Below are 72,089 nucleotides of genomic sequence, written 5' to 3'. Positions count from 1 at the left end.
GTGCCCTGTTCCAAATCACTCCTAGCCTTTGGATCTTCATTCACATCAAATTGTTCCCATTCCCACGAACGACTACGGATTATTTCTGCCATTTGTCCCATTTCTTTAATACCTTTCTTTATCTCCGCTTTCGTATTGGGAGTCATCTTAACTAATGCTAATAAGTCTTCACTATGCTTGACTAACTTATCAATTTCTAGTCGCATCTCTTCTAATCCTACTCTTTGGTTTATAGTCTGCGTACTCTGTAGTTCCATGGTTACGTCCAGCTCCTCATCCGACATAGTATCTCTTTGGTTTTCTACGTCTATTTCAACCTCTTTGGATTTGACATTTCTATTCTCAGTACCTCTACTCTCTTTTCTCTTTGAAAACATAACCTTAAATCATTTAAAGCAATATAAATGGTCTATTTACCTTGTCAGAAAAGGGATGCCTCTTTAGCTCATCAAAGAGAGATAATACCGCGTTCTGAAGGGCAGCACTTCCACTTATAATCGCAATATATTTTAACCATACACAGCCTTTAAAACACCACTTAATTAAGTAGTAGTAGTAGTAGTAGTAGTAGTAGTAGTAGTAGTAGTAGTAGTAGTAGTAGTAGTAGTAGTAGTAGTAGTAGTAGTAGTAGTAGTAGTAGTAGTAGTAGTAGTAGTAGTAGTAGTAGTAGTAGTAGTAGTAGTAGTAGTAGTAGTAGTAGTAGTAGTAGTAGTAGTAGTAGTAGTAGTAGTAGTAGTAGTAGTAGTAGTAGTAGTAGTAGTAGTAGTAGTAGTAGTAGTAGTAGTAGTAGTAGTAGTAGTAGTAGTAGTAGTAGTAGTAGTAGTAGTAGTAGTAGTAGTAGTAGTAGTAGTAGTAGTAGTAGTAGTAGTAGTAGTAGTAGTAGTAGTAGTAGTAGTAGTAGTAGTAGTAGTAGTCATTTCGACCCAGCTTTGTCACGGAAAGGTTTGCATTAAAGGGGTAGGCTATTAAACGACACAGCGGAGGTTAATACAAGTGATTCAGAAAACGATATACAGGCAACTGAACGCACAGGTGGTAGGAAGTCTAGGTTGAAAGAGAAAGCACCCAAGAAGTCTAACAAGAACAAGAATATGACACATGGGCTACCAGACATACCATTGAACCCAAAAGCTTTGGGGAGAAAAGAATGCAGAGCAGCTGATATCACTTATGATGATGTCATAATTTTTCAACATGATGTAAATAGGATAAATTATTACTAAAATGCATGGTAATTACATCACCAAAACGCAGGATCAAGAAAGAAGCAAAAAAGAAGAATACTGTTTCAATGAAGTACAGCATAAGGAAATAAAGATAGCCGGAGAGTACGCGCATGTGGCGCGACGTTTCAGTCAACATCAGGGATATGTAAAGACAGACTCTCACATTTGGCCAGTAAATATCATGTAACAGGGAAATAACCAGCTGAAAACCGAAGGGTAGACCGCAGCACCACAAGAGATAAGGCTATAAAGAATGACATCAAAGCATATAGGAGTAGAGAGAGCTACTATTCAAGAAAAAAGCCCAGAAGGGGATATTTACCATCCGAATTGAATACAGGCAAAATTTGGAAGCATTTCTGTTAAAAACGAGAAGAGGGCCTTCCTAATTGCTCTTTATCGAAAAGACAGCTTTAATTTGTCATTTAGAACTCTCCACACAGATGCATGCTCAACATGCAAGATTGGTGTCCTCAAATTGGAAAAGGAACAAGATCTGAAGAAAAAGAACGAAATAAGAACAAACCACAGGGTGCATAATTTTCCTGCAAAAAAATTCTAAACAATAATGAAGGAGGAAAATTCAAATGTGATTAAAGTATATTATGATATACAACAGAATCAGACAATACCAAAGGTCCCATGGGCGAAGTCATTCCCGTGCACATACTGAACACATGGACATACCGTTCCATCGTTGGTCGTCTGCCTCGGTTGCTTCACTAGGGCAATATCCCAGTCTCAGATCTTGAGGTCGTAGCGAATTTTTTTCTGTCTCTTCATCGACCAATCGATTGGGTTCAGAGGAGAGCATAACTACTTCAAAAGAGGAGCAAGAATGTGCTTACTAAAATATTTATTCAAATGTAAACCACGAAAATGAATTTACTAAATAGGCAAGAAAAGTCAATTAAAATGTTCACAACATGTTTTAACGCAGTCACAATGCATGACGTGTGTGGTAAAGATTTATTAATTTTGTTTATTATTGTATTTCAAAGAATGAAAACGTAGTGTAAAATTTGTGGACAGCAAAATCCAGAGAAGAATAAAAAACCTGAAAATTGGGCACCATTGATTCCAACGAGAACAGAGGGTTTATCCACACGATCCATGGAAAATCTGACCTTCAACAAGTAGAATTCCAGATTTACATTTAATTAAGATTGTCCACCAGTCGACTATCAGTTGCTTTGGATAGGTTGCGAAGTATTACTTGAAAGTATGCTGTTCATCACAATTGCCACAATCAAAAATAAAATTCCATCATGTATTGCCATCTCATGACACCCTTAAGTTACAGAGGAATCTCGATGCTAAATATTCATCACCAAAACAGATGTGCAGAAGAAACTAACAACACTTGATCCGAGGGATCTTACGTTACATCGTTCTGAAGAAACAAAACTGCGAAATGCTGGAAAACATGAATACATGAATAAATTAGTACATTAAAAGAAATGCCAAGCACTGAAGTTACAGAAAAGTGATAAATAACGTGAAGATCTTCTTACTAAACCAACTTTCAGGTTATGAAACAATTACGTCGTTAAATTTGTTAAATTAGATTCCACAATATAAACAAACACAAGGAAATCTTTCCAGTTTTCTATGCCTACGACTACAATTTAAAATCTGTCAACCTACACTTGTCCCATTAAACCAAACTACAAATTTTGTGTGGGACTAAATCTTATTAATAGGTGTTTGTGTTTTAAACTTGGGTTTGATAAGTGGTAAATAGTAGGGGTTCAAAAATTCAGTCATTGCTCCTGTTTCCACTCATATGAAATAATAGAGACGATCCCTACTTTAGAACGTTTGTGTGGGATGTTAAGGTAAATAATGTACAGGATATGAAAATATGTTGTCCAGATATCACTGAACATCAGGAATAGGAATGCCGGTAATTAAGATGAGGACAGATAGCCAACACTCTGACTCGCAATTTTCACCCAGATTTAACTGGGCCAAGTATCATAATGTAGCTATAGACCAGTGCCCGGTATTCTGTAGTGTTGATGATAACGTAAGCAGTGCCAGCCCACTGCATACGAAATCATTGTTGTTTAGACTTGAGTAAATTAGTCTTCCACTAATGTTAAAACTTAATATGCCGTGCGTTCATTGGAACCTTCCCAACTTGAATAAATGTAATGGTCCTTTTCTTTCATATTGAGGGAAAAGCGTAAGTTGGCGAATGGTATATAAAAATCGATCACCGGGCGAGTTGGCCATGCGGTTAGGGCCACACTACTGTGACCTTGCATCCGAGAGATAGTGGGTTCTAACCCCATTCCTAGACCTTTCCTATACCATCGTCTCCATAGCACCTATCTGTGTCGGTGCGACGTAAAGCAAAATTGTAAACAAAACAAAAATCTATTAACATTGGTTTCAAAATTCCCCCTCGAAAACTAAATCAAATTAACCAGCTCTTATTACTTCAATTATAAAAGCTAGCCTACCAATCTTTGTTCTAACATTAAGAGGGAAAGAGAACTGAATATAGAGAAGACATTCATTTTAGAAATCCATGACGCGTCCACACCGCAGTCTACAGTAGTTGCACATGTCCGCTGATGTTGCATTCAGTGTGTCTCGATAGCCACTCGCTAGCACAGGATGTGCTGAACTCGCCCACTGCCCGCTCTCGAGGCTGCATGCTATAGACGAAGTCTGCGATCCAAATGCCTCTTGCCACACAGTTATGTTGCGAGACCCACCTTTCCGCTGTATAGGACTCGTATAACATCAAGATTCTTCAACATCTGTTGGTCGAATTTTTTCACGAATACAACACTTCCTTCATTCTTATCGTCGTTCTGAAGTAAAAGTGGAAGTGAAACAAAGCATGACGACAACAGAGACTTACACTTGATATATTATGGCTACAAAACTACGTAACCTTCCTTTCTCCGTCGACTTTGGACGAAAATGACGATTTACGAGGTTGGTTCATGTCCTCATTTCAAACGTCCTAGTTCACTTTATCACCGCGCTGATTATCAAATGCTAATTTTTGTTACTTTGTATAACTACAAATATCGTACAGGTTCACAAGTAAATGCCAGTAATTAGTTGACGAAAACGCATGAGTGGTGAGAAAATTGTTAAGAAGTACAGTGAGAGTTGTTGTTTATTCCCTAAGCCGTGTCTGGGCGAGTGAGTGATAAATGGCCATCTGGCTCATAAAGCTCACCCAATGATGCCATGGTCTGAACTCCTCTGCGATAATCTTCCGTACAGTGTAGAGAGTAATCACGAGTGATGATAAAATGGTTAAGAAGTACAGTGCGAGTTGTTGTTTATTCCCTAAGGCGTGTTTGGGTGAGTGAGTGATAAATGGCCGTCTGGCTCATAAAACTCACCCAATCATGCCATGGTCCAAGCTACTCTGCGATAAGCTTCCGTACAGCGTAGAGAGTAATCATGAGTGGTGATAAAATGGTTAAGAAGTACAGTGCGAGTTACTGTTTATTCCCTAAGCCGTGTTTGGGTGAGTGGGTGGTACAATGGCCGCCTGGCTCGTAAAGCTTACCCATTGATGCCATGGTCTGAACTCCTCTGCGATAATCTTCCGTACAGTGTAGAGAGTAATCATGAGCGGTGATAAAAAAAAATTAAGAAGTACAGTGCGAGTTACTGTTTATTCCCTAAGCCGCGTTTGGTTGAGTGGATGGTACAATAGCCGTCTGGCTCATAAAGCTCACCCAGTGATGACATGGTCTCAGCTACTCTGCGATAAGCTTCCATACAGCATTGTTGCTTCTTACACAGCAGTATTTGATCGGTTTAGTGAATTCCATGGCTTAATTAAGTGTTGAACTCCGATAGCAAAATTTTCTTTTAGTTCTTCTACTCGCTTTGTCCAGAGAGACTTTACAGCTCACCTACCTCTTCAGTATGAGTGTTTGATGTTTCCGTGTGCTGTGGACTTTAAAATACAATTCGCAGCGAAATTTTGAAGATCGTGAGCTTGAATCGCAGAGAGTGAACCAGAATATCATCACACGTTTCAGCGCTTGTCTGCTGGCTGAGGGGGAGCATTTTCAACGCCATGAGAATTCCGGTTTCGTGGCTATGAACCAGCACATTAGGAACGTGGTAATTGGTAAACGGCACTATTTCAGAAAGTCAGCAATTCATGTGTTACAGAGCGGGATCGATATGAGGCCACTTTGGTACCATAATTCATGAAGTTCATCTCATGCACTCAGGCCAAAGGTAATAATAATAAATGTTATATATTTATGTCCCAAGAACTACTCTTACGGTTTTCGGAGACGCCGATATGCCAGAATTTTGTGCACTGGGAGTTCTCATACGAGGAGGTAAATCTACCGACAAGAAGTATTTCAGTACCTTGAGTTTCACAAAGAGGACAAGTCCTCTCAGTTTTAATTACTGCGTGGATGGGGTGAAAATTTGTATGGGGATAGCTGTAAGTAAATAGATGTTAATATAAGGAAGGATCTTCATTGGAGTACTGACATAAACGAAATTGTAAATAAAGGTTACAGATCTCTTCCCATGGTTATGAGGTCATTCAGGTTTTTTTTGTCAGGATGTAAAGGAGAGGGCTTATAAGTCCCTGGTAAGACCCCAACTAGAGTATGGTTCCAATGTATGGGGCTCTTACCAGGATTACTGGATTCAAGAACCGGAAAAATTCCAAAGAAAAGCAGTTCGATTTGTTCTGGGTGATTTCCGACAGAAGAGTAGCGTAAAGAATTTTGCAAAGTTTGGGTTGGGAAGACTTGGGAGAAAGGAGATGAGCTGCTCGACTAAGTGGTATGTTCCGAGCTATCAGTGGAGAGATGGCGTGGAATGGCATTGGGTTGTGTCTTTATCAGTAGGATAGATCACAATATGAAGATAAAGTTGGAATTCAAGAGGAGAAATCGGGGCAAATATTAGTTTATAAGAAGGGGACTTAGGAATTTGAATAATTTACTAAGGGAGTTGTTTAACGGTACATTTCCAAAATCTCTAAAATTAATTAAGGAAAAGCTAGGCAAACAACACTTGGGTGATTGCCCTAAATCCAGATCAGTGGTGATTGGTTGATTGATTACCGGATTGAGCCAGAATCGAACCCTTCATCTTGGGTTCAGAAGGCCAACCTTTAACAGTGAGCACTCCTACCAGTAAAACAAAAACTAGAGAAATCTTCTAAACGACGGTATGAACGACATAGATTCTTGCGCCTTTCCAGGTTCTTTCGCACAGTAAGCCAGCTCACTAGCTACTTGACCTCTGGCGCCATTAATATTGCAGTTTCAAACAGCACCGCGGTAGACTGACATTTACGAGTGCTTAATTTGTCCCGTGGGAATTCTCCTACGTGACCTACATCAGTGATTTTATGGCATGTTAAGAACGCTTTCAGAAGACGAGATGTCAGTCGCTGTATATGTAGAAAGTGCTATGTGAATTATTCCAGGTTAGAATTTTCGCCGGTATGGTGCAGTATTTTAATTCTCGCTCGTACGATGTATGTGTTGGGATGTAAAATGGTCCGGTGCAAAAGACAATCCCGAAAATTTTTCTTCCCATTTAATGGAGCATTAGGAATGGCAGCTTGAATATGATAAAATGTTTTCTCACGTGGTTTACATGCCGTAGTTAGTGTAAATCAAAGTGCTGAGAAGTGATTGAACTTGCTTCTTCCTGGTGGCTCGTGGTTTTTTTTTTTTTTTGCATGTGTTTTGTATTACTTGAAGCTGAATGAATAGTTGGCCAGGCAAATGTTTAAGACGTTGGTAATATTTAGATGTTAGTTTGGGTAGCATTAAAAATCATGTTTCCAGGCGGGTTGTACACGTGATTAGGGTCGCGTACCTGTGAGCTTGCATTCGGGAGATGGTGGTTCGAATCTCACCGTGGACAGCCCTCTAGATAGTTTTCCATGGTTTCAAATGTAGACACCACGTAAATTCTGGGATAGTAATGCCATAGAAGCTACCTTCCGAATCCTAGACCTTTCTCATCTTTGTGTCGCCCAAGAACTTCAGCGTGTCAGTGCCACATTAAGCCACTAACAAAAAATATTGGCGGTAGGTTGTCGCTATTGAAACAGCCGCAGGATTTTAAGGGTTTCGTAGACTTACTTATTAGAAATAATGTAGTACTGACTGCGATGTATTCACAACAGATGAGCGCGCAAGTGAACACAGTGCCATCTTACGTCAAGTATTTATTTAGCACAAATTTAGCCTCACTTTGAGGCAATATTTCATGAAAATTAACATTCGCCTTTTTTTTTCAATACGTAGCCTACTATTGTATCTGTCAGTAGAGACATTAAACACAATCGTAAGTTAAACACTCGGCCCAAACACTTTTAGCCGCTGTAGAGGAATTACGTTATAAAAAGTAAATACGAAATAAAACTTCATTGGTTTCCCATTCTCCTGCACTAAGGCGAATGCCGGAACAGTCCCTACTATCCTCTCACCTTCTCCGTACATCTCCTTCACCGTAACAAATCTCCCGGCCTGAAAGACGGCCTCACCGTCTAAGAGGCCCGCCTCCCCCTTCAGGGGAGGAATGAAAACGTTTCGTAGTAGTAGTAGTAAAACTTCATGTTGGAAGGGTTCTCACGCACTGTCCATATGACAGGTGCTGTTCCAGTAAGTCCACATTTAAAAGGGGAACGTAACTTCTTTTGATATTTACTTGTCCACAATCTGATAATTTTACTACCCGTTCATCTTAGGGTTGTATTCCTGGACAGCTAGGTCCAGAAACCGTCGCGCAGATCCTCAGCTTACAAGAAGACAAGTCCAAAGCAATTATCCTCACCATTTTCATACATTACTTTATTCTCATAACTCATAGCTAATGGTTTACCCTTAAATACATAACATTATTTCATTTAATTATAGGACATTCAATGGATTTCTTTAAATACGTGATCCTCTGCGATGCTCGGATGCATTGATACCAAGCCTTACTTTCTTATTACAATTAACAACAGCCTACTGTAATTCAATATTAATTTTCATGCCCGCATTTTGTATGAAATTACTTTTTTCAGATTTCTTAGAACGGAATGTTTACATAGTAATGAACGACGAATGTTAAGTGAGGGTGAGAATGGCTACAGAATTATTAGGATCACAAGCAAGGAATGGTACAAGCCGAGTAGCCAAATCTCAGTAAATTATTAATTAATTAGGAATTTATATGGAAAGTTGCAAGGTCCCGTAGTGCAGGTAGAGCATACGACGGCTTGATAGATAAGTTTGAGCCATGAATCTGTCAATACTGGTAATTAGTATAGTGAGTATTGCTATCCTTGTTGTTAGTATTTCTGCCGGGCTGAATGTCCCAGACAGTTGAGGCGCTGGCCTTCTGACCCCAACTTGGCAGGTTCGATCCTGGCTCAGTCCGGTCAGCCACGTGTCGGTAGATTTACTAGCACGTAAAACAACTCCTGCGGGACTAAATTTCGGCACCTCGGCGTCTCCGAAAACCGTAAAAGTAGTTAGTGGGACGTAACGCAAATAACATTATTATTGTTGCTCCTTAATGTAATTAATTATTAAATTACCTTTAATAGGCCAGCCTCCAATAGATGGAGTGTTTCTTCTTCAGCTGCTGGTGTTCCGTAGCTGTAGGATGAGAACATTCATTCATTCTACAAAAATGAGGGCACTTTCCGCAACTATCGATTATACGTGACTGTGAGTGAAGAGTTTCCTTTGCTTTTCTACATTCATTCATTCATTCATTCATTCATTCATTCATTCATTTTTATTTATTCATTAATTCATTCAGAATGGGATATGCTTTCCGTAGCTCCTAGAATTTCATAGTTGTAGGTCGACTGCATTTAATTCATACATTCATTCATAAATTCATCCACTCATTCATTCATCGACTCATTGAATTATCTCCCCAGTCGGTGGTTATCCGTGATTGGGAGGGAAGTGTGTATTCATTCATTCAAATCATGCATAATGACTGTTAAACGTGCAGGAGAACTCTGTACAGGATTAAGACAAATAAATACTAAATACTTTTTCAGATTTCACGTGCCTTTGAGTAGCATACATATAGTAACTGCCAAGAGCATTTTAAGTACAGAGCGAAAATAGAGAACCGGACACCAACAGACTTCGGTTTTCATGGCCGATACCTTGCTGCGGGTTCCCACACCTCTCGTGTTCGGCTGTCTATTTTCGCTCTTGGCATTTCCTATATGTATCTAAAAGTTAAAAACTTAGGAAAGTAAAGTGTTGTAAGTTGTATACGAATTTGAGATTACTGGCAGCCAGCGAAACCTGAAAACGTACAGCCTCCAGTGAGAAAATACCTCCTTTAACAGTCAATTACTCTTTTCTACACTGTAATAACCGTGACTATTCCACATCAAACAGGTTCGCTGAAGACATTCTGTGAATATTCCACTCCGAGATATAAAGATTCCACTCTGCGTAACGAGCAACGCGCGCACGCACCATCGTTCCTCTTATCTGAGGTCGGTGGCTGCATTTAGGCCATTCAACACACTTCATACTCCGTGTCTTGTTGTTGATCTTAAAGTGATGACTGAGGTCGTGTAAACTGATATCAAGCACATGACTTATCTGACCTCTACGGAGACTGAACCCGTTATCTTGACAACAGAAAGCCAACAACAACAAACAAACGACAATACAATCGACAATAATGCCACTTTGTGACATTCAAAACTTGTTACGACGACGGCCTCCTTGGCTGAATGGTTAGTGTACGAGTCTTGGTTTCAAAAGACCTCGGTTCGATACCCGACAGTGACCGTGACTTTAATGTAATTTCTCTGGTCGTGGGACTGATTGTATGTGTTCTCTTTTAATACACTTCTCTTCATCTACAGTACATGGAATCGTTTACCGGACGGCGTCAGAGGAATACCAACTACAGTGTCATTTAAAAGAGCGTTAAGAGGTATAACAGGATGCGAGTGACCTGTGAATTTCTGGCCTTTCAGTGATCGTGCTACTACAATATCATTACTAGCTATTATTATTATTATTATTATTATTATTATTATTATTATTATTATTATTATTATTATTATTATTGCTGTTGTATGTATGCCTCACTGTGGTGAAATTGGTGGAATTTTATTTCAGTTGTATTTTGATTGAGTTTTAATTGTGTCCTCTAGTATTAATTACTGTAGTATTACTTATGACTTTAATGTATACTAATTGGTTTAGTGTAAGAGAAGGCCCAATGGCCTTAACTACGACAATAAAGACATTTATCTATCTATCTACATACAAAACACAAGACTAACAACCACTGCAGAAATACCCATTCCCCCTCATGGGGTTGACGTCAGAAGGTCATCCAGCCCAATTGGATGAATTGTACTTTGTTTTATGGGGCGAGTAAATGAAGAGCCCGAGTGCCAAAACTATGCCCTGTTACTCATCTGTTTCCTAGGCCTACACTATGAATCCGAAAAGACTCTAGTTTACTGCACACCGGGCAGGTTGATCGTGCGGTTAGGGCCGCGCAGGTGTGAGCTTGCATCCGGGAGATAGTTGGTTCGAACCCTACTCTCGGCAGCCCTGAAGATGGTTTTCCGTGGTTTTCCATTTTCACACCAGGCAAATGCTGGGGCTGTATGTTAATTAAGGTTACGGTCGCTTCCTTCCCACTCCTAGACCGTTCCTATCCCGTCGTCGTCTGTGTCGGCGCAACGTAACGCCAATTGTGCGACGTAAAGCAAGTAGCAAAACCCAATTGTAAGTTTATTGCACTGCCGGGGGAGGAAACAATCTGACATAGACGCGGTATTTTCCAGTAGCCAGAGCTCAAACCCCCTCTTCGCTACAGTATTTGGAAAAAAAAGTTTGTTTTAGTAGTTTATTGTGATAGAGGGGCGCCCAAGCAGCCTAAGAAACGGACCTTTCCAGGCTGAAATTTCGATTGAAGTTAGTGAGTTAATATCTTTTGAAGTATTCGACGTAGAAGTATAAGTTCTTACCTTCGTTTTACTTTTAATCTTTAATTTTCAACGTTATTTTCTTTTGCCTTTATGTTTTATTGTTGTGTCTCTACAGTTTTTTTAATCTTTTAATTTTGTTCTGCTAATTTTGTCATTAGATAATTTTTCTTCAATGCTCTTTCATTCTAATTTATGTTTGCATTTTGCTACTTAATTGTAAATGTATTTTTCATTACGGGACTCTGTAATTCGGCATCTGGCTGTTTTGATTTCCCGATTAAATAAATAAATAAATAAATAAATAAATAAATAAATAAATAAATAAATAAATAAATGCTCAGTATCTTATGACAAATTTATAACACTCAAAACATCTCAAAAATGAAAAATTCGACTTTAGAACAATTTCCGCGCCACATGCCATATATTACAAATCATTTTCTTCCTCTCATTTTTTCCAGTTTTGTTTGGGGTGGGGTCGGATATTGATGTTGATTTCTCTTAGTTTTATGGCTGCATTTCCTTCCTGACGGCACCCCTATGTGGAAAGATGCATCCACTGTTGCCTGTTTCTTTGATAGCGTGATTTGTTGTTTGTACACAGGGAAAAGTGCATTACGGCGAACACAAAAAGCCAGTTCCTGAGTCAGAGCGATCAACTACACATAGTTAAAATCACCGACCCAGCTAGGATTCGAGCCTAGCACCCTCTAAACCGAAGACCTGTATAGTCAGACAAGGAGCGGGGAAACATTATTGATAATATTCTATGAAATTATTCCGACAGTATTTCCACTCGCACGCTGCCCAGAAAGTGGAAACAGGAGGTGCAATTGTCTCTACCATGAGCAAACAGAAGAGTGTAACAGGTGGCTTATCATTAGGCGTCAGCAGTGCAAACGTAAAATTGGCTTGACATAGGCACGGCCTTCGTAATATACAGGCCGTACTGTAGAAAGCGCGCCAAGCCAATTAGCTGATCAATTGAGGCGAGCTAAGCGATTGTTACAAGTTGTAATTGTGAATGTAATTCACAAGGATTGAGAGCATTCTTTGGCTAATTGTGAGTGTGAAAGACAGAACTTTATATTTAAGTATATTGCGTGTTTGTCCTTTAAATTGACCACATCGGGGTTTACGTAAACAGCTATTATTGAGATAATGAGACCTCACAGTTTAGGTTAGAAATGGTATCTTCACGTGATGAGTAATATAAATTCAAGGAACGCAATACTTCTCGTGGAATTTATTCATTTAATTGTTATCGTAAAACACGTTTTCGTGGAAATTTAACGTGTTGCGAATTTAAGTTCAGTGTGTGAAAGTTCGCAGTTGCCACAATGCTAAGAACGTGTGCTTTACAGGGCAAAAATACAAATATACAAGTAAATATACACTAATATTTTCATTTTCTTCGTATGATGGCATGATAACTTCACGGAAAAAGAAAATCCGAACCGAAACTGTACCTGTTACGAAGAATAAAGGAGCACTTTTCACTCATTTTCCCAGAGCTGATGATGAGTTCAGCTTTTCACTTTCTTGTTACACAGATTTACAGCAGGGCGTTTTATTTTTGATACAGAACAAGCGTAAAAATCGGCGGTACCCAATTGAACCTACATATGGTGAAAGCAAAACTAAATGCGATTTATAAAAACTAACCTTCTGTTTCATGCATAAATTTTAAAATGTTAAAATTAAATTATTGCTGGTAGATAACATTTAGATGTTAGAAGCAATGCAACTTAATAATTAAGTAATTAATAAAGTAAGCATTAAGAAATTATTCCTATGTAATTATTAAATTAGTAATTAGTAATTATTAAATTAGTTATTAGGTGTTTTACATTAAGGCTGAAGATGGCCAGCCCAGGCCGAAACTAGTCCCTAATTAATGTAATTTAGAATATTACATATTATAATATTGAAAGGTGGACCATTACTACATTAATTTAATAACTACATTGTACTTGCAATTCAATACGGATCAGAACCATGAAGTTTATAACCTATGAAAATTATTGCTAGGCAATTTCCGTGAATGTGGGAAGTAACTAACAGATCTTGCTGGTCCGTGCATTAGTATTTGGGAAAACATGGGCTATTCCTAAACAAAAAGTTATAAAAATGTTTGTGTGGGAGAAAGGATCTGAAGGTTAGCGCCAAAAGTGTCAAAAACCAAACAAACAAGAAAGCTACTGTATTTATGGGCATCTAGAGGTATGGAGGTTATATCTATTATTATTATTATTATTATTATTATTATTATTATTATTATTATTATTATTATTATTATTATTATTATTATTATTATAGGTTTGTTGTCTCCATATTTATATTAATACATAATAATTATTTGTTGGGTACATTAACGAGTAAAACCCACAATCTTTGACCATATAGATCACACTTCAAACCTACTTCTCCTAAAATTACATAGATCTGACTTACAAGTTATGATGCGATTACAAGTGTTATTGATCTGACCTGTTATATTACTACAATAATTGTGAATATTTCATAATTTCAAGATACAAACGTATAATGTGCTTGCATTGCACGGGTCGGACGGATAAAACAGTTCGCCTCTTCGTGTGACGTCATCGGAGGCACAGTACGGCCTGTGCATCACGAAGGCAATCCATTGATTGTGGAGCGCACTGTGGAAGCTCGTTTGATCAACTGCTAACAGCAGCCAAACACATTCCATCAGCGACTCTGCCTCACTTTACGTCAGACAAAATGATATAGCTTATACTGTGCTTTTTTTAATTCGCACGGACGCTGAATTGTGGGAACATTACTCCTATCACTCTCTGTGTCTGAGTTAGGAGCAACCATTTTTACGGTGGTCTCTCTTAGAGCCGGTACCTGGCTACCAAAGTACCAGGTATCCACAATTAAACTGACAGCATGGGCGGTAAGTTTCATATATATGGCATTTAAGTGATGCACTCGCGAATTATGCCATAAAAATTATTAGTTCCAAGTGCTGCCACCGGGCAAAAATATGGCGCTGTAGTAGGGTCGGAGAAATAGGCAGGAAAGGTAAAACACGTGGTAATGGTGATCCTGGCACGTTTGTGAGGATTGGTAGTTACAAATACTGTTCAATGTGGCCTCCCAACTCCAACTCAGCAACATGCTGCATTCGTAACACGACATGGTCGACATTTGCCTGCACCATATCGGTTGAATTCAGAGAGACACATCATTGTATGCTAGCCGTTAGATCAGGCAGATACCGGATATGTCTTTGATAGACACGATCCATAAAATATCCCCATAACCGAAAGTCACATGGATTTAGGTCAGGAGATAATGGAGGCCAAGCGTCTGGAAAATGCCCAGAGATGATGCCGTCGTTACTGAAGGTTTCTCGCAGCAAATCTTCCATCTGGCGAGCGACTTGCGGTGTTGCCCCAACTTGCATGAAAATAACAGTGTAGTCACAGTTGCGTTCTTAAAGCTGGAATTACGTGTTGCACAACGAGATCCCTATAACATGCACTGTCCACCTAACAGACCCACAAGGGTTCATCTTCTCAAAGAAAAACGCATCAAGAATGAAGGAGGTTGTAAATCCACACCAAACAGTCATGTAAGCTAAATGCAATAGTTGTTCCTGAAACAACCAAGGAACTGGCACAACGCAGTTCCACCGGAAGAACATTCTGACGTCCGAGTTACGGAAAAGTACGCGTTCTGACTACTTGCAGAGCCATATTTTCGCCCGGTGGCAAGATTTGTAACTAATAATTTTTATGGCATAATTTGCAAGCGCATTGCTTAGTTAGAATATCTACGAAATTTTAGAATCCTATGGTCATCACAGCCTGTTCCGTGCCGCACTGAACACCGTCAGTTTTACAATCTGTAACTTGATGATAATGAGGAGGATGATAAATATAGGCCACTTGTTTTGAAATGTTCTTACTAAATGAAAGAGCAACCGAATAAAGTTTGTTTTAAAGAAACTGCACCTCATGCAATGGTTCTGACATACAAAAGACCGATGTGGAACAGTTTGTTCATTTTTGACGTAAATATGTCTTATGGCTGCGGGGTCATCCAAAAATTTGTGTAACCTTTCACGATAAAATGTGTGATGGAAGTGTAACCATAGCAACCGTGCAGGTTGTGATGTAGTGTATGGATGGATGGTCAGACAATGTTACCTAGCAACCATGCAGGCAGTGATGTAACGTATGGATGGATCATCGGACAATGTTACCTGGCAACCGTGCAGGCAGTGATGTAAGGTATGAATGGATGGTCAGACAGTGTTACCTAGCAACCGTGCAGGCTATGTCTTATAGCTGGTTATCATCTGAAATTAGCAGCCGTAGATGGATGACCATGGCAGGGAGACATATTTATGATAACTTGATTTTCGCAAAGGGAAAAGTGGTTTCATTTGGGGAATATTTTGTTCTAGTGCGAGCCATTTTTTTCTCGTATGACTTTTAATCTGGGACTATGAAGTTTTCTAGTGTGTCGTAACTAACGCAGGATTAATAAAACTAAAAATATGCCTGAAAGAGAAAACATTTAATGGTAGATTTTACCTCATAAAAATAATAAATTCCACACCACCAGCACGAGTAGTTCACCTGCTAAATCTCGAGAAAATTTTATAAAAATCAGGTATTTTCTAACTTTATTTACCTTGCATTAGCTTCGACAGAGTAGAAAACTTCACAGTGGGAAAATATGGATGTACCCCCTCCCCCTCCATAACCGACTTGAGAATAATTGTATTTTAACCGTTTACTGTTTGTTTTTGGATATTTTTTTATCGAAAAGTATTTATTCAGCTGAACAAATCTTAATTCGAATCACATGTTCCGTTCTACAGTAACATCCTCAACATCCTCCTAAAGTCGGATTCTTAAGTTTTGAGATTTTATTGGTTCTAAAATTGGTATCAGATACGGAGCGTTTAAAAATGAAGTTCATGCTTCTAAGTGCAATACTTCAGAAGATATTAATTATTGAATGTTGCTGGTAAGAAAAGTATAGAAAAACACAATTACAGCCCTCACAAATTTTCTTACGAATTGTGTAAAGTTTTCATGACATCGACTGGCGAAAACCCGAACTGCTGTCTAACTTGGGTTGTTTTTTTTTTTTTTTTGCTAGGGGCTTTACGTCGCACCGACACAGATAGGTCTTATGGCGACGATGGGATGGGAAAGGCCTAGGAGTTGGAAGGAAGCGGCCGTGGCCTTAATTAAGGTACAGCTCCAGCATTTGCCTGGTGTGAAAATGGGAAACCACGGAAAACCATTTTCAGGGCTGCCGATAGTGGGATTCGAACCTACTATCTCCCGGATGCAAGCTCACAGCCGCGCGCCTCTACGCGCACGGCCAACTCGCCCGGTACTTGGGTTGTTAAGAAGACCCATAGGTAGCGCAGGAAGTGAAAACATAGAAATGCATTGTTTGCACCCCAGACACACTTGTTCAACTTCGCTGTAAAATTTCCATTGGCAACTTTGGATTCCTTTCCGTGCAACGGGTCACAATTTATGTGCAAAATTGTTGATTAAACTAGTCAATGATTGTGAATTTTTGATATTATTGAACAAATTATGTAAATTATGAATCTATAGGCTCTTTTGTTAACGTTTAATTAACTTTGAGGTTGTTTTTATACTTATCCCTGAACAGTTCACTTTGGCGCCAACAGTTGGATATTTTTGAATTTCTAATTGAACAAACACTCTATATGTCACATTAATAATAATAATGATTAAGCAATACACAGGGTCTACGGTGACTTGCGATCCTTCCTGTACTACTGAGTAAACAATTTCGATATTAATCTTGGTTGAAGATTCAATTTACCTTAGATAAGCGATCCACCAGATTGACAGCTTAAGTTATTAATCACAGTTTCTGACTTCTTATCTCTCTCAATCAGTGATCTGGAAGTGTGCTCGCGTCGTGTTCTGATCTACCCGTCTCGAACAGTGTAAAGCTGTTTCAGTAAATGAATGGAGGCTTGTAGTGAGTTAGGCGTGTCCTCGCTAGACATGATATCCGCCGTCATTCTTAAAGACACACTCGCTTCAACCTCATTTACGGAACGGAAGAATACAACACACTAACAATTTCTGATGTGAGAATAGATTGTACAAGAACCTCACATCACAGAAACTCTTGCCGGATTTTCCACATACGATTTTCAATGCTGCGACAGTACCTATTTTCAAATATTAGAGTATGTACAGAAATACTCTGTCCGAAAAGTTGTAGACATAGAAAGATACACAGTATCTTCATTTATTCTTCTCCTTCTTATTCTTTTCTTCTTCTTACTCTCGTCAACCCAGGAAGTGGCCGTGCGGTTAGGGTCTCGTACCTGGGAGCTTCCATTCGGGAGATAATGGGTTAGAACCCCACTATCTGCAACCCTGAAGATGGTTTTCCATGGTTTCTCATTTTAACACTAGACAAATGCTTAATTAAAGCCACGGTCGTTTCCTTCTTACTGCTAGCCCTTTCCTATCCCATCGTCGCCTTAAGACCAACTTCTGCCGGTGCGTTGTAAAGGAAATTGTAAAAAAATTCCTATTTTTCTCTAACTAGTAATACTACTAATTATCTTCTTTCTCTTCCTCTTAAGCCTGTTCTACCCTGTTGCACAATTTCTTCCTCGATCTTATCCCTCAACCTACCTCCCATGTTTATTTCAGTTAGAATCTCATTACATTTATCAGAGTCCATTCCAAAGGAAGTGAAGCAGGCTTGTAGTTTCTTGATTATAGCCGCGAGACATCCGGTGTTTTACAATTGGCACGAAATTTTTCGTATCAAAAATTCCACATTCCCATATCCAGGGATTCGATCCGCTGCCCCCTTGTTCTACAGCCAGTGACTATCTTGGTCAGCCGGAGTCCAATTCATGCACCTGCTGACAAAATCAACCCTCATCAATATATCTCTGTCTTTAAATTCAAATGTTGGCTCTGATCAGGGTTTGTTTTTATATATCATTTCCTGTCCTTGATTATAATTCCTTACACCTTTCGTTCTACTCTTCCTATTATGGCCTTTCCGTTAGTGATCTCGCTTCTTTTCTGTAGAACATTACATGGAGAATACCTTGAAGCACTTTGCTTAGAATCGGTAGTAAATAAACCACTCTAATCAGAATCTTCTCCTGAGTTTCAGCACCTTGGATTCTATCCATACAAATTTTCCGTGTTTTGTAAACATAGTTATCGACTTCTACCTCTTATTATTCTAATTGTATTTTCATAAAAATACGTTTCGAAGCAAAGCTAAAGCGGTGAACCTGCACGAGCTGTCAACGATAAGAAAGGAGAGAGTTCTCAGGCGAAATTATGTTCACCTTGCTCTGCTTTCAGACTGGATTTTGTGAACAAGAGTAAATACTGGGTGGATTCAGGGTTTCTTTTTCGTAAATTGTAAGGAACAGACATGAAAATACCTATGTGGTTCAGATCATGGAAATGTGAGTTTGCATTCGAGAGATAGTGGGTTCAAACCCAACCGTCAGCAGCCGTGAATAAGGTTTTCCGTAATTTCCCGTTTCCAGACCAGGAAATCGTGTGACTGCACCTTAATAAGGCCATGATCGATACCTTAATCTGCCCTAGACTTTTTCTATCACATTGTCACTAAAAAACCTGACTGAGCCGGTGATACGTTAAAATACTTTCAAAAATTATTATGGAACAAAAAAGTGGGAACAATAGCCGGAGAGAGCTTGAGCTCAGGAGATAATGGATGTGCCTGTAAACCATCTTAATGATTGGCTCATGTGAGGTGAATGGAGGAGAACTGCAGGATCGTCTGTGGAGGGTGTGACGATCCGGGGAAGGGAGGGGCGACAATGCTTTTTAATAATAATGTAAAGGTGAAAGTTGTGGAACTATACTCTGAACATTGTAGATTCTGAACTGACGTTTGGTCCGATGACCAGTACCACGCCCAAGCAGACCTGCTATGTTCAACACGGCCCTTGTGGGGGCGATGGGGAGATTGAAAGGGGTAGACAAGTAAGAGGGAAGGAAGCGGCCGTGGCCTTACGTTAGGAATCATCCTGGCATTTGCCAGCAAGAGAAGTGACAAACCACGAAAATCAATCTCGAAGAGCCTGTTCAGCATAGCGAGGTACTGGTCATCCTCCCACCGAACTGCCACCTCACTTGGATCCCTCGCTGACTCCGAGGGAAAAACAACCCTGGACGGCAAGTGGATTAAGAAAGAAAGAACGATAGGAAAATACATTTCAAGTTGTTCAAAATAATCAACCTCAGAAACGACTTTGTACTTCCAGCGATTGAGTACCTGACTAAGCGTCTTCTATGTGCCCATTGTTCTAAACGTATGAATTCTATAAAATTTGTCTGCTTGTCTGAGAGTTCGTTTATGATTACTTTCTTGTATGAAAGTAGACTCGGTTCCTCTCATAGAATAAAAGCTGCGTGACTAAACATACCTCAGAGAAATGTTTCCAAATATTGAACCACTCTGTAACGCACTGACTTCCCGGTTTTCTTAAAGGCACCGAAATATGATCATACCTTAAACTCAGGTTTTAGGTACACTCCTGTTCACCTGTGTCCTCCGTTACGCACGACTGTACTCTGATGTTGACAGACAGTGGGCTTCATCATGTGCGCTCTCGCTCATGTCGATCACAGACGTGGTCAAATGAAATGGCGTGTGGCTTTTAGTGCCTGGAGTGTCCGAGGACAAGTTCGGCTCGCCAAATGCAGGCCTTTTTTATTTTAAGCCCGCAGGACACTCGCGCGTCGCGTTGAGTATGAAATTATGATGGAGACCACACATAAACCCAGCCCGCGTGCCAGCGGAATTAACCAATTATCTTATGGTTCAAATTCCTCACCCTTCCGGGAATCGATCGCGGGACCCCTGTGACCAAAAGCCAACACGCTAAGCATTTTACCATGTAGACGGACATGAACGTGATACTACTACTAAAATTCTTCATTCCGTCCCTGGTGCGCCTGCTAGACGAATACTAAGAACTGTCCCAGCATTCGCTTTAGAGCCGGAGAACAGACAGCTGCTCTCCGTCCCCCGAATACAGAGGTGTAGAATACCCCGAAATGCAAACTTGTCGGACAACGGACCAGCAATCGCCGACGTAGACCTAATCCCTGGATTACAGTTTGATTCCTTTGAAAGTATCCTTTGCTAGAACGTGTATAGCCGATAACCAAGTATGCAAACACCGTGGACTAAAAGTGTCAGTCATTTATTAGAACTTTAAGTTGTACGCTAATGATAATAACTTTCGTTCCGTTTGTGCCTGCTGTGGACCACGTGGCTCTTATCTCTAACAGCTTTCTTCTTAGACCAGTACTTCCTCATTCTTGCACTGTGAACGTCTTTCCACTCCTGAGTCCATTTCACACCTCCTTCCGGGCGCACTGTTTTTTCTGTTAGTGACTGCAGAGAGTTTGATGTTTTGATCAACGTTCTATACCCGCTCCTGTCACAGATTTCACTGGGAGCAATATCCAAACCGAGCTCGATAGCTGCAGTCACCTAAGTGCGGCCAGTATCCAGTATTCGGGAGATAGTGGATTCGAACCCCACTGTCGACACCGCTGAAGATGGTTTTCCGTAGTTTACCATAATTACCAGAATTTACCTCAATTAAGGCCATGGCTCTTCCCTGTCCCAACGTCGAAATAAGACCTATCTGTGTCGGTGCGACGTAAAGCAACTTTTAAAAGAAAGAGAGAAAGAAATGTCCAATTGTTGAAGGTCTATTGTGACAAGTCCTGCCCACTTGGCACTAGTCGCTTTCCCTCTACAGATGGTGTGGAAGATTCTGGAGGTCAGCCGTAGTAGAGCTAAGACAGTTCAACTCCCGGAAATGAATGAGCACTTTTTCTGGTGCGTCAGCACCCGAGGTCATTGACACCAGCGATTGACCCCCGGTCACGTGACCGTGACGTCACGATCTTGTAAATAAAACCACGTACTTGACCATGTGCTATTTTGACAGCTGTCAAGATGACAGCTGCCATCTTTAAATAACAGAGCATCGCTAACATCAGAGCTGCCATGTTGACGGGACTAAACCTCATGGCTGCCACCTTATTCAAGTGGGCGCGCGAAATTTGAATTCCACGTGCTTTTATGACAGCTGTGGAAGTGACAGCTGCCATCTTTAAACAACAGAACATCGCTAACTTCAGTGCTGGCATCTTGACGGGGTTAAACGTCATTGCTGCCACCTTATACAGGTGGTGGCTGGCAATTTGAAATCCACATGCTTTTTTGACAGATGTCATCTTTAACCACGTGGGCATGGAGTTTAAACAGGCTAACCTAAGTAAATGTTTATGCTTTATTGAATTCGGGGCAGAAGGGGAGCTTAAAGAGGTAGTCCTCCTTTCCCTATCTCCACTTCCAAAAAATAGGGGATGGAGAGATGTGCTCTCCTCCTAGAGGTCTACTGCCTTGGTAGTCCTCTACCAAAAAACATTGCCAGGCTAACAAGCCAGACACGGCCACCTCTCTTCCCAGAGGGTGGCAAAGAATTCGCACTGTGCAAGCGAGTGGGGGGGTGCGTAGATCGATGAGCAGTGGATAGGGGAGGTGCGCGCGCATATGCGATGGTTGCACACTCTAGTGGAAGAAGTTTAGTACGATAGTCGATGTGTATGCATATCGACAGGCGATCGATACACACTCTGGTGGAAGGCGTTTAGTACGATCGTCAATGGATGCATAATACACAGGCGATGGATGTGCACTCTAGTTGAAGAAGTTTGTTTCGATTGATGTGTACACACTCTAGCGGTAGAACCATCTTTAACTACGTGGGCGCGGAATTTTAAACATCGCTAACCTCACTGCTGCTATCTTGACGGGGCTAAACCTCATGGCTACCACCTTATGCACGTGGTGGCGGCTAATTTGAAATCCAGTGCTTTTGACATCTGCTATCTTGACAGGTCTAAAGTACGTAGGCGCGGGATTTTCAAGCGTTGTTAACCTCACTGCTGGCATCTTGACAGACTCTAACCTCATGCCGATTTGAAATCAACGTACTTTTTTTACATCTGTCAAGATGACAGCTACCATCTTTAACCACGTGGACATGGAATTTAAAACTCCGTGCTACCATCTCAACAGGGCGAAACCTCATGGATGCTACGATATGGCGCGGAATTTAAATTGATTTTGACGGCACTTAGTCACACCGCGGGACATAGCTAGGGAGGGGCTAACCACTGGCAAGCTCGACATACTACCATCTTTGTGCAAGCTGCCCTTCTCAACACTCTCAGACTCTAACTTTACTGCTGTTAACTGAACTGCGTTGTCTATGGAATTTGAAAATATAAAGAAAGATGACGGCTATTTGAAAAAGGAAACGATCCTAACAGGGCGGAGTTAGAGGCCTAATTACAATATACTATAGATAGCTGCCTTTTCTGACATAGTTTTAATGCAAGCTGCCCTTCTCGACATATTACTCTCTTTGAAGGAGGGTCTAAGTTTTATAACAAGCTGCATATCTTATTGTGGAACTGCAGTCTCAGCGACTTCTAGTAGCTTCGAGCAGAGCCCAGTTTCAATTCTCGGATCTGCGACGGTGCGGTTGCTGACATCTCTGCGTTACCATCCTCCGTCCCCATGCGAACAGGTGACATCTCTCCCAGTAACGAACAGCAGGCTACTGATTCTGGTGGGATAGAATCACTCATTGTCAATTGCATTATAGCGGTAAAGCGAGAAAAAGAGGTTTTGCCGAACTCACAGTTATTTTCCATTGTTGCAGGTGTGCTTTCAACTCCCGCGCAGTGATTACTGAAAGAGGTAGGCTTGCTATTCGCATGTACACAGCAAGCTGATGAGACGTTAATTGAAAGTAATTTTTTATATTGATTATAATTCTTATAGGAGAAATTGGAATTAAACTTAAAAGAAAACTGGGGTAAAAAGGGTATTATGGGTATGGTTGGGGGAAAATGGAGAAAAGTGGAAAATGAGAAAGAGGTGTGTGAAAAAGAAACCTGTTTTCGCAACTAGAAACAACATTTCACACTGTGATATTTTTCCGAACAGCTTTAATTTACCCTAATAGAAAAATTGCTCACCTAAAAATGCTAACCCAGATAATAATAATAATAATAATAATAATAATAATAATAATAATAATAATAATAATAATAATAATAATAATAGTAATAATAATGCAGTGTGTATTTAGAATTAAGACTCACAAGTGAACTTTTCAAAATCGTCGCGCTATATTTTAATGAAATTTTATGTTTTAAAACACACTATTGTACCCGCTCAAAGCTTGAGTCCCAACCAGCATTTATCTCACGGGGTGTTACGGTCCGAATCTATCGCAACTAATAAACAATAAAAAAATTCATGAAGATGTAAGATCTCAATTAAATGTATGGGCGCCATCCAATTAGTACTACGGGGTTGAACGGGACACTCTAATCATTAACTTTAAGGCTCATTAAAAAAAACACATAAAAATATATCAAATCAGATCAAAGCGAAAGATATGAAGGCTCCGTCCTAGGAATGGGGACGGATATTTAAACGGTCACCAAGGGTTTACTATTCTACAAGAGCAAGAACCTGGAACTGAGTCCTTGCAAATGCTAAAGGAGCATTTTATTTAAGTAAACAAAATATTTTTTTACACACAACCAAAATCTGTTAATCCTTAATTTGCCGGGATTGGCAAATTATTCCTGAAATTTGTTTACACAATATTTGACACTTTTGACCACCCATCCATTTGGGTGGTGGAACCGTTGATATCTGAAGGTATCAGATTTACCCTCGATAACACCATGACCATTGATGGTCATGGACCACTTACCTGTTGGCCAAGTGGGCGCGATCACATGACCCCTGTCATCGCCTCCACTTTTATTGAGATGAGACCAACCCGGGACACTACAAACTCTATCCGGGTTCCTAACCAAGATATGCTAATCGTTAACTGAAGGAAACGACAAAGTACCTCTAACCTAATGGTCCAGATGTAGGGATTTGCCTTCATATTACAAATATTAACTTAACTTATTATTTACAACAACTTGACATTATTACGTTATTTCGCCAGCTGACTTCCCTAGTATCATTCATCATCATCATCCGAAATAAAAAATAAAAATATATTATTATTATTATTATTATTATTATTATTATTATTATTATTATTATTATTATTATTATTATTATTATTATTATTATTATTAGATTTAATGGTGGAGATCATGATTATCGTAAGCCGTAATCATACTCGCTCTAATATTTCAACTTCTCACTCTTATTATTATCATCTGAAATAAAAAGTAGGTTCTTCTTCTTCTTCTTCTCCTTCTTCTTCTGATTCTTCAAATATTATTATTATTAAAGTAGTTTGAAAATTTAAATATTTTCATTTCAACTCCCACCATCATTCTTATGTTCATAACTCAAAAAAATAAATTCTTCTACTGATTCTTCAAATGTTATTATTATTTTTATGGTAAATTAATTTCTCGTGTTACACCACCGTTAGCGATATTTATGGTTAATGCATAAGCTTTTACAATTTCGGTCTACTTTGGCACTAAGCAATTGATTTATGATTTACTTGGAATATTATTATTATTATTATTATTATTATTATTATTATTATTATTATTATTATTATTATTATTATTATTATTATTATTATTATTATTATTATTATTATTATTATTTCGAAATTTTATATTTTAATTTCAATTGATACGTGGCAGTTAACTATTATTATGTTTAACGCATAACTCCTTTTACCATTCCGGTCTAGTTTGGCACGTAATCAATTAAGACCTGATTTACTTCGATTATTATTATTATTATTATTATTATTATTATTATTATTATTATTATTATTATTATTATTATTATTATTATTTCGAAAATCTTATTTTTATTTCCCATCTTTACGATTTAGTCACATATATTATCTCCCAAATATGAACCACCCAGATCCGATTTCATATCGCTCGGGACATAATAACGGTATTCGAACCCGCAACCTTATTTTCGTACTGTCGTTAATTCATGGAGACCATGTCCTCCTAAGACAAATCTCAAATCTCATGACACCTCGCCGTTGGCCAACTACATCCAAACTCTGCAAGTGCGAAATTATTCTTTCAATTTTCGTTTTGAAGTCCATTTTTTTTCACCGGAACTCTTCAAACATTTAATTAGTTAACCCTCGGTGCGTGGACTCTAGTCTGCCACTCATATCACCGGTCTCGGCCTACGACCTCAATGTCGGCCTTAAGATCAATCTATTTCTTCATCAACATCACTACAATTCACTTTCATCTCGTGCCGGATTTCTGTCCCGCACGACTTCCGATCTCAAAAATGGGCTCAAACCACTCTGGGCTTTCAACATATCGTGACCATCCTATGCATGTGCTTCTATCACTTCTAAACAAATATTTATGATTATTATGGAGTCCAAAAAACGTTAAATCAACAATTATGGTTAAAATCAAATTTACTGCCCGAATCAAAATATTCACGACACATGTTATCTCCACATTGAAATTACTTTAACTTTCAATTATTCCATCAACTTAGGCCCGTGCCATTATTCACAAAGCATTGCAATAAACACGCTTTTACATATTACCCATGTTCATTTATTACTCCGATACTTCTACTGATTATTATGTTTCTGTCCACTGGCGAAACTTCGCTGCATGAATAATCATCGATATTTGCAGACAATCCAATGGACTTCATTCCATCCCACAAGAAAAAATCACTCGGCAACCCTCTACCTCTGGATACTCTTACAACATGCCTTAATATCTACAAAGTTACCGATAACGGAAAACACATTTGAGCACTTATAAAATGAATATTAATCTTATCTTTACGTGAAACGTGCTCCAAATAATTTCAAACAATTCAAGCACTTGAATAAACAAATCAACCCTACTCTACTCTATTAAATAATCAAAATTATGATGAGTGCTTGATCTAAATATGTACCTATTAATTTGTCCCTTTGTCTTTGTATCTTTGAATTTATACGAGCCGGAAACGGTTCGTTTCACAATTAATTTACCATAATGTAGGAATATGATTTCCTCCCGCTAACGATAGCAATCTACAAATAGATTAAAGGGTACTCACCTCAGCCTGTAGTTTGCTAAACTGGACGAGGAGCACAGGCTCCGCCCAGTCTAGCCCTGCATTCTACTGGTTTTCATACCAGCTTGAAGAGGTAATCCAATGCACTTTTCAGATTTACACATACTAATTTTCAAGTTTTAAAATGTTAATATTTTAATAATTTTACACACACTAATTTTGAACTGAAACTTTACATTCCTGGCCTTTTATCTAGCCCACTTAATGTAAATACACATTCTTCGTTCCTCTGCCGGACACTAGGAACATGGGATACCTCGGGATCCCCTTTTACAACGGCTCGGGCGCGCACTGGAATTCCCGTCACGTGTTCACGCAGCTGACCAGGTATCAGTTGATGATTGTCTGTTTACTGGGTGAAATACGTCGAACACCCGTGATCGTTCTCACGCCACGTACTTTCTAATTTCTTTTTGTAGAATCTCACACTCCTATCCGTAGGTATTAATTTAACGAGTTCTGTAAATTTTGGAACTTTTCCTGCTAGCAGACTGTTCAAGACTGTAATATGAACCACTACACGTCACGAATCCGTGCTACGTAACATTCTAACACTTCGAACACTTCTCCACACATGCTCCCTAACGTAGTAACAGCTCGGAATATTCACCAGTTAGTTACGCACCCCTGGCGTGGTAACAGCTCGAACACATTATCAGAAGGTAAGTCCGTCTCCATGACCCTATATTTATATTCGACTCCCCTCTCCTCTGAGTTCGCGGGAGGTCATCTTAGGGCATGCAGTTCCGATATCCTCATCCGACTATTTGCGCCTTTGCCAGTGGCTTAAATATGGGATCCAATGATGTAATTATGTTCTCAAAGGCTCTATGCCAATTCTCAACATATATCGTTCTCTGGTAATTGATATAATTGCGAATTTAGCTCTTGTATCCCGGCCTGGGATTTCGCGCTCTTTTGACGCGTCCTTTGCATGCAGCCAATCAACGGATTGCATTAATGAATTCTCATAATTACGCCAATCAATCTCCCTCAGTTAGTGACTTTTAATAACTTTTATTATATGGTTAGGCTTCTAAATTCCACCTTATTCCGAATTTATAACTCACTTCCTTCTATAATTTTAATCCGTGAAGTTAAGGTTGCTAGCGCCTTTTACAATACGAAGTTGTCGTACCTGCCAGTGGTCTATGAATTTTACGATTGGTCCAAGCTAGCGCGGGACAGAAAAATTTCATATTTTTTTCTTCAAGTGCCAACCTTGCGCTCAGCTCCTGCTAGTAACTTGGAGCTCCTTTGACATATTTTCTAAGAATTTTGCACACGGCTCTTGCGGGGTTGCCACAGCAAATTTCGCTCGCGGCGATGAATGTTTCCACTAACTTGTCAACAACTCTCCCCTCTCTCTTTCCACTTCGTCACCATTTCTGAGAATTCTAATTCTGCTGTCCATTGTATTCCTTAATCTTTGAGGAGAAAACAGTCGGTGGTCGGTTTCACAATCACCTTTTGCCTGGCTCGTACATACAATATACACTGACTGACAGAGCAAATGCAACACCAAGAAGGAGTGGTCAGAACTTTATGCCAATTGCAGGGTAGACTGACGTCACTGAGGTATGCTCATGATGTGAAATGCGCCGCTGTGCTGCGCACGTAGCGAACGATAAATGGGACACGGCGTTGGCGAATGGCCCACTTTGTACCGTGATTTCTCAGCCGACAGTCATTGAAGAACGTGTTGTCGTGTGCCACAGGACACGTGTATAGCTAAGAATGCCAGGCCGCCGTCAACGGAGGCATTTCCAGCAGACAGACGACTTTACGAGGGGTATGGTGATCGGGCTGAGAAGGGCAGGTTGGTCGCTTCGTCAAATCGCAGCCGATAGCCATAGGGATGTGTCCACGGTGCAGCGCCTGTGGCGAAGATGGTTGGCGCAGGGACATGTGGCACGTGCGAGGGGTCCAGGCGCAGCCCGAGTGACGTCAGCACGCGAGGATCGGCGCATCCACCGCCATGCGGTGGCAGCCCCGCACGCCACGTCAACCGCCATTCTTCAGCATGTGCAAGACACCCTGGCTGTTCCAATATCGACCAGAACAATTTCCCGTCGATTGGTTGAAGGAGGCCTGCACTCCCGGCGTCCGCTCAGAAGACTACCATAGACTCCACAGCATAGACGTGCACGCCTGGCATGGTGCCGGGCTAGAGCGACTTGGATGAGGGAATGGCGGAACGTCGTGTTCTCCGATGAGTCACGCTTCTGTTCTGTCAGTGATAGTCACCGCAGACGAGTGTGGCGTCGGCGTGGAGAAAGGTCAAATCCGGCAGTAACTGTGGAGCGCCCTACCGCTAGACAACGCGGCATCATGGTTTGGGGCGCTATTGCGTATGATTCCACGTCACCTCTAGTGCGTATTCAAGGCACGTTAAATGCCCACCGCTACGTGCAGCATGTGCTGCGGCCGGTGGCACTCCCGTACCTTCAGGGGCTGCCCAATGCTCTGTTTCAGCAGGATAATGCCCGCCCACACACTGCTCGCATCTCCCAACAGGCTCTACGAGGTGTACAGATGCTTCCGTGGCCAGCGTACTCTCCGGATCTCTTACCAATCGAACACGTGTGGGATCTCATTGGACGCCGTTTGCAAACTCTGCCCCAGCCTCGTACGGACGACTAACTGTGGCAAATGGTTGACAGAGAATGGAGAACCATCCCTCAGGACACCATCCGCACTCTTATTGACTCTGTACCTCGACGTGTTTCTGCGTGCATCGCCGCTCGCGGTGGTCCTACATCCTACTGAGTCGATGCCGTGCGCATTGTGTAACCTGCATATCGGTTTGAAATAAACATCAATTATTCGTCCGTGCCGTCTCTGTTTTTTCCCCAACTTTCATCCCTTTCGAACCACTCCTTCTTGGTGTTGCATTTGCTCTGTCAGTCAGTGTATAAAGTATGATTTTCTTGCTTCTGAAAATGAAATATATATTCCTCCATAATTAATTACAATTGAATGACGCCTATCACACTATCTCTTTTAGTATCATATTTTTCTAGTGGTAAAATGTCTCTTGTTACTTTATTTTTTAGCCAGCTGATGGTGGTCCAACGGGAACCGAAACATGTTCTGATGTTATAAGAACTGTCTTTTCATTGTTTATTAAAAGTGTAAGGTCTTTCTTAACAGTGTATTGAAAGGTAGAAAATTATAATTTTTTCTTAGTTGTCAATTTTTAAACATTTCTAAGTCAATGCGGGATCATCATTACGTTTATTGTGTGTAATGCCTTTATTATTCTTTATGCATTTTTATGTCACTGTTAGCGCTATAAAATACACCTTATATTTCATTGAGTATATTACCCACTTTCAGAATTAATTTAATTTCTTTTAAACGCAATGAAATACATGTTTTACTATTCCTTATTATTTAATCAGTTTACGGTCCAGGGTAGGTTTTCCCTCGGACTCGGCAGGGAATGCCACCTGGAGGACCAGTACATCCTCCCATGTTATGCTATGCTGAACAGGGGTCTTGTTGGGGGTGGGTAGATTGGAAGGGGTAGAGAGGGAATAGGGAAAGAAGCGGTCGTGGTCTTAAATTAGATCAGTTCCATCATTTACCTCGAGAGGAAGTGGGACACCACGGAAAAACCACTTTGAGGATGGCTGATCCCCGAATCGAACACTAGTCCCGAGGCTGAGTATACCCCGGTCCAGTCCTCGCACCACTTTTCAAATTTCGTAGCAGAGCCGGGAATCTAACGCGGGCCTCCGGGAGTGGCAGCTAATCACACTAACCACTACACCACAGAGGCGGACAATAATAACATGTATAAACGGAACAAAATGTTAAAATTTGCAGATCTAAAACCTAAATATCTGTTTTTTTTAATTGGCTTTACGTCGCGCTGACACAGATAGGTCTTATGGCGACGACGGGCTAGGAAAGGCCTAGGAGTTGAAAGGAAGCGGCCGTGGCCTTAATTAAGGTACACCGGACGAGTTGGCCGTGCGCGTAGAGGCGCGCGGCTGTGAGCTTGCATCCGGGAGATAGTAGGTTCGAATCCCACTATCGGCAGCCCTGAAGATAGTTTTCCGTGGTTTCCCATTTTTACACCAGGCAAATGCTGGGGCTGTACCTTAATTAAGGCCATGACCGCTTCCTTCCAACTCCTAGGCCTTTCGTATCCCATCGACGCCATAAGACCTATCTGTGTCGGTGTGACGTAAAGCCCCTAGCAATAAAAAATTAAGGTAGAGCCCCAGCATTTGTCTGGTGTGAAAATGGGAAATCACGGAAGACCATCTTCAGGGCTGCCGACAGTGGGATTCGAATCCACTGTCTCCTGGATGCAAGGTCACAGCCGCGCGCCTCTAACCGCACGGTCAACTCACCCGGAATATCTGGTTTTAATACGCAAAAAATCATCACTCCTCTCTATATATTGTCAACCAATAATTCGTTCGACATCAACTGCAAAAATTTATCGTAACTTGCCTTTGAATTGATATTACGTAATGTGAAAAACGAATTGTAAATATATTCCTTCGCGTAACTTATTGGGACTCGTATTCTTCGTTATTGGCAAGAATATTACTGTTTGCAGACCGCGATGATCGGCATGGCGTCACGCAGAACCAATTCATCATTCCCTTTAGTATTCTACTTTCGTTCCGCTTACAGACAGCTATTATTAATTCAGCCCGTACTTAATGACTACCAGAGTCAATTAGAGCAGAGTGTCTCGGCCAGTTTCCGCTTAATTTGCGAGCCCATACATCGCGGCAAAGGCGAACTACGACGAGGGAGGTCTGCACACGTCGCGGCATCGTACGGTCGTCTGTAGATTGAACGAGTAGCCTCATTCTGTCTACTGGAGTTAGTAGCAGTACTTCCTAGTAGCTTCTGCCATGACCCCTATTAGTGGGGCATGCAAGTAGCCCACGGTATCCCCAGCCTGTGGTTAGAAGCGACTAAAGCAAGAGATCCTATTTTCCAGGTTATTATTATGGTTTATATTATTGTGTCACGTATCACTTCAGCCAAAGCCTCCGTGGTTCAGGCGTCAGCGCACCGGCTCTCACCTCTGCGTTCCGTAGTTCACATCCCGGTCACTCTATGTGAGATTTGTGCTGGACAAAGTCAAGGCGGGACAGGACTTCCTCCGGGTACTTCGGTTTTCCCTTTCACCTTTCATTTCAGCAAAACTCTCCAATATCATTTCATTTCATCTGTCAGTCATTAACCAATGCCCCCAGAGGAGTGCGACAGGCTTTGGCATCCAGCACAACTCCTATTCTGGCCGCCAGATGAGGGCTTCATTCATTTCATTCCTGACCGGGTCGAATGACTGGAAAATGACTGTGGATTTTCGATTACTTCAGCAAAAACCAGACTCCATGGCACAACAGCCACAGTAACCGCTCCTCAGTCTGAAGGCCTGTCATGTGATAAGCACGACGATTTCTCTCTTGGCTTGTTATAGCGGTTATTACATAACAGGCTGACTGGGAATGGACTGCAATAAGATATCCAAGATACAGAATTTTTAAAATGTGGTTCTCCTACAAGGGGCACCATAACCATGTTTTAAATATCTTCGGTTTCTGGTCATATTAGATAATGCCTATCCCTCACAATAGGCTGAGTTTAAGCTTGGTCCAAGTGAGACGGGTAAATGGTGTTCTCTGTCTGAATAAAAGAAGGCAGAAGTTTATAAACACTGCATGGTGTAGAACAGAGGTGTTCACGCTGGTTGCGAGCGCCCAGCACTGTAAGCGGGCAGGCAGGCGATGACGTCGTGGCTACGTCACAGGCCGTGAAGGCTTGGCGAATTCTCCCGGTCACTCTCGATCATTGCGGGAATGTCCGGCTCCATGGCTCAATGGTTAGCGTGCTGGCCTTTGGTCACAGGGGTCCCGAGTTCGATTCCCGACAGGGTCGGAAATTGGTTAATTTCGCTGACATGGGGGCTGGGTGTATATGTCGTCTTCATCAATATTTCATCCTCATCACGACACGCAGGTTGTCTACGGGTGTCAAATCAAAAGACCTGCACCCGGCGAGCCGAACATGTCCTCGGACACTCCCAGAATTAAAAGCCATACGCAATTTCATTTCATCTACCAGGCAAATGCTGGGGCTGTACCTTAATTAAGGCCACAACCACTTCCTTCCAACTCCTAGGCTTTTCTATCCCATCGTCACCATAAGACCTATCTGTGTCGGTGCGACGTAAACCCACTAGCAAAAAAAAAAATCCATTGTAGCGTGTTTTTTTAGATCTGAACGCCAGTCAGCATTTCACTGAATAGAAGGGGAAAGCTTCATAGTCACAATCGAAAGTACTCCTCCACTTCCCTGCCAAGGGTGTTCGCTCTCTTGCTTCACTGTGACGTATGCTTGCTGCGTAAGATGCCCGCATTTACGTCACGGCAGCCCGACCGCACTGGGCGCGCAGTGCAGCACCTCTGACGCGGGAGCAAGGAAAAGTCCTCCATGTTATGGAGATGAGAATCCTGCGATGGACACTGAATTTTAGTATTTTGGACCATCTTAGAAATAAAAAAACCTTAGAGGCACACAGAAGACATGGTATGATCATGTGAAGCGTATTAGAGACTCTTCTGTAACAGACTAGAGCACTAGACCCAGAAGGACACCGTCAGGAGGCATTCCTCCAAAGTGATGGATGCAGGCTTCAACTCGCAGGATGTCTAAGAGCAGGCCAAATGACGACAACGGGCCCTGTTGGTCGGGATGAACACGGGAAAAGAGATATGGAATGTGTTGTAATAAAATGTAGAGCTTACTTCAAACAAATGAGGTGGTATTATCACCAGTCCCGAATGAGCTGGCTGGTCACGTGAACTTGCAATCGAGACATAATGGGTTCGAACTCCACTGTCAGCAGCCCTGAAGATGCTTTCCGTGGTTTCCCATTTTCACATCAGGCAAATGCTGCTGCTGTGCCTTGAATAAGGCCATAATCACTTTCCTATCCCATCGTCCGGCTCCATAGTTAACTGGTTAATTCCCCTGACACGGGGACTCGGTGTTTTCATCATTTCATCCTCATCACGACGTGCAAGTCGCCTACGAAAAGACCTGCACCAGGCCTCTGTGGAGGCCACAGGCCATTTCATTTCCTATCCCATCGTCGCCAGGAGACCTCTTTGTCTGTGAGACGTAAAACAAATAGAAAACAAATCACCAAGAACATTTTACTTATGATTTGAGTATTAAAATGATTCCATGACTTTCTTTGTGAACCATTCTGTCGTCAGCTCCTGTGAGAGGCTGGGACTCTGAAGACCGTGACCAACTGCCCCATTATGACGAGTCAGTAAACCAGACTCTTGTCACGGTCATGGCTGCTCCATACGAGGCTTTTATTTACAAACACGTGCAGCTGAGATGTCGTTAGGTAACGTAAGCTGAAACCAATGCATTCACTAAAGTAGTTCCATTTTTAGCTTCGTATTTCACAACACATTAAGTGCTTGAAAGACGAAGGGAATAAAATTAAAGCCAGAAGTTAACCACCCAAATGCTACGGTACCTCGAGTTGAAAGACTCACAACAACACAAGGTATTTGGCAGGGGAAACAGTAGTTTCATGTTGATCATTGAAAGTATAAGCACGCAACTAATTGTGTTTCAGTCCACAATAAAAATATTTCAACGAACCCTTGACATTGTTTAAGCACTGACTTCTTCATTTAATTCTTCAGTGATAGCAGCTTATCATTACACTAGTTCTAAAAGGTACACGACTATGATGGGAAATGAAATGTCTAGAACCAGGATGTCATGTCATGAACCTTGCGCTCAATTAAGGTACAGCTTCATGTGAAAATGAGAATCCATGAAAATCCATCTTTATGACTGGCGATTGTGGGATTCGAATCCACCACCTCCCGACTGAAAACATATTATTCTTATTTTCTTCTTCGTTTTCTTCTTATTGTTATTATTGTACGCCGCCGTAGCGTAATGGTTAGCACTATTAGTTGCCGTCATCGGAGGCCGGAGTTCGGTTACCGCCGAGGTTTGGTTTTTTCCCGGAATTCAGCGAGGGGTACTTCTACCGCCTCAGGGGCAGTGTCCCGGAGCGGGGATAAAACTGGGGAGGAGGACCAGAACCTGCCCAGGCGGCCTCATCTGCTATGCTCAACTAAGGTCTTGTAGGGTATGGGAAGATTGGAAGGGAATTATATGACAGAGGGAAGGAAGCGGCCGTGACTTTAATTAAGTACCTAGAGAAGGACTGGGAAACCACGGAAAACCATTTCCATGACGGCTGAGGTAGGAACCCCCCTCTAGCTCAGGCTGAATGGACCTCGTTCCAGTACTAGTACCACTTTTCAAATTTCATGGCAGAGCCAGGAATCGAATCCGGGCCTCCAGGGGTGGCATTTAATTATACTAACCACTACACCTCAGAGGCGGACAACATGTGTTTCGTGGTTTAAAACCCTTGATAATGACAAATTACGAATTAATTACATGAATAAAATTATACATAATAATAATAATAATAATAATAATAATTTCGTGTGGCTATTTCTAGCCGGGTGCAGCCCTTCTAAGGCAGACCCTCCGGTGAGGGTGGGCGGCATCTGCCATGTGTAGGTAACTGCGTGTTATTGTGGTGGAGGATAGTGTTATGTGTGGTGTGTGAGTTGCAGGGATGTTGGGGACAGCACAAACACCCAGCCCCCGGGCCATTGGAATTAACCAATGGAGGTTAAAATCCCCGACCCGGCCGGGAATCGAACCCGGGACCCTCTGAACCGAAGGCCAGTACGCTGACCATTCAGCCAACGAGTCGGACATACATAATAAGACTGCAATTGAATGGATTGCACGTTCCAAACACGAGCGCGGCCGATAGACACGAGGACATTATAACAATTGCCTGGTGTCAAGCCGAGTCCACAGCTTTCCAGCTTTAGCGAAGGCGAAGATCAAGCTCGTGCAAGTTCTATGTGACTGTTGATATCTTGAGCATAGCCACGAGCTTTGCTAAGGGAATAGGAAGATGGCATAAACAAGCTGTGTACATGGACTGTCTCAATTAAGCAACTCGCAGCCTAACATTAATGAACCGTGTGCTCAAGAGGAAATGTAGTGGAAAGCTGAAGAGACCAGTGTGTGTCCTGCACAGATGAGGGGAGATTTGTTCCCGTCAGATAAACTAAAGTATCCTTTCTTTTACACATTCTTGGTTTTATAGCTCTTGTCTTTTGATTCCTAGTACGCATGCATTTAACTAGGCGTACACAGATTTGAAGTTCGAATGCCAGCGTTGATGGAGTGTGTGATTGTTTCTCCCAGCATTTAATTTATCACTCTATGCAGATACTCTGTTTACATCTTAGTTTAAGGGCTAGGACATCTGTTCTAACCAAATTACAACGTTTGAGAGCAACGGTTATAGAAAAGATTTGATCTCTACTGTTTTGAAACCGAAATCGGACGTCTATTGAGGGAAAAAAAAGATGTATGATGAACTGATTACCTACTGTACCTCACATACGTAACACGACGGATCGTAGTGCTAACATCTTATGTAGGTACAATGTACGAAATGTACTTGGAACTTCAATTAAGACTAGGCAACTCCTGCGACCAACTAGGGACAGTTTGCCTAAATACCGGGTATCTACAGAGTTCCCTGTACTTGTGGCAAGGTTTATATCGGACAGACTTCGAGAACGATAAGTACTCTTTCTTTCTTGTTGTAGCTGTGAAGCCTCACCCGATGAGTATGACCCACGACACGTGAGCTGGTGAGTGCTCCCACAATCGGAGTCCAGAAGTTGGTTTTCTATTTTCACATAAGGCAAATTTATAAGCTGTAGCACGTTAATTAGGGCCTTTTCCCGCCCCAGCGTTGCTTAAAATACATGTTGCGACGTTACGCCACTTCCTCGAAGAAAGCGCGGAAGATTGCGGGTAAGGGTGTGTGTGTGTGTGTGTGTGTGTGTGTGTGTGTGTGTGTGTGTGTGTGTGTGTGTGTGTGTGTGTGTGTGTGTGTGTATCTATGAGATAATATCCTCGTTATAAAGGGAAGACCTCTCCTCGCTGAGGTGCAGCTTAGGGATCGCTAATAGAAAACGTCCAATGAAGCTAACTTCAACTAAATCAATTTAAAGTTGATGGTAGGCGTGCTGCTGTGTTTGCTTTGCACACAGCCGATCTTCAGGGAAACTCAGCCCACACGTCAAGAATATTAAGCTGCATTTTTTCTTGAAAGGCGTAATGATAAAATGTATTATTTCTTAAGAGGTTATTAAATGATTATATTCGAACTCATGCAATTATTGATGCTGAATTCCTACCCGTTTTTGAATTAATCTATGTCGAATTCGCTCCCGGAAAGAACTGACGTCCTAATATATTGCATTTTGACCTCATTCGTCTTTGCGATCAATTGTACGATGAGCGAACTCTCTCCCTAATATCTTTCCGTTCCCTTTCTCTCACCTACCTCTTGCTTCTTCTTATTTCTTTTCGTTGTCTCGTCCTTTATTCCATTTGTGTTGAGGTTCCATTCTCCCTTGCTTCACCTTTTTCTTTAATTATCGCCTTGTTTGATGTTTATTTTCGCATCTCTCATTGCATCTTTTCATTCTGTTCCTATCCTTTTCCCTTCTATTTTCATTTTTCTTCTCGTCTTTTTATTATCTGCATGCACCCATTACACTAAGTTGTAGTTTGTTCTCGTTAAACATGTATTGCACTTTTTCCTTATTGGCATTGCTATCCATTTACCATGCAGGAGACGGGGGCTTGTTAATGGCCACTAAGAAATTGCCAGCAGGACAACCAGAGGGGAAGATCGTACATAACAGGGCATATACATCACTAACTGAAACCTTTGGGGCAGAAGGCCACAAAATAAAAAAAAACATAACCTTCAAACTCCTGCCAAATTTTAGTGGCGTAAGAAAGGCACTTCAATTATACCGGTTTAACTTGGGATTGGTGCACTCTAATGATCCTCTCTGTGGCTGGATTGCTTACCAATAATGTAACAGGAGTCAAAAAATCTAAAATGTCGCACGGCCCATGAAATCTGGGGGCAAGCTCACCCGCGGGAACAAAATTCTCAACCATGACTTAATCTGCGACATTTAAATTGGTGGGCCTCCGTCCGTGATCAAATCTTTCAATAACCTATTCATGAGAAACCTTCAGGTTGTGCTTAGCCATCTTCCATAGCTTCCTAATATTATCGGGATCTATTGTATCTGGTAAAATATCATTGAGTGACCAAAGGTTAGAGAGAGGCGTGTTAGGCACAAATTTAAACATCAGAGAAGCAGGTGTGCACTTTGTGGGACTCATGAACCGACGAATTTAAAGCAAAGACCAACCAATTCAGGGATGTATCCCATCTGGAATGATCTTCATACTGAAATGCGATTAGAGCCGATCTAAGATTACGATTGACCCGCTCAGCCAGAGATGTTTGAGGATAATACGCCGAAGTAGTTACATGTGATATAGACAGATCAAAACAGAATTTACGGAAGAGGTTGGATGTAAAGGCTTTAGCATTATCAGAAACTATATATTGACAAGGACCAAAAGAAGCAAAAATGGTATTTAAACAAGAAATGGTGGACTGAGCTGTAGCCAGCTTAGTCGGAAATAACCAGGAAAACCTAGTGAAACCATCTACACACAGTAGAAAGAACTTGTTGGCGTTCCCCTTTGATTAGGGGAAGGGTACGACGTAGTCTATATAGAGGCGTTCCATGGGGCGCGATGCTTGGTGAGATGATAATAGACCTCGCTTGGTGGACAATTTGGGCTTAATAAGCAAACAAGATGTACAAGCCTTTACCAATTCTCGAATTTCGCCGTCCATACCTTTCGAAATGAACATCTCTCGAGTCTTTTCTCGAGTTATGAAGATGACTAAATGCCCCCCTAATGAGGTCTCATGATAGTACTTGAAGATCATAGGCACACGAACAGCAGGAACTACAACTTTCATCTTTTGGTCATGCCTCGACGGGCATCACAAAACCCCGTTCCTCACCACATACGGGACGACATGTTCCCCAGAATAAAGGGTTTCAATAATAGGGGCCAGCACAGGATCTTCACGTTGATATCTTTTCAATGTCCAGAAACAACGTGGGGGCATCACTTAGAATGGCATTAACACCCGAAGGTATGAGCACGGGAAGAGAAGAACTATCTTCCCGTTTGGTGGTCTCCACATCATAGGAAAACATGCGGCTCAGTCCGTCCGCCACAACACTTTCCGATCCTCTGATATGCCTTACATCAAACTGGAATGCAGAAATCCTGATGGCCCAGCGGGCTGTACGACCAGTACGACGCAGCCTAGCTAAGACCCAACTTAAGGCTTGATTATCAGTTTCCAGGTCGAACTTGACATGTTCCAAATAGTGTCGGAACTTCTCTAGTGCAAATAAGACAGCTAAACCCTCAAATTCATAGATGGAATATTTGGCCTCTTGGGCCAATAATGTCCTAGACGCATAGGCGATGGGTCGCCTTCCGCATTCATTTTCCTGAAGAATCACAGCAGCCACCGCCGAAGCCGAGGCGTCGGTTTGAACGATGAATTTCTTTAAAAAAATCAGGCATAGCAAGGACAGGGGCGTTGCAGAGAGCTAATTGCAGGTCTTCAAAAGCGGCTTGTTGAGACGGTCCCCACTCAAATTTGACGCCTTTCCTACGGAGTAAGTTCAAGGGCGCCGCTCGGTTAGCAAAGTTAGGAATAAATTTCCTGAAGAAATACACCATGCCGATGAACCTGGCAATACCTTTGATGTCATTAGGAGGTTTGAAATCACGAATGGCCTGTGTTCTGGAATTATTGATAGAAACACCATCGGCGACACAATATGCTCTAGGAATGACATGGAAGGCTTAGCAAAGGCTATCTTAGATAATTTGACAGTCAGCCCGGCCTTACGAAGACGATTGAGTACCTCCTTTAGATGATCAAGATGTTCTTCAAATGTCTCAGAAAATACGACGATATCATCAAGATAGTGATTCAAGGTATTCAAACTTGATGTCGGAAAAGACCCTATCTAGCAGTCTAGTGAGCACGGCTGCCCCCGTGGGGATCCCGAAAGGCACGTGGCTGTACTCATAGAAGTTCCAGTCCGAGGCAAAAGCAGTTACATATTTTGATTCTTCTGCTAGAGGGATCTGGTTGTACGCCGGATTAAGGTGTAAGATGGTGAAGAACTTAGCATTCCGAAACCATTAAATCAAGAATGAAGGTCTGGAACAGACACAGATTGTAACACCACCTTCCGATTTAGAGCCCTATAACAATGGTAGGCCTGAAGCCACTTTGGGGTTTCGGCACCAGAAAAATGGGCGATGAATACGCCGACTTACAGGGTCGAATAATACCATCTTTCAGCATTTGGTCCATGATCTCTTTAAGAGCCTTCATTATAGGTGGAGACAGCCTATAAAGCGGAAATCTAACAGGGATCGAGTCCGTAACCTCGATCTTGTATTCAATAAGCTCAGTAATACCAAGAATATCGGAAAATACATCCGGAAACGAATGACACAACTTACGAATACTTTCAGCCTGTTCCTCAGGTAGATGTCTAAGGTCTAACAACATCTCATCCTGGGTAGGTGAAACAGATGAACATGACACAGAATTACATTTTAACAAAGGAATTTTACAATTATTAGCAAATTAGAAAGTGCACGACTTGCTCTGATTGTCGAGCACTAGACCAGTAGAAGACATGAAATCCCCTCCCAATATTGCGGGGCAAGTTAAGTGCTTAGCCACAAACAATTTTATTTTCCAAGTGAATTTAGAAATACGAATTTTGTCAGAGATAAAACCTAAAATTTCTAAGGGAGAGGAATTAGCCGAAACGCATTGGACCGAAGACGAACAATAATAAGAAAATTTACAGTCTTTAATTTGGAATACCACTCAGCCGAAATTATAGAACACATACTCCCTGAGTCAAATAGAGCGGTAACGGGTTCACTATTCAATTCAATATTAAGAAAAGGTACGGGTGCGGGGATCTTCGCCGCAATTCTAAGGCATTCTTTTGGGCATTCAATTGCTAGTTTAGAAGAGCTTTTACACTGACCCAAGCTGTCGTTGGATTTAACAGGGGCTGAGCCTTGGAAAGTTGAACCTGCCGACTCAGCCGATGACACTAGTCACTTTCGATTATTAGAGCTCGCGGACTTTGCACCAGAAGTTGAGCAGGAGGGGGTGTTATTGGCGTTAGGACAATTCTTGGCGATGTGAGTAAACGAGCCACATTTGAAACATCCTTGTGATGACCTTGCTCCATTCCTTGTCCCACTCGCTTTTATCACTGGGCACTTGTTACGCAGATGATCCGTCGACCCACAAGCGCAGCACTTACGGGTGGTGAATGTTCGGCGAGGTGAAGGCCGAAAACTATTAGAAGACGGAGGGGGCTCCTTCGCAACTCTTCAAGTGTCAGCGTACCGCACTCCTTCGGCTGAGATAACCATAGTCTCTAATTCTGCCAAAGTTTTGGGACGAGACTCAAAACATAAATAAGATCTATAAGGAGGTGAGATACCTTCAACAATTGTTTGCACTATTTGTACTTCTGAAAACTGAAGGGCGAACACTCGGGTATAAAATTTGATATCTTGGATGTAATCCGCAAGATATTCGTCCAGACGTTGTACCCGAAAATATAACTTCTGTATTAGCCGGAATGAAATTTGCCAAAAGGTGAGCATGGAAGTCTTCTATGGATGATTTATCAGCCATAGCCTTAACTATTTTGTCCGAGAGGACGCCTAATGGATATGGATACATGATTTGAAGAAACTGAGACTGATAGAGGGAAAACGCTATTGCGTGATCCTGAAATTCAACTAAAAAGCTGAGAAATGAAATGACATCATTAGTGGAATTTACTGAAAATTTTGAAATTCCCCTGAGCAACATAGCAAGAGGGTGGGGAAAACTAGTAAAACAGAGTGACATAGTTGGTGACAGAGTAGGGGGTTGAGAAGCTTCCGATACAGCATTATTCAAAAAGAAAGGTGGAATTTGTTAGGGATGACCAGACTATGTTTCATATGGGGCTGATGTTTTTTGCGTTGCTCCAAATTTTCTACTTTCTACCATCTTGGAAGAATCTTCTTCAGCAGGCAAGTTGACTAAAGGGGCTAATTCGGATTTGGGAGTAGCTGCCCCAGACAACAATTGATTGACCCTACTAGACATTTTTGAAAGATGATCAACAAGATTACTACCTTCCTTAGCATGATCTTCTTTTAGTTTGAGAGACAATAGGTTTCTAACCGTATTATAAAATTGAACAATCTAGCCTGTACTCTTTTAAGTTGGTTAGCAGAAGGATCACTCACTTCGAAAAAACTTACTACAGGTGCTAGCTCAGTAGTGTTATCAGTGATCGTGGAGAGAGCCTCATCAATTTTCTTCTCTCCCAAAATTGGGATATTAATTGGTAATTCTAGGGATTCCTTAAGTTTGGCAGTATCTGCCGTAACCGTGCCTCCAGATTGAACATTTCTAATAAGTAATTAATAAATTAATTCCTCCTTGCGCAAGTAGCCGGGATGGAGAACTTCGCGAGGGCCAGACATGATGAAAGAAAATTTACAAGCTTAGAAGAGAGAAAAAATCCAGCGACTGAGAAAATTCTTCGAGTTCGATACGGATACTATATTTAGCCGTCAAAAGGGCTTAATTGAGATCCATTCAACCACGCTCTGCTACCACTTGTTACGAGGATACCCGTGGAGCAGAAAGAGGTGAAGAAGGTGCGGGCTTGAAAGGGTCTAACTACAATATCAAAATGAATTTAAAACTTAAATTGAAGGTTATATTTGCAGAACTACAAAAAAATTGATAATAATGAAACATCAGGTACTATGATAATCTTAAAAAACGAGGAAAATACAAGATTAATGAACGTGACAGATTTTGGGCTTCAAGCCCCTCGTTTTACAATTTCTGAGTCCCCGGCTCAAATTTACCATTCAAAATGAGAACAAGTTTTAGTCAAGGGCAGAAGTCCCCTAATTCAAAGAGCACTTGCACCAAATTACAATATCTAGCCTTCAAGAGGCACACCTTACAGTTACAAAACTTTAAAAAAAGAGCTAACAGGCTCTCAGTTTTCCAAGCCTACTCAAGGCAACAGCGATTTACAATATCTGGCCTCTCAAGGCACCACTTACAAATTGAAAATAATTTATACAGGGGTATTTAATACCCAATCTATGAAGCCTTCCTTGAAAAGGAACAGGCTAAATAACTGGCCAAAATACAAAAGGAATGGAGGCGTAGACTGTGCTCCAAGATAGTGAAAACTTATAAACCTAAAGGGCTCTAGGCCGATGAAACAGGGGCTTTTCCCAAACTACCGAGGTGACTCGTATAGAAATTACTTAACACATTACAGAAGGAAAACAGTTAAAAGAACGTAGTCACCCCAAACCAAGATGAAGGGGAGCTCGAGAGGGTACTTCACCCCCTATCCCCGGTTTACAGTTAAAGACTTTAGGAAATTTTACATTAGCCGAAAGAAAATTTACATTTTAGAAAAGTATGTTACATAATTAAAGAATCGGACCTTTCCCTCGGATTAAACTGCGGAAGTAGCAAGAAAGAATAAAGTTATGTGCCCATTACCTTATAGATGTTCTGGTTGCCGACGAAAGAGGCCGCCCGCCTCCTGCTTAACACACACACACACACACACACACACACACAGAGAGAGAGAGAGAGAGAGAGACGACGATCAATTGGCCAAGAAACTCGAAAAGCCACAGTTTATAAACCCTCAGGGAAGGTTTGAGATCATTCACGACTAATCAATACACACCCTCTTAATTTTATAGGTTGAGTTCAAAAGTAACACTCAAAATTGAACAGGAAACCTATGATAGGTTAAAAATGAATTTCAGAAATTTTTCATTGGCCAGATTCAAAACTGGCGGAAAGAAAGGTAAAATATTGCCAACCCAAAAATAAACGAACATCAATCAATTAAAAAAATCTAGAAATACAAAACTTCTTTAAATTCTAACTTCTTACACCTCGCACCAGGGTGCATGGTCTTAGTTTTTTGGTAGTGTAGTCTATGGAAGAATGTCCAAAGTTCTTGAAGAATGGCAAACAAAACAAGGAGAAATTCACTCAGTTTAGGAAACTTTACAACTAAACAATTACTTAATTTTTCAGTGGTGACATCTTCTGATTAAAGTTCTAATTTCCCGTTGTAGTAGTTTCCACTTTAGTTCGATAGAGGAGTTCATTAAGGCGCTTCTTTTGAATGCGCGGCGTTGAGGTGTAGCCTACCTCCCGGTACAATTATCATTATTATTATCGTCGTTCCTTTGCTTATTTTCCTCTTTGTCTTCCTCTTTTTCTCCTTGAATGTCTGGCTGTCAGGTTCCTCTTTCTTTCTTTCTTTTTCCTTCCACCTCTCTTCTCCTCTCCGTCGCCTTGTCTTCTTAACCACCTTCATATAGCTCTGTTCTTCTTTTCTTTTTATTTGTCTCATTTTATCGTTCGAACTTAATTCCATTCTTGTTCTACTTCGTCCTGTTGTTGTATTCCTCTTTCCATTTGTCCTTCTCCCACTTTATCCTTCCCTCCATATTATATCTACTCTTCGCTTTCTGTTATCTCATATTATTTATTTGTCCTTCCTTCATATTTATTTGCGCTCACTTTGTCCTTCCTGTTACCTCTTTCTTTGCCTTCTTCTATCTAATTTTGGTCTCCTTCTCCCTTCATCATTTTCACTCTCTTATTATATTCTTGTTCGTATGAACCTTCCCGTCTTGACCCATTTCCTTTATATCTGGTTAGCACATTCCAGGGCAGTTTCTTTCCTCCTGTATTCGTATATCGTCCTTTTATTCATTTTTATCTCACTTTTTTGCTCTTGAAGTCTACATCTCCTTCTAATCTAATGCTTACCTGTCACCTCACCTCTACTTCTACGTCTTCTTCTTCTTCTTCTTCTTCTTCTCATGTTTTCATTACGCTTCTAGTCACCCAATTTTCTTATTCCTTCTCCTTTATTCTAGTCCTAATGTCTCCATTTTACTTTTTCGTTTACTTTCACACTATGAAGCAACTCAATACCGTTTCTCTAAGTACCAGCCTTATTAAGCAGTGACTTCAAGCCCCTGGTTCATATTTATACTGGAACGGTTGACCAATCAGTGATCAAAGAAATACATTCTATTACCCACAGTGGCTCGTACTTCCAGAAACGCAGTTGGCAGATGTCTTTGAGATGTGCTTCTCTTTCGTAATTTGTTCCTTTTTTTCTTACTGGGAGTTCATCTTTTGACAGAAGTTGTGCTCTATTTAGTTTTCATACAAAGTAATTATTGCGATTACTTCGCAACGAGAGGTACTTTTAGACATACAATTTAAGATCTTATTCATTTCTCTTTATTTTCAAATTTAGAAGTTACAGCGCTTCAAAATTTGGTACGAACGATTTTTTGTAGTCTAACTTTCTGATGACGTCACATCTACAAATATTAATTCAGATTAAACATTTTTATTTGGTAACATTGTGACACTCCGCCTCTGTAGTGTAGTGGTTAGTGTGATAAGCTGCCACTCCTGGATGCCCAGTTCGATTCCCGCCTCTGCCGAAATTTGAAAAATGGTACCAGGGCTGGAACGGGTTACACTCAGTCTCTGGAGGTCAACTGAGTGAAATGTGTTCGATTCACATCTCAGCCACCCTCGAAGTGGTTTTCGGTGTTTACCCAATTCTTCCCTAGGCAAATGCCGGGATAGTTCATAACTTAAGGCCACGGGCATTTCTTTTTCTCTGCCTTGTCTACGTCTTTCGATCTTTCCATCCCTCCACAAGGCCCCTGTTCAGCATAGCAGGTGAGGCCTCCTGGGCGAAGTACTAGTCCTCCTCCCCAGTTGTATTCACAACCCGAAGTTTCGCGTTCCGGGACACTGCCTTTGAGGTGGTAGAGGTGGGATCCCTCGCCGAGTCCGATGGAGAAACCAACCCTGGAGTGTAAACGGACTAAGAAAGAAAAAAACATTGTGATAGTGATACTGTAAAGGCGTGCAGCTGTGAGCTTGCATCCGGAGGATAGTGGGTTCGAGCCCCACTGTCGGCAACCCTGAAGATGGTTTTCCGTGCTTTCCCATTTTCACACCAGGTAAATGCTGGGGCTGTACCTTAATTAAGGCCACGGCCGTTTCCCTCCCACCTCTAGGCCTTTTCCATCCCATCATAAGACCTATCTGTGTCGGTGTGACGTAAAACTCCTGCGGGACTAAATTCCGGCACCTCGGCGTCTCCGAAAACCGTAAAAGAGTAGTTAGTGGGACGTAAAGCAGGTAGCATTATTAAGGTCAACACGCGCCATGCTATTTCTTACTCAAAGTATGTACCTCATGTACTGCAATTTGATTTTTGTTTATTTAGACAGTTGATCCACATTTGTCTGTTATTCAGCTCTTGGCTGATTGTATTAGTGAAATCATGACCTGAACTAGAATAGAACATGTAAAGCTTATTTATATATTAAAGCTTCATATTTTGCCGAGCTCGATAGCTGCAGTCGCGTAAGTGCAGCTAGTATCCAGTATTGGGTAGGTAGTGGGTTCGAACCCCACTATCGGCAGACCTGAAGATGGTTTTTCGTGGCTTCCTATTTACACACCAGGCAAATGCTGGCTGGGGCTGTATCTTAGTTAATTAAGCCCACGGCTACTTCCACCTCCTAGTCCTTCTTTGTCCCCTCGTCTCTATCTGTGCCGGTGCAACGTAAAACAACTAGTAAGAAAAAATGCTTCATATTTTTGAATATTGGAAGGTCCTTTCTCTTACCACATTTTTTCTTCTCATTCATATTCTCTTCTTCTTCTTCTTCTCCACTTACTCTTCTCATTTTCTGCTTCGTTCCATTCCACTCCATAATTTATTGCTCTTCTACTACCGCTGTCTAATTTTTTGTTTCCCTGTTAAGATTATTATCGTTATATTGGTTTCTTATTTCATTTTTCCTCTGCATTAGTATTCCGTTGTTACTTAGAACTATTCTTTGTATTTATTTTTTCTCGTCACTATTATCTTCACTTTAAGTGCCATTTCCATCAAATGTTTTTATTCCTTTTAGTTTTCTTTTTGCCTCCTTTATGTTATTCTGCCTTTCTTACTTTCCTCTATTCAATCTTTGTCATATTTCTCTACTTTTTTTTCATTTTTGCTGAGGCCGTGGCCTTAATTAAGATACAGCTCCACAGCCTGACGTGAAAATGTGAAACCACGGAAAACCATCTTGAAGGCTGCCGACAGTGGGGTTAGGACTCGCCATCTCCCGGATGTAAGCTCACAGCTGCGTGCCCCTCACCACACGGACAACTCGCCCGGTTTATCTCCTCCTACTTCTTCTATTCTCCCGCATTAGGCCCTATCTCTTTTTTTTCTCATGTATATTGTAGTTTATGACTTTCATTTCTAATTCTACATTTTACTTTGGCATATTGCCATGGGTTGTGAAGGAACATAGTTAAATGGGATTGTTAATTTTAGGAAATAAAATTTGTCATAGCTGTGAGTATTCTTTGAGCATTAGAAAACTAGAACATTTTGATAACAAACTTATGTAGATATGCTGTAATTACGTCCAGTCTCTGCTGTTTACCACTTTATCTGGGTCAGTCCGGTGGTATTTGAAGGTGCTCAAATACGTCAGGTCGTGTCGGTAGATTTACGGGCACGTAAAAGAACTCCTGCGGGACAAAATAAGTAAATACAATATAAATTCCGGAAGTGCTCCTCTAATTGCGGTTATACGAACTTATAACGCATATAGTCAAGACTTGGGAGGCTTAACATCGTGAAATATGTCACCGATTTTTCTTAAATGAATAATTAATGTTATTTGCTTTACGTCCCACTAACAACTTTTTCGGTTTTCGGAGACGCCGAGGTGCCGGAATTTTGTCCCGCAGGAGTTCTTTTACTTGCCCGTATATCTACCGACACGAGCTGACGTATTTGAGCACCTTCAAATACCACCGGACTGAGCCAGGATCGAACCTGCCAAGTTGGGGTCAGAAGGCCAGCGCCTCAAGCGTCTGAGCCACTCAGTCCAGCCCGATTTTCCTAACTTGTATCCTTTCAATGAGATATTACCTTTTTTTCTGAGGTATATCTTCTCTGACATAGTAATGTTGCCAAATTTCAATATTGTACCTATAATTTTTTTAGCAGCGGGCTAGTTGGCCGTGCGGTTAGGGGCGCGCAACTATGAGCTTGCATCCGGGAGATAGTGGGTTCAAACACCGCTGTCGGTAGCCGTGAAGATGGTTTTCCGTGGTTTCCCATTTTCACACCAGGCAAATGCTGGGTCTATTCCTTAATTAAGGCCACGGCCGCTTCCTTCCCACTCCCAGGCCTTTCCTATCTCATCGTCGCCAAAACACCTATCTGTGTCGGCGCGACGTAAAGCAAATTCAAAAAATAAAAATTTTTAGTTGGATTTTTTAATTTTAATTTTATCAGCATCGTAAAAAATGTCCCTAACATCACTTTTTTTTTCCATTTGGCACCGAATTTTGCACAAATGTGCTGTATAGTTAAACGCTAACGAATATCAGTGTCAAAGTTCGACAAATATATTGGCACGTAGAACTTTTTAAAAATGAAATGTTTACATATTTTAAATAGAAGTACACATACAATTTCGTAGGTCAAAAATAATTTCGAATTACCTTCCACCGTGAAATGGACATTATCTTATCATCTAACTGCTACTGCGTAAAATTTCACCTATATAAGACAGGCACGTTCGAACCACGACTTTCTCATACATTATCTGCGTAAGCCGCCAGTCGTGGCTTCTCCATATGAGCTGTAGAACACAATCAATCAATCAATCAATCAATCAATCAATCAATCAATCAATCAATCAATCAATCAATCAATCAATCAATCAATCAATCAATCAATCAATCAATCAATCAATCAATCAATCAATCAATCAATGACTACCGATCTGCATTTAGGTCAGTCGCCGAGGTGGCAGATTCCCTATCTGTTGTTTCCTTGGACTTTTCTTAAATGAATGCAAAGAAACTGGATATTTATTGAACATCTCCCTTGGTAAGTTATTCCAATCCCTAACTCCCCTTCCTAAAACCTGACTTTTAACCCCGTTTATCATCATACCATCGCCTACTGTCCATATCTCACAACATTACCGAGGTCATTTAGAAGTTGCTCACAAACTTGTAACTTATTTATTACTATGTACAGAATAACATCATCTGCAAAAGGCCTTATCTCTGATTCCACTTCTTTCCACTTATATCATTGATATATATAAGAAAACATAAAGGTCCAATAATACTGCCTTGAGGAATTCCCCTCTTAATTATTACAGGGACAGATGAAGCTTCGCCTGCTCTAATTCTCTGAGTTATATTTTCTAGAAACATAGCCACCCATTCAGTCACTCTTTTTTCCTAGTCCAATTTTCCTCATTTCTGCCAGTAGTCTCCCATGATCCACCTTATCAAATGCCTTAGATAGGTCAATCGTGATACAGTCCATTTGACCTCCTGCATCCAGGATACGTGCTATATCTTTTTGGAATCCTACAAGTTGAGCTTCAGCGGTATAACCTTTCCTAAACCGAAACAGGTTTCTTTCAAACCAGTTATTAATTTCGCAAACATGTCTAATATGATAAGAAAAAATGCTTTCCCGCGCTTTCCCAAAGTAATTATTTCTTACAGAAAACAAGTTTTATTTTCTTCCTTCTCTGCGGTGATATATGGAAGAAATGAACGGAAATCCAGGAAGTACTGGCTCCGCTTCGGCTTACAAAGAATTAGCCGCATCATCACGTGCTGAAATTCTGGAGAGAATCTACGACGTCACGTACCATTAACTCTCTTAGCCTCCATGGACGAGTGCATTAGTATTTTCCTGGGTAACATATCCATTTCTGTTCACCTCACATGAACCCAATGTTGATGGGGCTTTATGCGTACATCTTAAAACACTGAGTTCTTTCCTAACTTGGCATTTATCTCCTCATTTCAAGTACCTTCCTGCCAATGTTCCCACCTGCTTATCGGTCACCCTACTTGCATGTCTGTTACTTCAGCTTATGAATAAGATATCCTGAGTCCACTCAAACCTCGCTCCCGTACAGCAAAGTCGGCCTGGAAACAGATACAGTAATTTGGTCCAAGCACTCATAAATTATTTATAATTTTATGGGCTTATTTATTGTTTGTTCGGTTTCTTACTTGAAGCTTGTAGAACACACTTGAATGTCAGCACGAGGCGCCAATTCAAGCCAGGCGGAGTTCGAACTAACAGCTTTCAGCTTGTTATGTTGTGTCGAGTATATATGTTGAATAGGTGTCAAGTACAGAACAAAAATTGCGAACTCTTAACACCAGCGGGTACCGAACTCACATCCTAATTGCCGGAAGGGACAACTTATTAGGTGAAAATGAAAATCCACAGCCTTTTTCCAGTCATTCAACCGGGTCACCAATGTAATGAATGAAGCCCCCACCTAGCGGCGAGAATTGGAATTGTGCCGGCTGCAGAAGCCTGTCGCACTCCTCTTGGACAATGATTAAAGACTGACAGATGAAATAAGATAATATTGGAGAGTGACGCTGGAGTGAAAGGCGACAAGGAAAACCAGAGTATCCGGAGGAAAACCTGTCCCACCTCCACTTTTAATGTCTTTAGTTTGGTGTCAGACAAAACAGCCGTCTGAATATTACAAAATGCTGTTTTGAACTTTACAATTCGCTGACACATATTGGTATATATATATATATATACTTTAACCATCCTCGTCTTGGTCTCCTTCTATTTCTCTTACCCTCGATAGCAGAGCCAGTTATTCTCCTAGGTAACCTATCCTCCTCCACTCGCCTCACATGACCCCACCATCGCAGCCACTTTATGTGTACAGCTTCATCCATCGAGTTAATTCTTAACTTAACTTTTACCTCCTCCTGCCATTGTTCCCACCTGCTTTTACCAGCAACCATTCTCGTTACTTTCATGTCTGTTACTTCTAACTTATGAATAAGATATCATGAGTCCACCCAGCTTTTGCTTCCGTAAAGCAAAGTTGGTCCGACAACAGATCGATGTAAAGATAGTTTCGTCTGGAAGCTGACTTCCTTCTTACAGAATACTGCTGATCGCAACTGCGAGCTCACTGCATTAGCTTTACTGCACGTGGATTTAATCTCACTTACTATATTACCATCCTGGGAGAACACACAATCTAAATACTTGAAATTATCTACCTGTTCCACCTTTGTATCACCAATCTGACATTCCATTCTGTTGAATTTCTTACCTATTGACATCAATTTATTCTTCGTAAGGCTGATTTTCATGCCATACTCATCGCACATTTTTCAAGTTGCAAAATATTAGACTGCAGGCTTTCAGCACAATCTGCCATTAAGACCAAGTCGTCAGCATAGTCTAGACTGCTTACTACACTTCCACCCGACTGAATACCTCCCTGCCACTTTATATATTTCAGCAGATGATCCATGTAAACTACGAACAACAAAAGTGAAAGATTACAGCCTTGTATAATCCCTTATATATATGTATGACACATTTTCGCATTATAATTACATAAATATCCACATAAAATCATCCATATTTGTAGGCGAGTTTCTTTCTGTTCAATAGTTCCTAATAATAATGTACACTTTTTTTTGTCTTTCGTCGCCAGTGGTGTACCGATGCTGGATGGTAACTGATGCTTAGCGTGGATCAGAGATGTAATCAACACATTTTGCTCTTTCAAAAAAACGGACGATTTAGGTCCTGAATCGACCGGCCATCACATGGACAGTATGATGTGTCCACTGTATTGGTACGATAAAGATGACTTCTTAAACTTCCATGATTGAATCGTATTTGAGTGATAGTAATATTTGAACCTCGAGACGGGCCTACTGCTGTTTCTTCGTTCTTTTCCAGTTCTAAATTACCCTCCGTTTCCTGCTGAGCAAACTGAGAGCAGACTCGACTTTTACTAGTGGTCAATCGCTTTCTAGATTCCTTTTCCGTGAACGTTTACGATCCCCCCTCTGGCGCTACATAGCGCACACCACTGTAATACGCTGTTTGTTTTTGATTTCAATGAACTTAGTAAGTTAGATGGGCCATTTCAGTCCACCGCTCTTGTCCATTCGTCTCTTCTCTTAATTTTCCCGCCTGACGCCACACCCCGGTGCACCGCATGAGGTGCGAGTCGTGTGATTGTTTGTTAAGTACTATCCCGGGGTCCATCTGCGCCCCACCCACCATCAAGGAGGTCAGGCCATTATAAATTATCTGGTGTCAAGCGTGTTGTTCCGAGCCTTATCGGCTACTGTTACACTAAGATGTTTACGACGTTGATAACATTCTGTTCCGTGGACGTTATTACCCCTTAGTTAGTCCTCTAGTTCATAATGTTCACTTTACATGTATCAACTGGTCGTTCATCACTTCACTACTATCTCATCCATCACACCTCGTGTTACATTCTCCGATTTGTGTAGCAGTACCTCAGCAAACATATTACTACAAACAGTTAACAGAGTTAAACTTCCAAGGTATTAATACAAGTTACAAAGTCAAACATTCATTCAGTATTACACAAACTTAATTTAATTTATTCCACGCTGAACACTTTATATTCCCTTTCATTTCGCGCATCGTTACAAATAATCATAAATGAACTTAAACGTGTTCTCATCTGAGCTAACATATTATGGGCTATAACAGGCTTGTAGTTACAAGAAATTCTCCCCAAATAGTAATTTTATTATGTATTTACAGTGTTAAAGTCATTTTATTTAATCATCTTAATTAAAAATAGAATTGAAGAATATCGTCAAAGAGTAACAATTACATCTGCAGTAAGTTACACGTACGGGCGTAATTTTGAGGGATTATCGCGAAATTACCATCTTCTAGGCGTCTAATGGAATAGAGATAGAAACTGACCATCAATCAATCAGTCATCAATGATCTGGATTTAGGGGTATCACCCAAGTAGAAGATTGTTTACCTAGCATTTTCTTAAACGTTCTCAAAGAACTTGGATAGGTATCAAACATTTCCCTTGATAAATCAAAATCTTGAGATTTGTTGATGGTATTGTTGTTCTACCTGAGTCTGCAGAAGGTCTTATGATATGGACACAAACTTGGATAAGGAGTACAAGATGAAAATAAATAAATAAATAAATAAATAAATAACAAAGGTAATGGAGTGCTGTCGAATGAAATCTTGTGATGCTAGATATATTAGATTAGGAAAGGAAGTCGTAAAACAAATACATGAATATTGTTACTTCGGTATTAGAATAACTAATGATGGCAGAAGTAAAGAGGACATAATGTACAGACTAGCACAAGCAAGAAGGCCTTTCTTAAGAAAATAAATTTGCTCACTTCGAACACTGATATGGGATATGGGAAGACTTGGGAGAAAGGAGACCAGCTGCTTGATAGTTAGCATACTAATTTACTTATGGTACAATAAAAATGATACGGGTGATACTTATAATAATGTTATAATATAGGTAGCTCTGCGGGATGTCTGAGTCAACGATTACCCTTGAGCAGTTGAATATGTCGTAACAGTTTACACTTTAGTTACCAGATGACAGCAGCAGCTTAAACAAATACACTATGGAGTATATTACACACTACAGTGTATTTGATTTAAAGCAATCTCCTATGAAAACGCTCTCACTTGGAAGACATGCGTACTATCTGAACTCTGAATGTCACATTCTGTGTCTGTAAGCTGCTACTAGTGACAGCTCCCACTTCCCAGTTACTCTTTTCACTAGTACGTTATTCTGTTGTCGTTCCTCGGTAACCTGCTATTTCTTGACCTCGTTACATTTGTAACAGTGACAGTGACAGGCATATAAGAAGGGGAGTTGGAGATTGGAATAACTTTGGAATAACTTACCAAGGGAGATGTTCAATGAAAATCCACAGCCTGTTTTCAGTCATACGAATGGGATGAATGAAGTCCCGATCTAGCGGCGAGGATAGGAGTTGTGCCGACCACCTAATCCTATCGCACTCCTCTGGGGCAGTGATTAACGAATTATAGATAAAATAAAAAGATATCGGAGAGCGTTGCTGGAATGAAATATGACAGGGAAAATCGGAGTACCCAGAGAAAATCCTGTCCCGCCTCCGCTTTGTCCAGCACAAATCTCACAAGGAGTGAGCGGGAGTTGAACCACTGAACCCAGCGGAGAGAGGCCGCCTGAGCCACGGAGGCTGGAGATGTTCAATGACTTCCCAATTTCTTGGCAATAATTTAAGAAAATGTTAGGAAAACGATACGGAATCTGCCATTTGGGTCACTGCCTTAAATGAAGATCAGGATTGATTGATTGATTGATTGATTGATTGATTGATTGATTGATTGATTGATTGATTGATTGATTGATTGATTGATTGATTGATTGATTGATTGATTGATTGATTGATTGATTGATTGATTGATAAGGATGCTTCTGAAGACGTTCGTCTTGTGCATGGCATTGTATGACAGTGAAAGATGGACGATAACTAGCTCAGAAAGAAAGAGAGTACAGAATTTTGAAATGTGGTGCTACAGAAGAATGCTGAAGGTGAGATGGGTAGATCGAATCACAAATGAAGAGATACTGAATCGAGTTAGTGAGAGCAAAAAGATTTGGCGAAAGTTGACCAGAAGAAGAGATAGAATGTTAGGGAACATCGTAAAACAACCCAGGTCTTGTTGAGTTAGTTTTGAGGGAATATAGGCGATAAATATGACAGGACAAGACCAAGGTATGAAAATGACAAACAGATTAGAATATATGTAGAATGTAGACTAGCAGTTACGTAGAAATGAAGATAATAGCCCAGTATACTGTAGAGTCACATGTAGATTTGCATGAAACAAGTCCAAGAACTGATGACCCAAACAAAAAAATCAATATCATTTTATAAAATCGTCTTAATCTTTAAAAGTAGAATTGATGAACGTAGTCAAGAAGTAGCGTTTAAATCAGCAAAAAATACAGGTTCGAGCGTAATTTTGTGGGATCATCTGGAATTTAAACCGTAGCCGTCTAATGACATGAGGTTAGAAACTGCTGACAATCAAACACTAGCAAAATATATTGTCGAGTGACATTGTGAGTTCGAATTCCACCGTCGACAGCCCTGAATGTAGTTTTCCGTAGTTTTCCATTTTCACTCCACATTATTATTTATCATTAATAATGCCGTTGATTTTACGCCCCAATAACGGTTTTTTACGGTTCATGAGACGCCGAGGTGCCTAAATTTTGTCCCACAGAAATTCTTTTGTATGTGCCAGTAGATCTACCGAGACGAGGCTGACACGGGGGGAAAGTTATTTTATGTGTTCAAAGTGACCCCTATTAGCAGCCAAACAACATCGGTGCCACTGAACTACGGCTGTCAGTGTTACCGGTGTGATGACTGCACTGGACGCCTCGATGATGTTCCTAGCTCGTTCAGTGTAGCTGGCTTCTGTCGATAAACTTCATTTTTCAAGATCCCCCATAAGTAGAAGTCAAGAGGTGTAGGCTAAGGTCTGGAGACCGTGGTGGGTACTCAACAGCTCGTCTTACACCTATCCATTGTCCTGGTAGATTTTCACCAAGTAGGCTCTGTCATCTCTGTGGTAGTGAGACGGTGCGCCATCTTGTTGTAGGTGAAATCTTTCATTTCCAAACACCTCTCGGATGGCAGGTAAAATCGATGTTTGCAGCATGTGAAGATACGCCCTACCAGTTACTGTACCTTCAAAGAAGAATGAGCCAATCAAACCACGCGATGACAGACCACAGCACACATTAACACTGGCTAGATTAACATGATTGTTCACGGGAATGGAAGGATTTTCAGGAGCCCAATACACGCAGTTGTGGCGGTTTACAGTACCTTTCAGTTTGAATTGCGCCTCGTCAGACCAGATAACCATCCCTGCAAAACATGCCTTCAAACCACTCGCAGTACTCCATCCTTCGATCCAGGTCGTACTCGTTCATAACGTCCAACGATCTTGGAATGTACACTTTCCACTTTGCAGTCTTCAGAATTCTTCGTACGGTTGATCGGTTTACCCCGCTTTCACGTGCACCCTGATTCACAGATTTTTGAGGTGACCTAGTAAATGTTGCAACACAGCAGCGCTGGAAGCTGGACGTGTCGATGTTTTTGGTCGGCTAGACCTTTCCTTATGCACATCCTGAACAGGACCGACGGCTTCAAATTGATCGCGAATACGATAAAGTATTCGTGTTGGAGGCTGAGTTCTGTACACATTACGCCATTGCTGTTGTACCTCCAGGACGTTTTAGTACTTCCAGTAGCACTTTAGTACGGCCTTGCATTACTTCATTCATTGCTGCACTGCCATCTGCTGAAAAACGCGCGCCGAGATTGTCGCGCCATTCACGTGACCTCCATCATCTGTTGAGTAAACAATTGACTACGCTGCCGTGCAAAAAGTGCGACGACGTCATTTTGTTCCAAATATATTAACTATCGAAGAGTGCGTATATTTTTCTGGACCCCTCTGTATGTAGTTTATGAGCTGTAAAACTAATTCTTCTTCTTCGTTATCTTCCTGGCCTTTTTCTAATTACAGGCTTTCGGTAGCTGATGTGGATTAAGCCCGGTTGTACAGCCGAGCGCCTTCTCTGACGCCAACCCTATGGAGGGATGCACTCTGTGTTCTCATAGTCGTTGATAATATGTTGTATGTAAGTGAAAATGCGTGTTTTGAGGAGCACAAAAACCCAGTCCCCGAGCTAGTAACCAGACACGGTTAAAACGCCGACCCGACTGGGTATTGAACCCGGTTTCTCAACACTGGAGAATACTAGGCTGACCATTCAGCCAAAGAACCGGACAGGGACATAAAACCAAGAACATTATTTAAAATAACAATGATCCCCCTCCGCGCGCTACAGGGTGTCTCAGGGAGTGCAGCCCATTTGAATGCTCGAAGTAACATTACCAGCCCTTTAAGCCAATAACACTAACGAGCATTAGCACCTCCACATTGTTTGTGTTAATCATCTCCGAGGGATGGAGTATTCGTTTTTAAGAGTCACCAGTATTAAAAACAAGTTCATTGGAATGCAGGGTTCATTAGAAACCCTAGCATAATAAGCTCGTTGTATGAAGACAATGTCAACTTATCCACACGTTCTTTTTCGTGTGCCTTGTGAACGTGGAGGAGACCTGGTCTGAAATGCTCCGTGCTGACAGCTGGGCAGCAGAGTTTGTGCTGGGAGCACACTCCAGAGCACAATGGCGCGTTCGTTGACAGGCGAATAAGTAAACCAAATAATTAAGTTGTGTTACAATAGCAAAAATTTTAAATATTCTGAGTTATGAGATACAGGGAACGAATCTGAAAAATCTGAATCTGAACGATCTGAAAAAACAAATCAGTCTGCAGTGATCAGTATCGAATGCTATGGAAAAGCAGCAATTCATAAAAGAGTGAGGCAAGGCTGTAGTTTTTCCCCACTCCTTTTCAATGTTTATATAGAACAGGCGCTGAAGGAAACCGAAGAGGAATTTGGAAAAGGAATCAATATCCAAAAAGAGAGGAACTCAAAAACCTGAGATTTTCTGATGATATTATTATTTTATCTGAGACTGGAGTGGACCTGGAGAAATTGCTGAATGTTATAGACGGAGTCTTGGACAAACAAATCCAAAACGAAAGTAATAGAGTACAGTCGAACGAAGTCAGGGTAAGCAGGAAATATTAGATCAGAAAATTAGAAAATTCGTAAAGGAAGTAAATGGATATTGTTACTTGGGCAGTGGAGTAAAGAACAGACATGTTCTCACTTCGAATATTGATATAGGAATTGAAAAGATGTTTTTGAAGACTTTCGTCTGCAGTGTTGCATTGTATGGAAGTGAAACGTGTTCAATGTCTAGCTCACAAAGAAAGAGAATAGAAACTTTTGAAATGTGGTGTTACAGAAGAATGCTGAAGGTGAGATTTGCAGATCGAATCACGATGGGAGAGATACTGAATCGAGTTAGCTAAATTTGACGAGGAAAGGTAAATGATGATAGGCCTATCACACAGCTTAAGACACTCAGGACTTGTTCATTTGGTTTCTGAGGGAAGTGTAGGCAGTACGAACGGTAATGATAGGACAAGGTATGAATATGACGAGCACATTAGAACAGGGATGTAGCAGTTACGTAGAAATGAAAAGATTAACACAGTATAGGGTGGCAAACCAGTCTATGGACATGTCTCAAGCAACTATTCTTGTTTATTAGTTTATAATTTTGTGTGTGTTTTTAAGACAATTATTTAATTTGCTATTGTTGACAGGGCCAATATTTTATCTTATACCAGCATAAGGGAGATTTTGTTTTGCGTGTTATCATTAACAGTTTCATTTATTACTGCACGTGTATTAATTTGGCTTACTTGACTTAAGTCCGTTCTTTGTCCACTTTCGGACTAAAGGGCTACAACAAAGCTCCTCCACTGGTCTCACTCCTGCAGCTTTTCCAGGATTCTTCAGCCTTTCCTATATTCCTCCATGCTTCTTAACCAGATATTCGTTAGTTCTTCCATTCGTCTTGCGCCCTAGGAGTTCCATCCATGGGCGCCTGCAAGGGGGGGCAAGGGGGGACGTTATAAAGGTTTTTATATTCAAGAAAATTGTTAATGTGGCCCCCCCCCCCTGGAAAAGTTCCTGCGGGCGCCCATGGTTCCATCTGAGGGATTCCTTCCGGATGGAATCTTCCCTCCTCAGACATTGCTCTATCCAGCCAAAACTTCCCACGTTTTACCTGTAGATTTATTGGATTTTCCTCAGGCATCTTCAAAAGTTCTTCGTTGGAAGTGGTTTCTGGCCAATGGATCCGCATGATACTTCAGAGACAGCGACTGATGAAAACTTGGAGGTTCTAAGTGGTTTGTGTTATAACTCTGCCAAAACTTCAACATTCTCTCAATTGATTTGAAAGCTGTAGTCTGGTTTGAATGTGTACTAACTCGCACTTAATTTGTCATTTTACATTTGATGTTTATTGCTGCTCTAGTTCTTTCTTGAATACAATTCAGCTTCTCCTCCATATCCGTGAAGTTCTGAGAGATTACAGAAACGTGATCGGCAAAACTGAGATCCTCGAGGCATTGCACCAACTTCCATCGTAGCTCAGTTTTGGCTCCTAACGTCACCTTTTTCATAGCCAATTCCATAGTGATGATGAAGATGGTGGGAGATAGGATACACCCGTGTTTCAGTCCTGAATGGACATTGATTGGTTCGGTTAATTTTCGTTTGTGATCCACTTGACACCTGCAATTTTCATACTACCTCTTGAGGAGATTGATGGTCATCTCAGGTATTTAGTACTCGCATAGCGCCTTCTACATTAACTACCCTCTAAAGGAGTCGATGGCCTTGAACAGGGCTACAAACATAAGATACACTGTTGTATTCCACTCTGTGCACTATTCCGCTAGATCATCAGGGTGTTGATTTGATTGACGCAGGATCTGTTCTTACAGAATCCAGCTTATTCTATTCTCAACGTCTTGTCTAGAATGTTTATAATTCCGTTGAGCAGTAACCTCGTGAACACTTTTCTTGGGACTAATGGTAAGGTGATACCTCTTCAATTGTTACAGAGTGCTCTATCTCCTTTGTTTATCAGTTTCACCAACAGGCCGCTGTCTCAGACTTCTTCATTCTTATCTTGTTCCCATACGTTTATAAACTAAGTATGAAGAAGTTCAGCTGAAAGTTCTGAGTCTTCTCTCAGAATTTCAGGATGGAAGTTAACAGGTCCGTATATTTACCCCTTAGTACCGTTTCCTGAAACGGGGTGGGGGATGAAGTGGGATAAAATTGGATGGCTTGTTTCTATGGAAGGAGGCCCGTCCTGGCTGCAACCTCAGTTGAGAATCTATCGTTCTTCATCACCGGCACCATGGTGTAGGAGTAGCGTGCCTGTTTCTTACCTGGAGGCCCCGGTTCCATTCGCAGGTATTTTACCTGGATCTGAGGGCTAGTTCGAGGTCCACACAGCGTACTAATTACAACTGAGGAGCTATCTGACGGTGAAATGGCGGCACCGGTCTAGAAAACCTAGAATATCCGCCGAGAGGGTTCGTCGTGCTGACCACATGACACATCGTAATCTGCACACTTTCGAGATGAGCATCAATCGCTTGATAGGCCATGGCCTTTGGAGGCTTTTCCGCCATGGGGTTTGGTTTTGATTGGTTACGTTGGTGGCTCTGTGTTGATTATTGCATCTAGCATTTTTGTTTCCTTGCTCTCTCTCTCTTTCCGATCCACCATTTTCCCTTTCGATATTTAGACACCTCATAGAAATGCTCCCACTATCTCTCCAATTGTTCCTTACCTTCAGTAAGCATCTTGCCGTCCTAGCCCTTCACAGGGCCTCCTCTTCAGTCTCCATTTTGAAGAGGGTATTTGTCACCTCATACAGTTATTCCGCCGCTTGTTGTACATATCTTGTTCGTTGTAGAGATCCTGTTTGCATGTTCACAATCACTTTGAAACAAATGAAGTTAGCACGTTCCCAGCTGTGTTAACAAGAATAAAATCGAGCAGGTGGCGCCGTGGTCTGGGTCACATAGCTATCAACTTGCATTCGGGAGATAGTGGGTTCGAACCCCAATGCCAGCAGCACTGAAGATGGTATTCCATGTGTTGGATTGACAAACTGAATACTTAGCACACATGTTGTGATACTAAACAGCGTAGTGGACTGTAGTTTGGTTATGCACGTGATTAGACCGTAGAGCCGAGTCATTCACCAATATTACACGTAATAAGAACTCTATTTAAATTATTCATGATTTTGTGGGTTACTGTAGTCACGTCCTAGTTCGTGAACCATGGGCAACGGTTGAGTGGCCTAGTAAGTGGTCCTGAGAGTCGGGATACCAGTTGCTATGGAATGGGAGTGGGCATCTCGAACATATTCTGAGTCATGGCCCTCCTTGTGCTCAGGCGGCTAGGACTACAGAACTGTGTCCGTGTATTCACCATGTGAGGGCGCAGAGGAGGATGAAGTTGACAAGTTTTATGCAGCATTGTGTGATATCGTGGTCAGGGTCAACAGCAAGGATAGAATAGTGCTAATGGGCGATTTCAATGCGACAGTTGGAAACAGAACTGAAGGACACAAAAGGGTATTTTAAATGTGGGGAAGATATGGAGCTAATGGGAATGGGAAGCGTTTGCTGAACTTCTGTGCTAGTATGGGTTTAGCTGTTACGAATATATTCTTCAAGCATAAGGCTATTCACCGCTACACATGGGAGGCTAGGGGTACCAGATCCATAAGAGACTATATCTTAACAGACTTTGAAGTCAGGAAATCTGTTAGGAATGTACGAGATTTCCGCGGATTTTTCGATGATACAGACTACTATCTGATCTGTAGTGAACTAAGTATCTCTAGGCCTAGGGTAGAGAAAGTGAAATCTGTCTGCAAACGAATAAGGGTTGAAAATCTCCAGGACGAGGAAATTAGACAGAAGTACATGGATATGATTAGTGAGAAGTTTCAAACAGTAGACAGTAAGCAGGTTCAGGATATAGAAAGTGAATGGGTGGCATACAGGGATGCTGTAGTAGAAACAGCAAGGGAATGCCTAGGAACAACTGTGTGTAAAGATGGGAAAAGGCGAACATCGTGGTGGAATGATGAAGTGAGAGCAGCTTGTAAACGTAAAAAGAAGGCTTATCAGAAATGGCTCCAAACAAGGGCCGAGGCAGACAAGGATTTCTATGTAGATGAAGGAAACAGAGCAAAACAAATAGTTGTTGAATCCAAAAAGAAGTCATGGGAAGATTTTCGTAACAACCTGGAAAGGCTACGTCAAGCAGCAGGGAAACCTTTCTGGACAGTAATAAAGAATCTTAGGAAGGGAGGTAAAAACGAAATGAACAGTGTTTTGAGTAATTCAGGTGAACTCATATTAGATCCCAGAGAATCACTTAATGGCAGATTGTGCCGAAAGCCTGCAGTCTAATATCTTGGAATATTTTGAACATCTTCTCAATGTTAAAGGAAATCATCCTGGTGGTGTTGCGAACAGCCAAGCTCATGGGAAGGAGGAAAATGATGTTGGTGAAATTATGCTTGAGGAAGTGGAAAGGATGGTAAAAAAAGTCAATGAATATTGAATTTTCACGACCATTTGTAATCGAAACCGACTTTCAACCTATTAGGTCGTGTTACTTACATTTAGTACGTGTTGAAGAGATGTTAAGTTCAGAACAAAAATGGCCAACCAGACACCAGTGGGATCCGAACCCACAACCTCCCGATTTCGCGTCGGTTGCTCTACCAATTGAGCTATGGTGGCCTAGGCCATTTTTGTTCTGTACTTAACATCTCTTCAACACGTACTAATGGTACGTAACACGACCTAATAGGTTGAAAGTCCGTTTCGATAGTAAAAAACGTCCATTGTCATAAGGCAGCAGGAATAGTGAAATGGTGAAGTATAGTGGGAAGACAGGGATGAAATGGCTTCATAGAGTAGTAAGATTAGCATGGAGTGTTGGTAAGGTACCTTCAGATTGGACAAAAGCAGTAATTGCACCTATCTATAAGCAAGGGAACAGGAAGGATTGCAACAACTATCGGGGTATCTCATTGATTAGTATACCAGGCAAAGTATTCACTGGCATCTTGGAAGGGAGGGTGCGATCAGTCGTTGAGAGGAAGTTGGATGAAAACCAGTGTGGTTTCAGACCACAGAGAGGCTGTCAGGATCAGATTTTCAGTATGCGCCAGGTAATTGAAAAATGCTACGAGAGGAATAGGCACTTGTGTTTATGTTTCGTAGATCTAGAGGAAGCATATGACAGGGTTACTAGGGAAAAGATGTACGCCATCCTGGGGTCTATGGAAGTAAAGGTAGATTATTAAAATCAATCAAAGGCATTTGTGTTTACAATTGGGCTTCAGTGAGAATCGATGATAGAATGAGTTCTTAGTTCAGGGTACTTACAGGGGTTAGACAAGGCTGTAATCTTTCACCTTTGCTGTTCGTAGTTTACATGGATCATCTGCTGAAAGGTATAAAATGGCAGGGAGAGATTCAGTTAGGTGGAAATGTAGTAAGCAGTCTGGCCTATGCTGACGACTTGGTCTTAATGGCAGATTGTGCCGAAAGCCTGCAGTCTAATATCTTGGAACTTGAAAATAGGCGCATTGAGTATGGTATGAAAATTAGCCTCTCGAAGACTAAATTGATGTCAGTAGGTAAGAAATTCAACAGAATTGAATGTCAGATTGGTGATACAAAGCTAGAACTGGTAGATAATTTCTAGTATTTAGGTTGTGTGTTCTGCCAGGATGGTAATATGGTACGTGAGATTGATTCAAGGTGTCGTAAAGCTAATGCAGTGAGCTCACAGTTGCGATCAGCAGTATTCTGTAAGAAGGAAGTCAGCTCCCAGACAAAACTATCTTTACATCGGTCTGTTTTCGGACCAACTTTGCTTTACGGGAGCGAAAGCTGGGTGGACTCAGGATATCTTATTCATAAATTAGACGTAACAGACATGAAAGTAGCAAGAATGATTACTGGTAAAAACAGGTGGGAACAATGGCAGGAGGGTACTCGGAATGAGGAAGTAAAGGCTAATTTAGGAATGAACTCGATGGATGAAGCTGTACGCATAAACCGGCTTCGGTGGTGGGGTCATGTGAGGCGAATGGAGGAGTATAGGTTACCTAGGAGAATAATGGACTCTGGTATGCAGGGTAAGAGAAGTAGAGGTAGACCAAGACGACGATGGGTAGACTCAGTTTCTAACGATTTAAAGATAAGAGTTATAGAACTAAATGAGGCCACAACACTAGTTGCAAGTCGAGGATTGTGGCGACGTTTAGTGAATTCACAGAGGCTTGCAGACTGAACGCTGAAAGGCATAACAGTCTATAATGATAATGTATGTATGTATGTATGTATGTATGTATGTATGTATGTATGTATGTATGTAATGTATGTATGTATGCATGTATGTATGTATGTATGTATGTATATATGTATGTATGTATGTATGTATGTAGCAAAATGCGCAAGCACTATTTACACCTTATAGAATAAAATGTAATGCCTGGATGGCTATTGATTGATTAAGTTGAGGCCATGTGCCTGTCAATGCGTGTCTAGACGACATGTTGTCACTATCAAGTCTGTCTTGTCTTGAGACGCAGACAAGAGCGCGCGCTCGAGTTGGCCGTGCGCGTAGAGGCGCGCGGCTGTGAGCTTGCATCCGGGAGATAGTAGGTTCGAATCCCACTATCGGCAGCCCTGAAAATGGTTTTCCGTGGTTTCCCATTTTCACACCAGGCAAATGCTGGGGCTGTACCTTAATTAAGGCCACGGCCGCTTCCTTCCAACTCCTAGGCCTTTCCTATCCCATCGTCGCCATAAGACCTATCTGTGTCGGTGCGACGTAAAGCCCCTAGAAAAAAAAAAAAAAAAAGAGCGCGCTCTGTATAAATTTTCTGAGAGGACAAAACATTCTCCCCTCTGTTGATTGCATTCAATCAAGACAAAATACAGTTTCAAGGAAATTAACACTTACATAAAAACACGAAAATGTCATCAGAATACAAGTACATCAAAAATGTTGCCCTTAAATGAACTTCAATAACTAATTAATTAACACAGAGAAAGAGGAGCATAACTGTACACTGGTGTGCAGGTTGATGCATTCAGTTTTGTTCACACCTGCACAATGAAAGTTTTTGAATTGTTCATCTTGTTAAATGACTGTACAAAAATTAATACAAATGCAACTTATACACATGCCAACCCACTGACACTGTAAGGAATCATATTTCCATTGAAAAAACACTACTCGATGGGAAGGGGACACAATTTCGTTATTGGTCTCTTGAAATCTCCATAAGCAGTTTTTATGGTGACTGCTCATACAAGTCCATGGGGACCTGGGTTAAGTTCCTCGACCACACCTAGTCTACACTGAAGCGGGGGTAAATTGTCCTCCTTGATAAGTACCATTGCCACCACTTGTACACTGAGTTGCTGGGCGGCCCACTTTGGCCTGGTTTGTAGTTGGGTTAAGTATTGCTTATGTCATCTGGTCCAAAAGTGTTGCACACACCATTTGTTACAACCGTTTCCATGCTGAAAGTTTATTGCTATGTACTAGAGTCAGATCGGATTCATGAAAGGAATTTAAACCGTTTCCGGTAAGAAAATGGTCTGGAGTTAAGGACTGAGGGTCAGCAGGATCTGAGGAGAGGACTGTAAGTAGACGAGAATTTAAAAAGGCTTCAAATTATGTGAGCAAAATACTAAGCTCTTCAAATATTGACGATGAGTTTCCAACAATTCGATGTAAATTATATTTGACTGACTTGATTCCAGCTTCCCATAATCCTCCAGAATGGGGTGAACGAGGTGGAATGTAGTGCCGGTTGATACCCTCGGTCGCCAGATTGCTTACTACATCCTCTTGATGCTGGTGTGATGCCATGAATTGGTGAAGATCTTTTAATTCTCTATCAGCTCCAGCTGTAGATATCTGCGGGCCTTCCTCTTCTGGCTATGAAACGGCGAAGTGCGGCTAAGAAGGTATCTGTGGTAAGACTGCTGACTTCTTCCAAATGTACAGCCTTCGTCGTAAAGCAAACAATAGTGTGATGTATGCCTTGATACAGGCATTGCTCCTCTTGTTAATTGGGCGAAGTTGAATTGGACCTCCATAACCAATGCCACAAACACTGAGTGGACTTGTTGGTTGAACTCTATGCTCAGGAGAGTTGGCCAGGAGTTCATGACTAGTAACGCCTTTCAATTTGTAACATGTTACGCATTTGTGCACTTGCTGTCTGGCTACGCTTTTGCCATTCAGAATCCAATAACGTTGACGGAGGGTTGTTAACAATAATTCTGGTCCCGCATGAACCTGTTGTAAGTGGTCATGTTTGACAATTAGAGTTGTCTGGTGATGTTTTGATGGTAACAAAATTTGGTGTTTTGCTGAGAATGGTAGCGACGTGTTCTTCAGTCTACCACCAACTCGAAGTATATTATCGTATAGAAATGGACAGAGTTCTTCAGCTCACTCTTCCTTGACACAATGCCTTCTTTCTGTAAGTCCTTGATTTCTTCACTGAATGACTCCGCCTGAGCTATGCGAATGCATGTCATTAATGATGGCTGAAGTTCTTGAACTGACAGGGGCCCCATTCGTTTAATGTTTGGCTTTTGGAGTTGTGAATGAATCTGCTGCAATACGCCAGAATTCTTTGTAGTTTTGTCAGTGAAGAAAATCATTCGATGAGGTCATTGCCTTTAATGACAAGTAATGTTGCTACTGTTCGCTGTTCCGGTGTGGTGTGACAACTTTCATCGGCGACTAGGAGTTGCGGCAAGTTGAGCTGAGGTGCTGACAACCATGATGGACCTGACCACCACAGTGTGGACTGTTGTAACTCTTAAGGTTCAACTCCTCGAGAAATTAAATCTGCACGGTTTTGGTGAGATAAAACATGATGCCAATCTTTGACATTAGTTAACTGCTGAATTTCGGCCATTCTGTTGGCTACAAATGTTTTCCAGCGTGATGAAGGAGAAGCCAACCATGATAAAACTATTGTAGAATCTGTCCACAAACGAGTTTCATTCATTTCCAGATTTTAAATTGGAATGGATTTTCGAAGTAATTGAACCAATGATGCAGCTGCAAGCAAATCAAGACGAGGGAGTGAAACCCGTTTGACTGGATCCACTATGGATTTTGAGAACAAGAATTTGACACTTATTTCCCCCTGCTGATTGACAGATCAAAGGTGGATGCAAGCTCCGTATTCTGTTTGAGAGGCGTCTGTGAAACCGTGCACTTGAATGTTACAACACACACCTGCTCCTAAAAAATATATATCCACCTGAATGTTTTCAATGTGTGTCGAATGATTCTGAAGCATCTTCCATTCTGCAGCTATGTCTTCAGGTAATGTTTGATCCCAATCAAGTTTGTGTAACCACAATATCTGGAGAAACATTTTGTAAGTTATTACAAACGGGCTGATGAGTCCTAATAGATAAAAAATTGAAGCTACTGTTGATATAGTGGTGCGTTTAGTAATGTCACTATTCCCTGAAATATGTTTGATTCTGTTTGCTACTAAGAATCTGCCTGACGTACGGTGCCATGATAATCCTAAAGCTTGCATGGTGTCATCATTATCGAACTGGAAAGTTAAGTTAATTTCTCTATCTTCAGGTGGAACAGAGAGCAAGTATAGCTTGATGATTTGAGCACCATTTCCTAATGGGAAAATCACATTTGTTGAGTAAGTTTATGAGTTCACTTTATAATTGTAATGCTTCGGTGATGTTGGGCGCACTACACAGGGCATTGTCAACATATAAATCCCTTTGTAAAACCGTGGATGCCAGTGGAAATGAAGTTGCTTCATCTTCTGCCAATTGTTTGAGGCACTGTGTTGCCAAATATTGAGCAGAAGCTGTGCCATAAGTGACAGTAAATCTTGATAGCTGTTTGTGGCTATGCCCTCCAAAGAATTCTTTGCAACCGCGTGTCATGTTCATGAACTCGAACTTGTCTGTACAGTGTTTTGATGTCGCCAGTAAATGCAATGTTGTGTGTCCTGAATCTCAACACAATGGAATAAAGGTCTTGTTGTATAGTAGGCCCTACTAACAATGTATCATTAAGCGACACTCCAGTAGTGGTTTTGGCTGATGCGTCAAAAACTACTCTGACTGATGTAGTTGTGCGTTGTTTAAATACTGCATGATGTGGCAAGTAATAATGTTCAAAAGCATCTGTTACATGTAGGTCTACCTTCCTCATGTGAGATAACTGTTCACACTAGGACATGAAAATCGCATCCTGTTCATGCAATCCTGGATTTTTCTTCAATTTTGCTTCCAGTTGATGAAATCTATGTCTTGCCATATCACGAGAATTGCCCGAGGGTGAGTGAGGTTCATTACGAGGTAACCTGACAACGAATCTTGCTTCAGGAGTGCGTGTGGCGTTATGCTTTAAGTGATGTAAACACTGTTGTTCTTTCTGAGTTTTAGGTTTTGTGTGCAATTCTTCTATTTCCCATAATTTACGAAGTTGCGTGCCGAGTTGATTTTCATTTTTGACAAAGAGAGAAGTGACTGTATTGCATGCGGGATGGCTGTTTGATTGAGGGCATTTACCAGAAATTATCCGCCCAGATGAGGGTCCTGCAATACCGGATAATCACCTGCACGTTTTTTCCCCATCTGCCTTTAAAATGTTAAAAAACAGCCCTGCACCAATGTTTAAATCTACCTTGCATGGACTGTAGAATTTAGGATCTGCTAGTGTAATGTCACTACGTAGGTTCCATGATTTGTAATCTAACCCCATGGAAGGCATTTCTCATGGGATGGCAGGAACTACTAAATAGTTTATGTTAGTGTTAAAATCTGATGCTGTGGACTGGAAGCGAATATCGACATTGTGTCAGACAGTTGATGAAGAGTCGTTAATGCCTTCTTTACATTTTAAATTTAGTCTGTTGACAGTCTCTTTAATGATGAAATGAGTTTGACTCCCGCTGTCCAAGAGTCCTTAAACCTCACGAAATTTACAACTGCGATCCTTGATTTTGACAACAACTGTGGATAACAACACATATGGTTTGTTTCGAGTTCATGGATGCTCATTCTTGGTAGTTGTGTGAACGCTAGCAAATACCAGCTTGTTGTTAGAAGTTGTTTTGTTTGTTGTACTAGACGTGTGATTTTCAAGATGTAGCAATGTGTTGTGGACCTTGTTGCATTTACGACAGTGATTGGATGTACACTCTGACGTTTTATGTGGTGCTTTAAGACAATTGAAACAGAGTTTGTTGTCACAAGCATATTGAATGCGATTTGACACTGTTGACTTAAGAAATGCTTCACATTCAAAACGTCCTTGTGCATGACTTGTTTACAATAAGAGCACTGATTGTTAATGCATGCAACATGTGTATTGGGTGACAGTTTTTTTCTTGGTGAGTTTTCGTTACTACCGCGCACCTTGACTTGGCTGACAGACGTATGCATGCTTTCAAGGACTTGGTAGCGATGTTCAACATAACATGTTAATTGTCTGAGGGAGGAATTTTTGCTAGAGTCTGCTTGTAGTTCCCAGCTCTTCCTGGTTTCATAATCAAGATGATCAACACTATGTTGTGACAATATTACTTCTTCGAAAGGAGTATCTAATTTCAATGCTTTAAGCGCTTGTAAGTTACTTGAGAATGTGCAATAAACTGCCTGAGATCTTCGGCGGTTTCATTTTCCACTATTGCAAATGTTTAAGATTTCTCTAATATGCTTTGCTGCTATAAGTCTCTTGTTTTGAAACCGATTACATAAGAGGTTCCAAGCTACCATGTCATTTGTTTCAGTAGTTAGAAGGTTCTGAACTACTCCTAGTAAGTAGTGAAATTTCTGAATGGATGCTGGACTGGAATTTTCATGCACCAGTAGATTGAAATTATCTTCAAACGATCTTCAATCTTCATAGTTACCACTAAACATGGGTAGTTTAATCGCGGGTAATTTGATGATGATTTTTCGTGCGAAGAACGTGAAGTGTTACTTGTGGTACTACCGGCATTTTCGCATTTTTGCGTTCAAACTGTACACAATTTCACCTACTTCATCTCTATCTACACCACGATCTCGTTTACTATCTTCCACCTCAAGCTGCGATTGAACTAAATCGCATTTGTTTTCTAAATCAATAAGTGCATCATATCTAACCCAAATTTCTGCTAGGTTTAGAGTATTGTCGTACTTTTCGACGAAAGTTTTGAATTTTGTGATTCTGCCTTTCAGATAACCCCGTTTGCTTGATTAGCTTTGCTATTTCGTTCTCATCCATCGTAAAGCACTGGCTCACACACGTGTAAATAATGGAAGGAAAAGGTAATTTAAAGGAATCTGAACTTGTAAATTGAAGAGTCTCACGTTAAATTGTATGACGTTTCACACGCGTTTCATTTTTACCGTGTAATGTCGGGCCCGGAAATGGACCAAAGAATGTTGGATTATCGAACTGAATAGTAGCGCACATGTTGTACACCGCCGTCTCAATCCTATAGAGAGAGCGGCGGTGATGTAATACTAAACAGCGCAGTGGGCTGTAGTTTGGTTATGCACGTGATTAGACCATAGGGCCGAGTCATTCTCCAATAATACACGTAATGAAACCTCTATTTAAATTATTCATGATTAACAAAATGCGCAAGCACTATTTACACCTTAAAGAATAAAATGAAATGCCTGCATGGCTATCGATTGATCAAGATTGAGGCCATGTGGCCGTGAATGCGTGTCCAGACGAATGTTGTCGCTATCAAGCCTGTCTTGTCGATGCCGGAAACCAGATGCATTCTGGTCACTCTAAATGAGACGCTGACAAGAGCGCGCCCTGTATAAATTTTCTGAGAGGACGAAACACCGCGGCTTCCCATTCTCATAGCTGGCATAAGCTGGGACTGTACTTTAATTAAGGCCATAGTGGCTTCCTTTCGACTCCTACCCCTTCCTTATCACATCGTCACAATAAGGCCTACCTGTGTCGGTGTGACGCGAAAAAAAATGTAAAAAAAATACAAAGTATACTTTTCTTTTTGCGAAAATCTAATGATCATAAATATGCCTCCCGTTCATGGCCACCCGTTAACGGCTGCTCATTTCAGATGGCAACCTGCCGTGAGACATAGCCCGCACGGTTGCTAGGTAACATTGTCTGACCACCCATCCATACCTTACATCACTGCCAGCACGGTTGCTAGGTAACATTGCCTGACCACCCATCCATACCTTACATCACTGCCAGCACGGTTGCTAGGTAACATTGCCTGACCACCCATCCATACCTTACATCACTGCCAGCACGGTTGCTAGGTAACATTGCCTGACCACCCATCCATACCTTACATCACTGCCAACACGGTTGCTAGGTAACATTGCCTGACCACCCATCCATACCTTACATCACTGCCAGCACGGTTGCTAGGTAACAAGACCTTACATCACTGCCAGCACGGTTGCTAGGTAACATTGCCTGACCACCCATCCATACCTTACATCATTGCCAGCACGGTTGCTAGGTAACATTGTCTGACCACCCACCCATACCTTACATCACTGCCAGCACGGTTGCTAGGTAACAAGACCTTACATCACTGCCAGCACGGTTGCTAGGTAACACTGTCTGACCACCCATCCATACCTTACATCACTGCCAGCACGGTTGCTAGGTAACATTGCCTGACCATCCATCCGTACCTTACATCACTGCCTGCACGATTGCTAGGTAACATTGCCTGACCACCCATCCATACCTTACATCACTGCCAGCACGGTTGCTAGGTAACATTGTCTGACCACCCATCCATACCTTACATCATTGCCTGCACGGTTGCTAAGTAACATTGCCTGACCACCCATCCATACCTTACATCACTGCCTGCACGGTTGCTAGGTAACATTGCCTGACCACCCATCCATACCTTACATCATTGCCTGCACGGTTGCTAGGTAACATTGCCTGACCACCCATCCATACCTTTCATCACTGCCTGAACGTTTGTTAGGTAACATATCCGTTACGCATTTCGTCGCGTTATGTTACATAAATTTTCGGGTGACACCGAGCCATAAGACATATTTATGTCTACAAAAAAGAGAGAGAGAGAGAGAAAGAAATGAAGTACTATGATTCCTGTCTCAAAAAGGAAAGTAACGTCTTGTACTCGTTTCTTCAAAAACAATAGAGATCTCACAGGCTGTGTAAACGATTCGTCCACAACTTTCAGATATGAAACCATCTACGTACCGAGTCTAGCGAGATGAAATGCATGTATCTAATGCAACAAGTCACAGAATTAATTGAATGAAATGCAGTGATTGATCTGTATCGCCGAATCGCCGCGGTTATACTGTACAAGCGAGGTATTTTACAAGATGGCAGTGCTGGTGATGTCATGTCGGCGTCGGACGTACTATGATCAAATTGCTGAGTGCGTATATCTTGAGCGAATGCAGATATCACGATGATTATTTCACTATCATGTTTAACTTGTTGAAATATATCTCTGTTCAATATTTCAGCGATATGTACAGTTTGCAATACGAATATTGGCTTCAATGGTCACTTTTATCCTCAAGATTCAACTGCCATGTGGAATTAATAACATAGTATTGTCACAAATAATATGTTAGCACCTTTGTGTACTTTACGTCATTTTAGCTTTAACATGAGGTATGAGACTAATCAAACGTGACAACTGGCAACAGAGTCACCGCTTGGTGTCACCGTGCGCTTGCTGGGGACGAAAGAGATTGTGTGTGTTTCCAACTGAGGTGTCGACACAAAGACAGTAACTACGTAACGACACGAGAACAATACCCTTGTGGTTTGTAACCTCAGAGCAGCAGGCTGTTATAGTGAGGTCTGTTTTCGTTGCTCAGTGTTTCAGTGCATACACCACTTTGACGGAAAACATTATCACGTCAAAATGTTTTTCGCTTTAGTCGCTTACAATTACAATACCGATTCAGTGGTTGTCTTAC

The sequence above is a fragment of the Anabrus simplex genome, chromosome 6 (assembly GCF_040414725.1).
Source record: "Anabrus simplex isolate iqAnaSimp1 chromosome 6, ASM4041472v1, whole genome shotgun sequence".
NCBI classification, from domain to species: Eukaryota; Metazoa; Arthropoda; class Insecta; order Orthoptera; family Tettigoniidae; genus Anabrus; species Anabrus simplex.
Note: the sequence above shows the minus strand (reverse complement) of the source record.